General features: G+C 47.9%; 1 protein-coding gene across 1 annotated transcript; it reads left to right on the top strand.

Annotated features, from left to right (window-relative positions):
* The first annotated feature begins 34,030 nt into the window (after positions 1-34,030).
* Positions 34,031-60,253, top strand: LOC132583334 (17-beta-hydroxysteroid dehydrogenase 14-like). The gene is made up of 7 exons (XM_060254997.1): positions 34,031-34,118; positions 36,239-36,283; positions 47,628-47,728; positions 49,733-49,799; positions 57,385-57,473; positions 59,292-59,396; positions 60,176-60,253. Exons 1-7 carry the CDS (start codon positions 34,031-34,033, stop codon positions 60,251-60,253), a joined length of 573 nt encoding a protein of 190 aa, XP_060110980.1.
* Positions 60,254-71,469: the final 11,216 nt, after the last annotated feature.

Genomic DNA, 71,469 nt, shown 5'->3' with positions numbered 1-71,469 from the left:
CCGCTCGGGCAAAGCCATGGGGCACGCTGACGCCCTTAGCCGCCTGCCGCTTCCCTCGATGGACCCTGATCCCGCCCCGGCCCACCATGTGATGCTTCTGGAGTCTTTGCCCGAGAGGCCCCTCCACGCCACTGAGGTGGCTTGGGCCACAGGCAAGGACCGTATACTCGCACGAGTTTTGGACTGGGTGGGGAGGGGGTGGCCTACGGGCAAAGTAGACACTGAATTCAGGGCATTTGCATCGCGCAGAGACGAGCTATCCACATACAAGGAATGCATACTCTGGGGTAGCAGAGAGGTGGTTCCCCCCCCCCCCGCCCATGCGCAAGCAAGTATTAGACGCTTTACACGAAACACACCCGGGGATCGTGAGGATGAAAGCCCTGGCACGTAGTTACGTATGGTGGCCGGGTATGGATGAAGAGATAGAGGGGTTGGTGAGAAGGTGCCAACCCTGCCAAGAATCCTGGCCCGATCTGCCGAGCGCCCCGTCCAACGCTGGGAGTCCAACCGGCGGCCATGGTCCTGCCTTCACTTAGATTTTGCAGGGCCATACCAGGGCCAAATATTCTTCATCCTGGTCAATGCATATACTAAGTGGTTAGAGGTGATCCCCGTAGCTTCCACCTCCACAGCAGCGGCGGTCAGAGCCCTGCAGAGGGCCTTTTGCACGCACGGGATCCCCAACACCCTGGTCACGGACAATGGGACCACTTTCACCTCCCAGGAATTCCAGGAGTTTGTAAATAGGTACCTCATCAAGCACATTCGGTCCACCCCCTTCCATCCGGCCACCAACGGCCAGGCAGAGCACATGGTGCGCACCACCAAAGAGGCCCTAGGTCGCATCATACAGGGGGACTGGAACCACCGCCTGGCAGCCTTCTTATTTAATAACAGAATTACCCCCAACCCCGTCACCGGGTCAAGCCCCGCCAAACTACTAATGGGAAGGAAACTGATTATGAGGCTGGACAGGCTACACCCAGACTGGGCCACAGACGCTCGCAGTTCCCCCGAAGTCAGGGAAGCGGCGCGGGGTTTCTTTCCGGGGGACCCGGTCTATGTGAAGAATTTCGCAAGCGCCCCAGAGTGGGTTGCCGGCCAAGTGCTTCGGGTAACAGGGTCCTGCTCGTACGAGGTCTCATCCGAGGGGGGCCAGATCCTAAAGAGGCACATAGACCAGCTGCGCTGCCGCACCTTGCCAGAAGAACCAACAGGGGTTGGAAAAGCGGCGAGCGGGGGAGAGCTAGCAACGGAACCCCCGGAAGCTGCCCTGCAGACACCGACCCTACCGACGAGGCAAGCGGAAGAGCCAACCAGCGGGGAGTACGATCCTCCCAGACTGGCGGTCCCAGAACCGCAACCAGAGCCAGGCAGCCAGCCACCGGAGGCGAGTCCCCAAGAAGAGACCCCCTCCACGGGGGCAGCTCCAACTCCCCAAGTAACCCCGAGGCAATCAACCCGGGAACGCAGGGCCCCAGCCTACTTGAAGGACTATGTATCTTGAACTAGGGGGGGAGGAGTGTTGTGTCTTGCACAGAAATCCGGAAGTACTGCGCAGCGACGCGGCAGCGGTGACCAGAGGAAGTCCCCTGGTCACTCGGTGTAGCGCGCGAAAGTACTCCGCCAATTAAGAGCTGTGGCGGGAAGTTTGACTGGCCAGGATTGGACTGGGCCAGTCGGAGGGCTGTTCCGGGTATTGTATTTAAAGCGGGACCCAGCCCGTGTTTCGCCCTCTTGTGACGTACCAGCTAATAAAGCATGTTGCCTTCAACACGTCTCGTCATCCAGTACATTACACAGCCTTAGCAGAAAGATCCTGAATAGGAATCCAGTGGGAGTGGCTTTCCACCAGGGTTCCCTCTAAGCTGAGTTAGCATGAGCTAGCTCATAGATTTTTAGCCTCCAGCTCACACATTGTTTTCTTAGCTCAGGAAAAATGGCCCCAGAGCACAATAATTTATGCAGTAGCTCACAACTGTAATGCCAGTAGCTCACAAAGTAGAATTTTTACTCAGAAGACTCTGCAGCTTAGAGGGAACATTGCTTTCCACGTAACTCCTCCTACTGTTTTTGTTCCAGGAACAAAGCTGTAAAGTGGACAAAACATAGAAGCTTCTAGAAAGCCACCCCTCCAGTCTTCTTCTCCCAGTTCAATGATGACCAGCCCTCATGATCCTCAGCCTGCCAAGGTGACAGTCAGCAAAGCAGCTACATCCTCTTCTCCCAACATCCTAATTCAGCAGTTGTTTTGCTCCACCCAGCAGTTTATATTCCCCAAATTCAGCAGTTCCATTCCTCGAAAAGTTCCATTCCTCCACCCATACTCAAAACTGACATGGATTTTAGCCTTTAAGAGGCACTGGCAGTGGATATACAGTAGGGAGGCTTCCCAAACCTCCCGCTCTGGCGGGGGACGCCAGGATTTCCACCCTCTTCCCCCGCTCCCCCCAAAAACGGAAGTGGGGGGAGGGGGGAAACGGTGCCACGAACATGGCGAGCTGCCCATCCCGGAGCGGGCGACGCCGCCCCCTCCCCCCGCAGCTGCTCCTCCGTGGCGCTGTTGGGCCAAAGGCTGCCGAGAGCGGGCAAGCTGGGCAAGGGGGCTCTGCTCTCAGCCAGTGGCCATTTCCCAAAGGGGAAGCAACGGGGGCGGAGTGTTGAGGGGGGCCTGGTGCCCTCCCCGGCCCGGCCCCCCTGCTCGCACATGCAGCCGCCGCTCCCTCTGGCCGGGTTTGGGGGCTGGCTGGGCGGCTCAGGGCTGGCGCGGCGTTGCCAGTGGCTAAGAGAGGCACTGAGTGGCCGGCCGGTGGGCGTGGCGGGGCGGCTGTAGCGGGCCGCGGGAAGGGAAGAGAAGGCGGGTGAGCAGCAGGTCGGGATGGCAGCGGCGGTGCTCGGGAGGGGCGGCTGGAGCTGCGTCGGGCGGGCGAGGTCAGTACTGGCGGCGGCACTGGTGGCGCCCTGAGCCAACATGTCCTGCAAGAAGTCCCCGCGCAAGGGCAAGGGCGCCTCCTCGCCCTCGTCCGCGCTGCCCGCCGCCCAGCAGCAGCAGCGCAACGCCAAGGCGAGGGGCGCGGGCGCGGAGGGGCAGAAGCCGAGGCAGCCAACGGGGTGGTGGCGCCGCTGCCCGGCCGGCCCTCCCTGAGCAGCAGCGGCGAGTTCTACGATGCTGTTTCCCCCCCTCCCCCTAGCTCCACCCCAGTGTCTCCTGGCTCCACCCCCAAAGTCTCCTGGCTCCACCCCCAAAGTCCCCAGATATTTTTTAAATGGGACTTGGCAACCCTAACAGTAGGGAAGTAGGGCAGTAGAGAAGCAAACAGTTGTCATGGACACTTCACTGCACTACCCAGGCAAGGTGGTGATTGTGACTGGTGGCACCTCAGGCCACTGTGAAAAAATTTGGCCTGGCCACTGTGAAAAAATCTGGTAAGAATGGAGAGAAGTGGGCATGGAGGAGGGGGCAATTTCTGCCAACAGGGACCGGGAGTGAACCTGCCAGGAAGACGTAAGAAGTCTTGCTCCCAGTTAGGGTTGCCAGGTCTCCACTGACCACCAGTTGGCATCCTTCTGGCATAAGGCCTGGTGGAGCACAGACTTTTTATTAGCCTTTGACGTGCCATGAGGTACAACGTAACAGGAATTTATAAGTTATAATCAGTTCCAGAACTGATTCCAATCCTTACATCGAAAACAGATTAGCTGTGATTCAAATTCCAGGGATTTGGGGTGGGGCTTCCTTTTTTTATAGCAGGTGAAGCTGCACTTGCTGAGTTTCAGTCTGTTGCAAAAGCTCTTGAAGCCCAGGCTGCCAGAATACAAGGTGCCAACCCAACTTCTGGATGCACTCCTGGATACTATGAGCCTGTGGCAGGAGAGGTTGGGTGCCTTATTTCTACAGTGAGATGGGCAGCTTTTTTTCCAGGCTGGGTCTCAGAGCTGGGGGAAGCTTCCCATATGAAATGCCTGCTGAGGGGTCTGCTATTAATTTTCAAGGGGTGTGTGTGGAATGGCAGCCTTTTCTAGTGGCTTAACCACGATGAGCCAATGCCCAAGTTGGCCACGCTTATGTTCTTTTAAATAGAGTAAAAGAAGGATTCCCACTCCCCCTCCCCAGAGATGGAATTGAAGGGGAGATCTGTGGCCTTCAGGTCCTCCTTGTGGATTTCCTGAGGTGATCTGGTTGACCAGTGAGAGAGGGTAACCGTGTGGATGGCCCTTTTGCAGTGATACAGCAAGGGCTGTTCTTATTTTGTTTGTTTGTTTACTTCATTTATACCCCATTTCCCCTCCCTAGAAGGACCCAAAGTGGTTGCAAAGTGAGATTCTCCCCATCTCCATTTTACCTCAACAACAAGGACTGTGTGACATAGGCTACCTTGAGAGGGCATGACTGGCCCCAAGGCCACCCAGTGAGTTTCCATGGCTTATGGTGGGCTTGCTCTCCTTCCATTGTTGACCCATTGCCCAGGAGCACTGTCCCTCTGGCATGTTTTTTGTTTTTGTTTTTTTTGCAGGGGGTGTCATCAGGGTGAAGTGAAGGAGACTCAATTTCCCCCCTGCCCAGGGTAGAAGTACTACCTGTGAACAGTGTTGGAGAGAATTCATTCCACTGTATATAAAAGGCAATTTTAAAAGTAGAACTCTGTGCACACAGTTTTTAAAAAAATCAAAATTCAGCACCAAGAGAACTTGTTTACTTGTGCAGAGTAGCAAATTAAGGACATTTGCACTGATGATTCTGCACAGTGGTTTTAATTTGTGATCTGCACTGAGCCTGCTTGAGGGGAGGGTGGAATACAAGTTTAAATAAATAAACTCCCCATAATGAAGTTGCCTTTCTGCTCCTGATGCTTTCTGATAAACGCAGGGGACAAAGAGAGCTTTGTCTCTCCAATACGTATACCCATGCAATCTTGTTGGTCTGTACATAAGAACATAAGAGAAGCCATGTTGGATCAGGCCAACGGCCCATCCAGTCCAACACTCTGTGTCACACAGTGGCCAAAAATTTTATATACACACATACACTGTGGCTAATAGCCATTGATGGACCTCTGCTCCATATTTTTATCTAAACCCCTCTTGAAGGTGTCTATACTTGTGGCCACCACCACCTCCTGTGGCAGTGAATTCCACATGTTAATCACCCTTTGGGTGAAGAAGTACTTCCTTCTTATGTTCTTGGTGAGAAGATCTGCCCGCAGAAGGCTGCCCCTTCTGAGAATGAAAAGCATTGGGTTTTCTCCCCCTCAATGTGTTTGTGGGTTGTTTTTAGAAAGGCTGGAGACCAAAACAGGGAGTGTCAGACATTGGAGAGCATTACTGTGTTATTATGCTGAAACTATTCTGTAACTTGTACCTTGACATGACTAACTCCATTTTTGAACTCTTGTTACTAACTATGAAGCAAAAGACCTTGCATATCAAACAGTCTTAGAAATGTTACTAACCCATACTGTGAATTCCTCTGCATAACACTAACAAAGCAACAGCTCTTTGAAGATAGCAAGCCTCGAGGAGAGCCAGCAGGGCTCCTCCGTGAGAAAGGGAGCTACAAGCAATAAGAAGTAGGGAGAGTGTTACTTGTAGCACTGGATTGTTTGGAAATGCTTTGATGTAAGGCCTTAAAACCCATGTATGTTTCAATACTTACTATCAGTTCCAATAACTGCCTATTCAGAACTTTGAGATATCAAATAAACGCCACTACTTTTGCAACAAATGATGGTCCATTTACTTTGAGCTCCAACGTCTGACAGGGAGAAAGGGAGGAAATGAGCCTTTTAACACCAATCAATAAACCTTGTGATGTACATCTCTGTGTGTGCCAAGCCTCTGAGTTTTGTCTCCATTCTTTTCTCTCCTTGCCTTCCAGTTTGCCAGGGATCCAATGTGGTCTTCTGTTCAAAAGCATCTGAAGGTGAGTGTAGAGCACTTTCCCTCTCCCCATCACAACCAGGTCCCCTTGTTTGTTTTAACAATGTATATGCCACCTTCACAGAAAATTTTCTTGAGACAGTTTACAATCTTAATAAAAATTATAGCAAAGCATAAGAATTGTGAATTTAAAAATAAGTAGGGGTGGGGAAAGCATTCCATAGGTCAGGTACCACTGCAAACCCCCCTGTCTCTGATTGCCACCTCATATCTGCTCTGCAAGCAAAGTGAGCAGGGCTTTTGAAGCAGATCTTAACTGGCGGCTGGGTGGACAATATCGGGAGAGGAGGCCTATCAGTGACCCTGACTCTACCCCATTGACAGCCCTGAAGGTAAGAACCAGAACTCTGCATGGATTGTTCACAGGAACAGATGGGTAACCAATGCAGAACTCCTGACCTAGGAGCAATATGATCCCAATATCCAGTCCCTTAGTTCCCTCTTTGTAGCATCTCAGAGTAGAAAATATAAAGGAAAAAAAAGGTTTAGGGTAGCAGAACTGGAGATGAAAGGGAATGAGAAGACTGTGGTAAAAGTTGCATTTCCCATCTTCTGATCATGCCCTTCGAGAGAGTGAAGACAGGTAATAAATTTAAGTTATATTCATCCTTGAGTAGAGTGTTGACAAATACACCCAGGGAAGGAAAGCAGGATCATCAGCCCTTCTTTTTGCTGCACATGATCTGTGTCTACTCATCAGTCATCAAGTTCTTCTCTTCCTTTCTCCCAGTAGGCAACACTAGATGGGACCCCCTCCCCAAAGAGTTGGGTTCTCCATTTAAAAGATAATATATTTATTTTGCAGTCCTTTTCCAAATGGAGAAAACCACCAAGAGAGAGGAGCAACATTTAGCAAGCATGCTTGTGTGTACTTAGATACTGGGCACTGCTAGAAAGGAAGATGGAGGGATAAGGCAAAGGCCACACAAAAAAACCAGGAGGTTAGGAGGTTCATTCTGCTGGCAACTGTTCTGTTCTATCCTCTTTCAGCGGAAAAGGGACAAGAAATTCAGAGGCAGCTGCAGGCTTCTGGGTACCCAGGGAATTAAAGTAGGCTAAAACTGGATGAACTGTGATGATTCTTTGGAGTTTCTTCTTCAGCATCTCCACAAAGTGTTCTTTCATCTCTGTACAGTGGCATACCAAGACTATTTGTCACTTTATTCCATCACAAAAAACAGTGTGGTGTAGTGCTTAAAGTGTTGGACTAGTCTAGAACCTGGGAAATCCAGGTTCAAATCCCCACTCATGCCATGGAAGCTTGCTGGGTGACCTTGGGCCAGTCACATTACTCTCAGCCTAGCCCTGACTTGCATAGCCCCAGGATAGCCTGATCTGATCTCCGAAGCTAATCAGGGTGAGTGTGGAAGCAGGCAGTGGCAAACCACCTCCAAATGTCTCTTGCCTTGAAAACCCTACAGAGTTGCCATAAATCAGCTGTGACTTGACAGCAAAAAAAAAATACATCATACCACTTGTGTTCTGAGCAGGTACATGGGAGGGCTTTCCAAATTTCTATGCATTCACTCCACATCATTCTATGTAACATTTATTCCTAGCTTTTGAAGCCAGTCAAGTATAGTTTTTTCAAGTTCTCCATTTAAAATGTTTTCTTTAACTCCGGAGAGCCTCAGATTCCATTGATGTTGTCGGTTTGATAAGGAGACATTTTTCCTTTTAAGCTCTCTTAATGTTTCCTCATTATGTCTTGTTTTCTCTAGAGCTTTGTCAGAAACTGACCAAATATTTATTACTTGCTCAGATAAAGCTTCTACTCTTTGTCGGAGTTCTTTTATATAATCTCTGATATTTTTCTCCATATTGGCTAAAAGTTCTGCCATTTCCTTTATCTCTTTTTTTGTCATTATCTCCTGCATGTCTCAGTCTTGAGAACTTTTTAAAATATGATTTCAAAACAAATTAACTCAAACTGCCCCCACAATGCATATCAGCTCCCCTCCCCCCATTTTTTCTTACCCAGAGGGAACAGGTCTTTGTGGGAGTGATGATGACTCAGGTGCTGAAAGTCAACATTGAAGGATGAGACAGTCTGGCCCACCACCTTCCATCCTGTCCTGACTAGGGTGGCCAGCAAGACTTAAAAATACCCTCTCCCTTTAAGAGAACCTTGGTAGCTTCTTGGATTATAGGCAATAATTAAGCCCGTATTATTAGAAAACCTCCCCTTTATCCACATCAGAGTGTAGTCAAAGGTGTAAGAGGAAGCCAAGCCATTTCTGGTCAGTTGGCAACACATCTTGTTGTGCAACTCTCTTGCAGGGTGCTGGCCATCGATGAGAGCAAATACGAAGTACGAGTCAACAGGTAAAGAGATTATTATCCTTACAGAACCTTTGATGCACAGTTTCCATTGCAGAATACTCTCAGGAAAAAAGAGAGGTCCTCCATAGCTCAACGCCAGGAACCTACAGGCAAAGGGGGTTTTTTTTGCTAAAACAAAGAGATAATGGAGGGAAACACATGGAATGATAACAGATAATTGATACTGAAAGAGCATAACATCCAGAAAATTGGACTGAGGTAACTTTTCTGGAGAAGGTATAAGTGATACAAAGTCCACATATTTCTTTCCCCTTTCAAATACTGTTGTTTATAAGAAGACAACCACAAAGAATAGATTAGATAAAACATGATAACTTCTAAAATTAGAAGCGAATCCTATTCTTTTCATAATAATCAGCTTTGCCTTAAGGATTTACATAGCAGTGTCTTTAAATATTTAGCAATGTACATCAATATATCTAATATCACTAAAATATCCAAACCATTGGACTTACAGATAGAGAAGGGGTGTGTGTGTGTGTGGGGGGGGGGGTGTCTACATACAAGCAAGTCTCTTCCAGGTGTGTGAGAAAATATGGCTTTGTCAATTAACTAAGTACAAGATACTGGGGTTAGGGGTGGGATCCAGCTTCAAAGAAACTCGAATCTGATCCAGCGAGTCCAGCATGTAAAAAATATGTCAGAGTCAGTTACAGCAAAAAAAAAAAAGGGGGCGGGGAGAGAAATCAGCCTCCTTAAGACCACCCTCAAGAGTTTATTGAACGCTGGAGTTTTTGCTATTGCTTTTTCTTATGTTTTAAAAATAATAATACATTTTATTTATAGCCTGCCCTCCCCGCCAAGGCAGGCTCAGGGCGGCTCACAACTTATATAACATCACAATAAATTTTAAAATTTCTTTTTAAATGATTTCTTAATTTCCTATGGACTGAGGTCCCAGGGGCTGCATTCCATGCCATATTTTGGGGGGGCATAGAAATGAACATTCAGGGTATGTGATGAATGACTTTATATAGTGTGTTAAACTGTAAGGTCATTGTGGAAGTTGCTCTCTTTCTATGAATAATGACTATTCAATAAAAAACTGAGAATTGAAAAAGAAAGACATCTTCAAAACTCGTTCACACTTGGGGATGGATTTCTTGATATTTCATGATGCCCATGATTTTTTCTTTAAAAAAAAAATCCCAATCATTTTGAAGTTTAGCATCTCACCAGGTAATATCTGGACTCCTTTGTGGGAAAGGATAGTAAATCGTTTTAAGAATCCAGAGGCTGTAATCCAGGAAGCTGAAAGTTATCAGTTAAGTATGTTGTGGGGAAACAGGAATGGTGCTGCTGCAGATGAATGGTTCTTCCTAAGGTTTCCATCTTCAAGGTGAGGCCTGAAGTTCTCCTAGAATGACAGCTGTTCTCCAGGCTACAGAGATCTGTGTTCAGGAGAAAATGGCCATTCTGTTGGGTCTGGAAAGTGGAACTCCTAGACTGTCCACAGAGGATGGGTAATCTTGGTCTTCTGTATCTCCTATGGAAGAAGAATCCCCTGAGTTCTCTCCCCTCCCCAGACTCTGCCCTCCCAAGGCATAGCCTCTAGATCTCCCAAGCCAGCCTTGGCAGCCCAAGTTCTACCACCTCTAAGATGGTTATACACTGGCAGAAATTCAAATTGTGCACCCAGGAAACCTGAATTCTGCAGCTAGTAAACCCTGACCCACCCAGAGTCAGCTTCTGAGACCTCATGATCGTCTCTTGTGTGACTTCAGTATTGTAAATGTAGAATTCTACATATCTTTCTCTTCTCTTGCACAATTATAGCTACTGGGATGTTTGGGGACCCCAGAAGAGGTGGTGTTGGGTATTCTGTTCCTTGCTGCTGATGGAACCTTCTGCACTGGTCTGGACCTTGTGCTCAGTGGTGGAGCTGAAGTTGGCTTTGGAATAAAGTATCCAATGGATCCTGACACTTCCCCAAGTGATCTTGGGAATCTCAAGGACACCTTCCCCTGCAACCAATAGAACCACAAAGAGGGTTGGGGATAAGAGCTAGGAGTACAACTGTCATTGAGTCAAAGTTATTATTCAAACTTCATTAAATGCTTCCTGTCTGTGTTTTTGTTAGGGTTTACAGATAGTTTTAGCAGAGTTACGTGGAGAGGACCACAAATAAACAAGCCAGGCAGACGGTTTAGCTTAAGAATAAAGTAGTTTACTTTTCTATGAGGAAAAGGTAGACTGGGATTTCTAGAAAACAAATAAGGACTCAATATCCTTTCTAGCTTCTAAGCTACATCTCAACTCTATGGAGTCCAAACTCTAACTGCATGGAGATCTGAGGGCTTTACACAAAGGGCAATAAACTGACCAAATGGTTTCCTCCAGACCACCTCCCAAATATATGGATTAGCCTATTAGGGCTTTCCTTCAATGGTCACTATACATATTGACACCCAGCCTGAGCGGGAAGTACGTGCAAACATTCTCATTGGCTATACCTCCCACTGGCTAAATATCAGCACGCATATACATTCATTTAATTGACTCATAACAACAGGAAGTGAAATTGCAATAGCAACCCAACAGTTTTTCTGCTGGATTCCCCTTGACCAACAATTGTGCCTGTTCTTATTTCAAATCCCATCATCTGATAAAGACACAGTTCAGAGAAAAGAGTTGTCATATCTATGTTGCTGCTGTTTGGCTTTAATACATGAAAATGAGTATGCATCAGACTCACCTTTTCAAGCTGAGCAGGAGAGGCTTCAGAAGGCAGAAAGAACACTCAAATCTTCATTTGCACCAGGGGGTTCATGTCTTGGGCAGGGTGTTAACTTGATCCCTGATGTTTGAACAATGTTGACAGATTGTTCAGACCTTTTGACCCTTCCTTACCCAATCCAAAGGTAGGGACTCTGCTCCCTCCTGAAATAAGAGAACCCCCATCTCTCAGTCATTTGAAAAGGCCATGTCTCCCATTCCTCAATTCCCAGTTCATGTTTTAATGACACCTATCCATCTTGCCCTTCCTGACAGGTACAGTAGATGGTTATCTCATCACAGAAATGTGTCTTCACTCTTACTTATGCTTTGTGCATTTTATGGCTCTCTTCCCTGGGAAAGTGAAAAGCTCCCAGAGCCCTTGCAAAACAGTAGCTATGATATCACTAAACATTTTTTTCTTTGCTGAGTTTGCAAACAAGTTGAGCTCAAGCATGTTTTAACCACCTATGAACTCTGTTTCAAGTGACTTTCATCTTGGACAGTTAGCTGAACCAGTTACAAGAAAAAGTAGATTGATTTCTTTTTCAGAGAAACTAAAAGCTGAGATTGGCCTTCTTATCTTGTTTTACTAAGATTCTTATCTTATCTCTAAAATAGGCACTCCTGTGACAGCGAATGTCACCGGCTGCGGCCGGGTCAGGCAAAGTCCAGGAGCAGTCCAAGGTCTGTAGCTGGTGAGCAAAGAGGGTCCAAGGCGCCAAAACCGAATCACAGTCCAGGTATCACAGGTAGGAGGTTCAGAAGCCGAAGTCAGGGGGTCCAGAAGTCAAAGCCAAAGTCAGGGGGTCCAGACGCCAAAGTCAAAAGCCGAAGTGGATGCTAGAACGTCAAGTAAGTGACTAGTTGCTTCCATAAAGCCTCCTCCCAAAGCCCACAGCTATATAGCCCTCTGCTGTCTGTTGCCCATTTGGGCTAATTGTGGCTCAGAGAGGCAGCCAGGATCCTGCTGAGACTCAAGCATCCTCACTCCTAGAAGGGCCAGAATCCTTTCAAAACTCAGGGCTCAGGGAGCGTCTTGCTCGTGAGCGTGCCGCCCTCCTCCGATCCCTGAGGTCCTGACGAAGGCGGTCATGCACACAAGCCACCCGAGAGGGCGAGGCAGGGGGGCTTGGATCTTCTCCAGCAGGAGGCAGGGGCACTGGTGCAGGTGGCAGGGGCACAGTTTCTTCTGCAGGCTCAGCTTCTTCTGCAGGGTCCCCAGCACCCATGACACTATCCCCCCCCAGGGCCCCCCTCCGTCGAGGAGCTGGGAGGTCAGAATGGTCGTTGTGGAACCGTTGTACCAAGTCCAGGGCATGAAGATTGTCCACAGGCTCCCAAGACCGATCTTCCGGGCCGTATCCCTCCCAGTCCACAAGGTACTGGAGGCCTCCACAATGGTACCGGGAGTCCAGGATCTGGCGCAGCTCATATTCTTCTTCGTCATCCACCAGCACCGGTGGTGGCGGCAGTGGGGAAGGAGGCCGAGCTGGGTCAGGGGGTGCAGCTGGAACAAGGAGGGAGCAATGAAACACAGGGTGAATGCGGAGGTGGGGTGGCAACTGGAGCCTGAAGGCGACGGGGTTTATTTGTTCCATGACAGGGTAGGGTCCAATGAACCATGCATCCAGCTCGTGAGACTGACCAGGCCGGCGCAGGTAGCGAGTTGAGAGCCACACATGATCCCCCGGCTGCACTGGAGGGCCTTCTTGCCTCTTCTGGTCCGCAGCCAGTTTATATGCCTCCTTGGCCTGCTGTAGCTGCTCTCGGAGCAAGTCTTGGCTGGCGCGGAGTTCTTGCAGGTAGGCATCGACAGCGGGGACATTCGTGGGTGGCAGGATCACCGGGAAGAACCGAGGGTGGTACCCGTAGGTTGCAGCAAACGGGGTCATTTGGGTGGATGAATGGACCGTGTTGTTGTATGCAAACTCCACTAGGGGCAACAGAGTGGTCCAGTCATCCTGCTGGTAACAGGTGTAACAGCGGAGATATTGCTGTAGCGTAGCATTGGTGCGCTCTGTCTGAGCATCTGTCTGTGGGTGGTAGGCTGAGGACAGGTGCACTCGTGTACCCAGGCTGGAATGGAGGGCTTGCCAGAACCGAGAGGAGAACTGGGGGCCCCGATCTGAGATCAGGTGGGCTGGGAGTCCGTGCAAATGAAAGATGTGTTGCAGGTAGAGCTGGGCCATCTCCTGAGCTGTGGGAAGTTTCAGGCACGGAATGAAGTGGGCCATCATGGTAAATAGGTCGACGACCACCAAGATACAAGTCTGACCCTTGGATCGCGGAAGTTCTGTGATGAAGTCCATCGAGATGGTATCCCAGGGTCCTGAGGATGTGGGCAAGGGCTGTAACAACCCTGAGGGTTTGGCTGGGATGTCTTTGGCTCGTCGGCAAACGTCACAGCAGCTGACATAACGGGCAACATCGGAGCGAACTCGTGGCCACCAGATTTCCCGTGTCAGCAAGTGGGTGGTCTTACGCTGTCCAAAGTGCCCGGTGGGTAACGAGCCGTGGGTCAGGCGTAGCACTTCTGCCCGCAAGGGCCCGGGCGGCAAATAGAGGCGTTCACGGTGTAGCAAGAGGCTGCCTCGAGTAGTGAACTCACCTGTTGAGTCATCTTGGAGTGCCTGGAGGTGTTGCTGGACCCAGGGATCATTGGCCTGGCTAGCCCGAATGTCCTCCACGAGTGCTGGTGAAGTGGAGGTGGCTGCAAACACTGAGGGTGGCAGGATGGGAGCAGCGGGCGTGGTCTCAGTTGAAGCAGAGGCGTATTCCGGTTTCCGGGAGAACGCGTCTGCTTTCCGGTTCTGGGTATGGGGGATGTAGGAGACCTGGAAGTCGAAGCGGGAGAAGAATAGGGACCACCGGATCTGGCGCTGGTTGAGACGGCGGGTGGTCTGGAGGTGCTCCAAGTTCCGGTGGTCAGTGTCACTTGAACAGGGTGGCGAGCCCCTTCGAGGTAATGTCTCCAAACCTCAAAAGCCGCCTTAATCGCGAGCAACTCCCTCTCCCAGATGGTATAGTTCCTCTCTGCAGCGGTGAGCTGGCGCGAGTAATAGGCACAGGGCTGGAGTGGCTGGGACGGCTCCTCGCGCTGGGACAGCACTGCTCCCAGGGCCATGTTGGAGGCATCAGCTTCCACCGTAAAGGGAAGCTGGGGGTCGGCTATCTCAGGAGTGGCCCAGTGGCAAAGCGGGTCTTCAGAGTGGAGAAGGCGTTATCGGCCTCTGGGGACCAGCGGAAGGGTTCTTTGGGGCGGAGTAGTTGAGTCAGGGGTGTGGTCAGGGATGCATAGGCCGGGATGAATTGCCGATAGTAGTTGGCAAAACCAAGGAACCGCTGCAGGTCTTTGCGATTCTGAGGAGCCTGCCAGGTCAGGACCGCTTCCACTTTTTTCGGGACCATGAGGATTCCCTGCGGTGACACAATGTGACCAAGGAACTCGACGGAGCGCAGGTCAAAGTCACACTTCTCCAGCTTGGCGTAGAGGCCATGGGCTCGTAGGCGCTGCAGGACCTGGCGGACATGCTCGGCGTGCTGGGCAGGATTGCGGGAGTAAATTAGGTTGTCATCTAGGTATATGATCGCAAAGCGGTCGAGCAGGTCCCGGAATATGTCATTCATGAACCTCTGGAAGACAGCGGGGGCGTTGGTCAATCTGAAGGGCATCACCAGGTGCTCGTACTGCCCGTATCGGGTCCCAAACGCGGTCTTCCATTCGTCTCCCGGCCATATGCGCACCAAATTGTACGCTCCACAGAGGTCCAGCTTGGTGTAGATTTGGGCCCCCTTCAAGCGATCCAAGAGTTCAGGGATCAGTGGTAGAGGGTACCGATCACGGATGGTGATCTTGTTCAGGGCCCGGTAGTCATTGCACAGCCGGAGCTCCCCACGTTTCTTTTTCACGAAGAGGACTGGAGCAGACAGGGGAGAGGTTGAGGGTCGGAAGAATCCGCGTTTCAGGTTCTTGTCCAGGAAGTCTCGCAGAGCTGCCAACTCAGGCTCCAACATTGGGTACAGACACCCCACCGGGAGTTGTGCCCCAGGTACCAAATCAATGGCACAGTCATAGGGCCGGTGAGAGGGAAGCTGATCCGCCCCTGTCTCTTCAAAGACATCGGCGAAATCTGCATACTTCTGAGGGAGCTGAGGACCACCACTCGGGATGCCGGCTGCTAGAGTGGTGGGAGGAGTCAGATGGGGGCATGGGTCTCGGATGCGTAGTTCCTGCTGGGTCCAGTCCACAATGGGGCTGTGCAGCTTCAGCCAGGAAAGGCCTAGAATCAGCGGGAAGCGAGGCATGCGGGCGACATCAAACTGCAGCTGTTCTTGGTGCTGCTGGACGTGGAAGGTGATGGGACAGGTCTCCTGGGTGACGGGGCCAGAACGGAGGAGGCGCCCATCAATAGCCTCCACCAGCATCGGAATCTCTTTTGTCTGCACTGGGATCTGGTGCTGCTTTACAAAGGCGGCATCTACAAAACAGTGGGCCGCTCCCGAGTCCAGCATGGCATACACGAACAGCCAGCGTCCATCGGGCAGACGGAGTTTGACTGGTAGCTGGAACGGGCCCGGGGTATCAGCCTGCTGTTCGGATGACCCAGCTAGTCGCCCCAGGCTGGAGGGTCCACTTACACCTGGGGCTGCCCTTTTGGCAGCGGTGGCAATGAAGGTCCGGGTATCTGACGCTTAGCAGGGCAGCCAGAGGCATAGTGGCCTGCCGTGCCGCAGTAGAGGCACAGATTCTGCGTGCGGCGTCTGGCCTTTTCTTCTGGAGTCAGGCAGGGTCGAGCAGCTCCAAGCTGCATATGCTCACCCTCATCTCTGGTACTAGCTGGGGATGGGAGAGAAGCCAAGTGACACGGCGCAGGGAGCTGGTGCCCTCTGGTCTTGGCGGCGACTTTCCAGGCGGCCATCGATGCGGAGGCAGAGGGTGATAAGTTCTTGGAGCGTGCTGCTCCACCCTGGCCAGTTCATCCAGGACTTCCTCTGCCAACCCCTCGGTAAACTGGTCCATCTGGGCAGCCTCATTCCACGCCAAGTCTTGGGCCAGGAGCTTAAATTCAGTGGCATACTGAGCCACCAAGGATTTGCCTTGTTTCAGGGCCCTGATTTTCCGGTTGGCTGTGGCTGCTTGGACTGGGTTTGAGAAGGCAGCAGACAGATGGGCCTCAAACCCCTGGTAATCAGTCAGTAGGGGAGAGGACGCAACCAGCAAGGGTGTGGCCCATTTGGCCGCCTGCCCCTTTAACAGACTGATGATGAAACACACCTTTGTTTTGTCATTGGGGAAGTACAGCTGACACTGTGCTAGGAAAGCAGGAAATTCTTCCACGGCACCCCCAAATCTGTCAGGTGAGGGAACTGGGCACTTGGCTGGAGCACTGGCCGCAGGTTGTTGCTGCAAGTGCACTACTGCCTGTGTCAGCTGCTGTACCTGGGCTTGGAGCGCAGCCAGTAGTCCTGCGGTTCCACTTACTTCAGCATCCATCCTGTGGAATGGGTGTATGTGTTGGTGGAAGCAATCTGTCACGGGCTGGGGCCGAGTCAGGCAAAGTTCAGGAGCAGTCCAAGGTCTGTAGCTGGTGAGCAAAGAGGGTCCAAGGCGCCAAAACCGAATCACAGTCCAGGTATCGCAGGTCAGAGGTTCAGAAGCCGAAATCAGGGGGTCCAGAAGCCACAGTCAAAAGCCACCGTGGATGCTAGAACGTCAAGTAAGTGACTAGTTGCTTCCATAAAGCCTCCTCCCAAAGCCCACAGCTATATAGCCCTCTGCTGTCTGTTGCCCATTTGGGCTAATTGCTGGCTCAGAGAGGCAGCCAGGATCCTGCTGAGACTCAAGCATCCTCACTCCTAGAAGGGCCAGAATCCTTTCAAAACTCAGGGCTCAGGGAGCGTCTTGCTCGTGAGCGTGCCGCCCTCCTCCGATCCCTGAGGTCCTGACGAAGGCGGTCACGCACACGAGCCACCCGAGAGGGCGAGGCAGGGGGGCTTGGATCTTCTCCAGCAGAAGGCAGGGGCACTGGTACAGGTGGCAGGGGCACAGTTTCTTCTGCAGGCTCAGCTTCTTCTGCAGGGTCCCCAGCACCCATGACAGCGAATTAGATTTCTCTGGATAGAAGTCTCAGAAGAAAAGGGGGGGGGGGTTATTGTGGGTATCTTGGGCTTTTTGATTATCCCTTAAAGCAATGTGACAACCAACTGAAACCTGATTTGCTTTTAAAACTATTACTTGCTAAAAAGTAATGCTAGCTCGCTTCTTCATGCTTGTTATTTCCTTCTGTCTACCTCATTAAAAAATAACTTCTTATCTCAATAAAAGATAAAAGTTGTTGCTGGTGTTCTGTCTGGTTTGTTGGTTACATTTAAAGAACCATACTCACCCTCTTATTATTTTGTATTATCAAAATTAAGGGTTGTAAATCACCCTTTAATGAGATAAATCCAGGATGACTCTGTTGCTAAACATGTTTTGTCAAGGCAAAGCTATCATATTTGTTACGTTCAGGCTCTCTGATTAGATGCAGGATGCAAGCGTAAGAAAAATGAAATTTCCCCTAGGGAATATTTCCCAATAAAACAGCACTCCTTTATTTCACATATGTTGGGGATGTGTGAGCAATGTAAGAATTCCACCGGGCCATGGAGTGCGCTGTTTTCAAACACAGAGAACAGTAAACTCTCCTGAGGAACTGTGCATGCCTTCCAAATCAATGTTTGCATTTTAATAAAGGTTTCATTTAAGGTACACAACATAGAAAGGAGATGGAGCAACATTAAAAAGGAAGATGCAAAGTAAACTAACTGGAAAACTTTTCAGGGATATTCCCTTGTGTAGTTTCTCATTACTAAGGATAATTCGAGAGAGCCATCTTCATTCAAACAGATCTCTGGAATCATGAACTCTCTTCAGACTCACTGGTAGAAATGACAGACTTCACTTTTGCCATTCTTCACTTAAAAGATGAGATGGATGTATTGAAACCTGGATTCTGGAACAGGGGTGAATTCAAGGTCTGGGACCTTTTTCTTGAAAGTCCCCTCCCCTCTTTCAACTCACACACCTTGGTGAACATAAAACTGCATTTATTGTGTGAGAAAAATACAGTTTAAACAGTTGGATATGGTTTTCCCCGCTCCCCAAACTCCTTTCCCTTAGTCAGAGTTGTCAGGTATTTTTTTTTAAAGATACTAGACAGGTAGGGTTGCCAAGTCCAATTCAAGAAATATCTGGGGACTTTGGGGGTGGAGCCAGGAGAAAGGCTGTGACAAGCACAATTGAACTCCAAAGGGAGTTCTGGCCATTCCATTTAAAGGGACCACACACCTTTAAAATGCCTTCCCTCCATTGGAAATATTGAAGGATAGGAGCAACTTCTTTTGGGGTGCATAGAATTGGATCCCTCAGTCGAACCTTTTTGAAACTTGGAGGGTCTTTTGAGGACAGGTGTTGAATGCTATGCTCCAAATTTGGTGTCTCTACCTTAAAAAAATAGCGCCCCCAGCACCCCGCGGATCAATTCTCCATTATACCCTTTGGGAATTGGTCTCTGTCAAGTCTGCTTCAACTATGGTTAAGTCTGTATTCCATCTTTGGTTCAGGGGGAAGCATTCTGGGTAAAAGCCACACTGTATACCAATGCTGCTAGCTCGAGCTCTCCTCTCCCCCTCCCTTCTTTTGTTATGTAGCTTTGCTTTGAAATGGGAATATGTGAAAGAGATTATGGTGCCTTCTCAGGCTGGGCACCGGGGGAGGTTTTTCGCCCAAGGCCAACAGGCCTGAGAACGAATTTGTAACATCAATGTGTGAATGTGCCCTGCATAGTACCCCCTCCCTAAAGAATCCCTTTGAAGTATACCTTATATATTACACTTTACTGTATGGTCTTCAGTCTTTCAATCTCTCTGAGTAGTCGAGAACAATGATATCAATAAACTAGAAACTTTTTATCAAGAAGGTCTCGTTATTGAATCAGCCGACTTGACAGTCTCCATAGGGAATAATGAGCACCTAGCAGACATTTCCCTCCCCCCACTTTCTAATGAGCCTGAAGCGGGGGGAGGGCCTCCAAACTAGGGGATCCCCTGCCCTCACATGGGGATTGGCAACCCTAGAGACAAGACTCTATGCCATCTCCTCCCAGAGCAAACAGTGTGAAGCAAGCTGTTTGTGCTGAGAACAGCACCCAGCAGAAGTGCAAGGCAGTTCCAGCGGCTCCTATTTCACATTCAGTGCTGCCTCTCCTCCTCAGAGGAAGGAGTACCGAGTGCCATGTGAAGAAGCAGCTGCTGCTACTGTTTTGTCCTTGGGCTTGGCTGTGCCTCCCCTCCTCCCTGTCATTATAATCAAAGCCAAGCAGTTTCTATGCACATGCTGGGAGAAGTGAAAATAACAGAACTGCCAGGTAGATCATCTAAGTGACAGAAGGTGGCTGGTTGCCAGATTGCATCAGCCTGGACAATGTCAGCATGACTCAGCAGGAAGCTGATTGGTTACCTGGGTGGATGGTTTGTATAAATGTACAAAGACACTTTACTGTGTGTGGGATATGTATGGTGGAGTTGCAGCGAAGCATTCTGTCAGTTTGGAGAGTGGAGGTGTAAATAAATTGTATATAGTGGTTTTATCACTGCTGTGTGCAAGCCTTCATTCTTTGCGTCACTAAAGACCACCCTCACTAAGCACAGGCGCATCGACAAGGTTATGGGCCCAGCATGCTTCCACTGCGCCTGTAAGCTCTGAGAGGTGGTGAAGAAGGACGCTGAGGTGCTCCAGAAGCTGTCTTGGAGGAGAGGACTAGCAGTAGCTGAACGTCGGAGGCTGAGCAGGATGGCTATAGCAGCAGCTACTGTGCTGGTGGATAAACTGACTACCACCAACAATAATACCTGGTCGTTGAGGCTTGAGCATTTCCTGAAGTGAGAGGGGCTATGGGACTGTGTGTCTGCTCCTCCCGAGGATCCCACACCGGCAGAGACCGTTCAGGACCAGAAGGCTCTTGCCACAATCATTTTGAGTGTGTCTGACGACCAGCTGGTGCATGTTCGAGGGCACCAGAAAGCGAAGGAGGCTCGGGAAGCCCTCAAGGCCGTGTACAGAAATCAGCAGGCTCACTGATATCTCTAACTCGGAAGCTGTACAGGTAACGAATACTGGCCAGGGAGTCGATGAGGGACCACCTCGACGGTATGTCTGTGTGTTTCCAGGAGTTAGAGCAGCAGGGGAAAGCTGTGCCTGATGAGGACAAAGTCTACTTATTTATTTTATTTATTTGATTTGATATATATCCTGCCCTCCCTGCCAAAGCAGGCTCAGGGAGGCTCACAACATAAAATCCCACAAACAATTCAATTAATAAGTATTAAAATTACACATTCAGTAATAAAATAGATATGCAATGATTAAAAGAGTTAAAATAGAATATCGTGTTGGTGCTATTCTGTTGGTGACAGCCTTCTTCCACTTCTCTTAAGTACTGGTGCCAAGTCAATTGAATGCCAGCTGGAAGAGGACAGCCTTGCAGGCCTTGCGGAACTGCACAAGCTTCCACAAGGCCCTCACTTCATCTGGCAGTTGGTTCTACCAGCAGGGGGCTACGATTGAGAAGGCCCTGTCTCTAGTTGATTTCATTCAGGCCTCCTTCGGCCTGGGGATTACTAATGGATTTTGTGATCCCGATCTAAGTACTCTCTGGGGAACATGTGGGGAGCGACGGTCCCTAAGGTAGACAGATCCTAGGCCATACAGGGCTTTAAAGGTAATAACCAGCACCTTAATCCTCAGCTCTCTTCATGAGAGATTTGACATGCTTTTAATGGCATTTGAGGGCCAGGATTCAGATAAGCTGACTTTGCCGTATATAATGGGAAAGCTCCTGGCTGAAGACCAGAGGCAGCTGGAATGCAAAGGGCAGGCTGACCGCGACCACAGGGAGAAGCAGAAGCCTGGGGGAGTGGTTTCCAATTGGCAAGCAGAGCCAGAGGAGAGAGCTTTACAAGTAAAAAAGAAAAGATGTTATGTCTGCGGCCAAGCCGGGCACCTGCGGAGGAGTTGTCCCCAGCAGCAGAGGAGAGGCCGGCAGCCGTCTTCAAGGACACAGCAAGCAACTCTGGTGAGAACTGGCTCAGGGCTACAGAGTGTGCCGTGGATTATAGACTCTGGAGCAACGCAGATGTTCTGCTGCAAGGAGGAGCTGCTGCAGGACACCAAGCCAGCCTGTCAAAAAACTGTAAGCCTTGCTGACGGCCGGGAGGCTGACATGCTTTGCCAAGGCACGGTGCATTTTCCGGGACTAAACTATACCTTTGATAATGTACTTTGTGTGCCAGCTGATTGGTTACCTGGGTGGATGGTTTGTATAAATGTACAAAGATACTTTACTGTGTGTGGGATATGTATGGTAGAGTTGCAGCGGAGCATTCTGTCGGTTTGGAGAGTGGAGGTGTAAATAAATTGTATATAGTGGTTTTATCACTGCTGTGTGCAAGCCTTCATTCTTTGCGTCACTAAAGACCACCCTCACTAAGCACAGGCGCATCAACACTCCCAGGGCAAACCATGCAAAGCCTGCTGTTCACCCTCAGAGGAGCACCCAGCCCCAATGCAAAGAAGCAGAGGTAGCTGCTGCTTTGGGGTTGTGCTGCCCTGGCACTTCCACCTCAAAGCACAAACACCATGCTTCACACTTTGAGCTTGGATGGTCAGTTCCTGGGATTTTTTTGTAGCAGGAACTCCTTTGCATATTTGGCCACACCCCACTGATGTAGCCAATCCTCCAAGAGCTTACAGGGCTCTTAGTGCAGGGCCTACTGTAAGCTCCAGGATGACTGGCTACATCAGGGATGTGTGGCCTAATATACAAAGGAATTCGTGCTATGGCCTTGGGTCAGCCATAGCTTTCACAGGAGTTGTCCTTGAAAGGGCAGCTGCTGTAAAAAAGCTCTCTCAGCCCCACCTACCTCACAGGGTGTCTGTTGTGCGGAGGGGGGGGGGGCGGGGGGAGATAGAGGAGGTTGTGACTGCTCTGAGACTCTGAGATTCAGAGTATAGGACGGGATATAAATCCAATATCTTCTTATTTAAAAAGCCCTGGTCATTTCACCTGGGGATTAGAGTATTTTCACCTGGAGATTAGAGTATTATTTGACTGGCGAAAACACTGAAAAAAACAGTGGACATTTTTGGTATTTTATCAGTTTTTTCCCCAATCATTGGAAATATATACATATAAGAAGGGTGGGGGTTTTTTTTAATTAACCAGATAATTCTTACTTCATTATCGGAATAGACTAGGACTATTATTTGCCACCATAAGCATGTTCAGAATGAATCATAGCTCTGTGGTGTGTATATCCACACTCAGGAAGCAAAATATGGCAAGGGACCACACATTTATAGTAGGCAGCGAGAGGATGGAAGATGATGCAATAGATGAAAAATGATTGTCACACTACTAGAGAAGTTGTGTCATCCCTCATACCAGCACGTCAGCCCTGTCCCAACAGCCACCATGTGCCTATATATCTCGGCAGGCTTAGAAGAAACTTGGAAACTCCTTGTATTTTGGGAGTTGTTGGGACCTGCTGAATGACTCCAGACCCAGACAGCCTGGGATTCTTCCCAGGCTCCAAAAGTCTTAACATCATTCACCAGTTCCAGCATTGTTCACCAGGTGGTCCAGGCATCCGTAACATTCTACAGTTACAGAAATCAACCTCTGTGGGCACAAAGATGAAGAGACATCTAAGGCAGGACAAGCACAGCAACAGAATCAAGAATGCTGCAATTCCAGAGCCACAAGCAACCACCTGCTCAAGGCTGCACCTTTTCCCAGTGCTGGGAGCAAGACAGAGAAGTAGAGTTGCCAGGTCTGACTCAAGGAATATCTGGGGACTTTGGGGGTAGAGCCAAGAGCAAGGTTGTGACAAGCACAATTGACCTCCAAGGAAGTTCTGGCCAGTGGCCAACACATTTAAAAGGACCATGGAGGGTGGGGGCATCTTTCAGGGCTCACAGTTTACTCTTTACAGTTCTAGTTTACTCTTTACTATCTATTTTACTGAGCAAACAACTTCTGAAACAAATGTAAACCAAACAGATGGACTGGGCTCTCTTCCTTTTTCACAGCTTCATAGACTCACTAGGAAGACCCACATGGCTCTGCCAGCTTGCCCCACCCGCATCCAGCTTCCCTCTTACTGGGATTTAAAGGCACGCACAACTCCCAAAATACAAGGCACATGGTGGCTGTTGGGACAGGGCTTCCCCCTGCTGGCAAGCTGGCTGGCAGGGGGAGGAGTCTGCAAAACTGGGGGATCCCCCACTGGGACCTGGGGACTGGCAACCCTGCCTTAACATCATCAGTGGAACAAAAGAAGCAGCATGTCAAAGGACTTCTTGAGTCCACAAAGTTGTCATGCCTATCTAATCACATTAAATTACATCAGTGTTAATTTTGGAGCTAAGAAACAATGCACAACATATTCCAGACAACAAAATTTTATAGCCTATCAAAGTGGAGTGTCTGCAGAACCACTTTCCCTAGACCACAAACCTGCCTGTCAACTCAGATTGCTTAATAAAGCCCTTCTTTTGAAGCTCTTGCTGGCAAGGACAAAGCAGGACACAAATGGCCAAAAGGCTGTTTTAATGGCAGCGATGTTATCACGCGATCAGAGATCTGCAGGTGTGTGCCTTTGCCTAACTTATGTTTGGGATCTTAGAGTCTACTGAATAAAAGCATGCTTGAACAAGATACCCCCAAAGACATACAAAGACTCAACTTTATTTATGGAGAAGATACAGACATGTGAAGGAAACAGGATGAAGAGATTTACTTTGAAGTATAGGAATAAAAGATCCTTTTGAGTCCAGCCAAACTGACAATACTATACCAGGAGAAAACACACCTATAACAGCCCTCCCAGGGCTACAGATGTGCCAGGGCAAGAACACATAGAGGGTATGGCTGCATCCGGGGCTTTTTCTGTAGCAGGAACACCTCTGCATATTAGGCTACATCAGGGGAAGAAGGGCCCTGTAAGCTCTTGGAGGATTGGCTACATCCAGGGCCAGCTCTACACTGTCTGGCACCCTAGGCAAGGCTAACTTCTGGCGCCAACCCTCTGCACTCATAACGTCACTGAGTCCCATGGGAGGCACCCAATTCAGCACCCCTAGATAGCTGGCACCCGAGGCAATCGCCTAGTTTGCCTCGTGGCAGTGCTGGCCTTGGCTACATCAGGGGGGTGTAGCCTGATATGCAAAGGAGTTCCTGTACAAAAAAAGCCCTGCCTGCAGGCATAGAGAGAGACTGGGTGGGAATTCAGAGGCAAGGAGACAAAGATCAGTGTAGGGAAGGGGAACTGAAGCCGCCCTGAGCCCGCTTTGGTGGGGTAGGGCGGGATATAAATCAAATAAAATGAAATGAAAAATGAATCTCCAAGAGTACAAATGGTAAGCAGTGAAAAGAGTCAAAATGGATGAAGCTGGAGCTTGGCAGGTAGAGGAAGCGTAGAGGGGACCTGACTTGGTATCTTGCTGACATTGGTTCCAGAATTCCTACTCTGGGGGAGAGGGAAGGGCCACCATGGCATCCTTTCTTAAAGAGTAATTAACAAGCATAGACAGGCTGCAGTCACACACTCTAAATAATCCACTTTCAGTTCACTTCCAAACAGGATTTTACTGCGTGAACTGGCAAAATCCAGTTAGAAAGTGCATTAGAAGTAGATTATTTAGTGTGTGTGACTGCAGCCAAAGTTTCAAGAAAGGATTGGATAAACATAAGGAGCAGAGTCCATCAGGGACTATTAGCCTCAAGGTATAGATGGAACACTCTGTTTGCAGCAAGTGATGCTCAGTATTCTTGGTGCTTAGGGGGCAAAGGTAGGAGGGCTTTGGGAGTTTTTGCCCTGCTGGTGGACCTCCTGATGGTACCTAGGTTTTGGCCACTGTATGACACAGCATGTTGGACTGGATGGGCCATTGACCTGATCCAACATGACCAGTTTGGTGTAGTGGTTAAGTGTGCAGACTCTTATCTGGGAGAACTGGGATTGATTCCCCACTCCTCCAACTGTACCTGCTGGAATTGCCTTGGGTTAGCCATAGCTATCGCAGGAGTTGTCCTTGAAAGTAGTAACCAGGGGGGAAGTGGTCAAGTTCCCTACAACTTAAGCCAGGAGGGAAAATTAGTGGTATGAATTAAATGGATATAAAGGGATAAAGATTTGTAGAAATAAAACTAAAGGAAGGAGGAAAATGTTTGAAGAAAAGAATGGAAAGGAAAGAGAGATGACTGTACAACATTTCCTTAGTCTTGAGGGTAACTGAAGGAAGGGAAGTGGTTTCAATCTGGAAAACAGAACCTTTTAAGTAGGAGTGTGTCAGCAGTAGGAGAAGGAGGACGAAGGAGGAGGAGGAGGGAGAAGAAAAGGGAGAGGGAAAAAGCCATCTCCACACCTAAATATTTTATTTTGGAGGCAACTTCACATCCAGTAGCATTTTGTAATTCTTTCTGTTTGTTTAGTGTCAGATTCTTAGTAAGGATTTTCGATTTTTCTTTGTTGATATAAAAGCCAGCTAGCTCACCATACTCTTTAATTTTTTTTAACAACAAAGGCATCACTTGTACTGGGTTCTCATTGACGAACATCACATCGTCTGCAAAGGCTCTGTATTTATAGGAAAAACCTTTCAACTTCAAACCCTCTATTTCACTATCTTCATCAATTTGAGTCAACAAGACCTCTAGGGTCATTATAAACAGCAATGGAGATAGAGGGCAACCTTGTCTAGTGCCTTTGCTAATCTTCAGTTGTTCAGTTAAGTCGGCATTCACACAAAGTTTTGCCTGTTGTTCTGCATATATTGCTTTGATCATCCTTATAAAATCATCTCCTAGATTCATTTTCTCCATAACTGCAAACATAAAGTCCCAATTAAGATTGTCAAAAGCTTTTTCCGCATCCGCAAAGAATAAGGCCACCTCCTTTTCTGGGTGTTTTTCATAAAATTCAACAATGTCTATTACATTTCTGATGTTGTCCCTTATTTGCCTCCTGGGGAGAAAACCTGCTTGTTCTTCCTGAATAGAAATGTTTAAATGCTGCTTGAGTCTTTCCGCTAAAATTCTAGCAAATATTTTGTAGTCATTATTCAGTAGTGAAATCGGTCTATAATTTTTAACATTTGTGGAGTCTCTTTCTTCTTTCGGTATTAATGAAATAACCGCTTCTTTCCAAGAATCTGGTACCTTCCCATCTTCTCTAATACAATTCATCAACTTTTGCATTTTGGGTACTAGTACATCCGCCAAGACTTTGTAAAATTTTGCTGAGAAGCCGTCTGGACCTGGAGCCTTGCCTAATTTCATTGAACCAATCGCTGCTTCAATTTCAACCTTCTCAATTGGCTTATTCAATATTTTTTCGATATTATCATTCAAGGGCTTTACTTTTACTCTTTTCAGATAGGCATCAATTTTTTCTTTTTTTATCTGTTGACCTTTATATAATTTGGCATAAAATTTGAAAAACTCCCTTTTAATTCCAGCTTGATCTACAATTTCTTTCCCTTCCACGCAAATTTTATTCACAAACTTTTTCTCTCTTTTTTTCTTAAGTTGCCAAGCCAGATATTTCCCTGGTTTATTAGCACCTTCAAATGATTTTTGCTGCGACCTTTTTAACATCCATTCGACCTCCTTGTTCAATAAATGTTTCAGCTGATTCTGCAAAATTGTGATTTCTCGCATTATTTTCTTTTTCCCCGGTCGTTTTTTTAGATCTTTTTCTTTTTTGCTTATTTCTGCTTGTAAATCTTTCAGTTGCTTTTCTTTAGCTCTTTTGTCTTTGTTGTTCAATGTGATTAGTAATCCTCTCATCACTGCTTTATACGCATCCCAAACTGTCTGTGTTCTAACCTCTTGGTCTTCATTTGCTTGGAAGAAATCTTTAGTTTCTTTTTCCAGAGACTTCACTACTTCCACTTTATGCAACAAATCCTCATTTATTCTCCATCTTCTGCTCTTTCTCGTAACCTTCGCTGACCACATTAATGGATTGTGGTCTGCACCTATTTTCGGAAGAATTTCCATCTTATTTGTAATAAGTCCCAGGTCCTTCGTGGACCATAACATATCAATTCTTGAGAAGGAGTTATGCCTTGCTGAAAAAAAGGTATATTCACGTACATTAGGATTAAACTTTCTCCAAATGTCTTCCAGACTTTCTTGCTCTATTAAGTCAAAGAAGGAGTTTGGTAGCTTCCCGTCTTTCTTCTTTTTGTTTCCAGATCTATCCAGAGAGTTGTTAATGGTTCCATTGAAATCTCCCATTAACATAATCTGTTCATGAGCCACTTGGTTAAGTTGTTGCAAAATGTCTTTAAAAAAAACATCCTTCGCCCCGTTAGGGGCGTATAAACCCAACAACAATGTTTTTTTTCCATTTATCAACACCTCCACTGCAATGTATCTGCCATCATTGTCTTTAAAGACCAGTTTGGGTTCTAGTTCTTTTTTAATGTAAAAAACCACTCCCCTTTTTTTCTCTTTAGCTAATGAAACAAATTGTTCTCCCAAAGCCTTATTCCATAAAAATTTATAATCCAATTGTTTAATATGCACTTCTTGTAGACAAATTATATTACATTTCTGCTTGTTAATCCAATGAAAAATTGCCCTTCTTTTTTGTGGTGAATTAAGTCCATTTACGTTCCAAGAAATTAATTTGTAATCCATAGTGTTTTCTCAGTTATTCTGTACCCTCAAATTCTTTATTGTCCACCAAAAATTCATTCATGCCTTGGGTGTCAACTATTGTTTTTCGCAGTCTTTTGTATTCAAAGCTAAGACCTTCTGGTAGTATCCATCTGTACCTTATGTTCTTCTCCCTTAGCTTGTCCGTCAATTTCTTAAATTGTTTTCTGTCACTTATAACCTTTCTTGGCAGCTCCTTCATTATTCGTATTCTGCTTTCCTCCCTCACCATTGGGGTTTCAAATTGCTTGCTTAAGATCCTTCCCACCACGTCTCTCCTAGTAAACTTCACTACTACATCCCTGGGTAGTTTACGCTTCCTGGCAAATTCAGAATTAACTCTATATGCATAGTCACATAGACGCTCCATCTCCTCTACATCTTCTTCCAAAAATTCAGCCATAATTGTGACAATATTAGTCTTTACATCCTCCCGTTCATTCTCAGGCACTCCCCTTAGCCGAATCATGTTCTCCATCAACTTACAGTCTTGTAGTATTGCTTTGTCTTGCATTTTCTTAATAGTGGCATCTTGGTCTTTAATTTTCACTTCTATCTCATCAGTCTTTTTAGCTGTTGCTTGGGACTCTTTCCTTAAGTCCTCAATTTCCTTCTTAAATTCTTTCTTTATCTCTTCAGCGCTGGAATTTATTTCCATAGTTAATTTTTTCTCACTTCCAGTTATTAAATCTCTCATTACTTTCAAAATTCTTGCTTCCATAGCTTCCAGTTGTTCATGAACTTGTTTAGACATTTTACCTTCTCCCAGTGAGGCAGCTCTTAACCTTGTAACTCTTGGTTCCAACATTGACTTATATAAGAACAATTATGAAAAGCTCTGGCATAAAATAGAAGGTGATATGTTAAAATGGAATAAACTAAACATATCCATGCTGGGGAGGATATCTGCAATTAAAATGAATGTTCTACCAAGGATGATGTTTTTATTTCAAACTATCCCAATAGTGAAAAATAAGAAACAATTTAATCTGTGGCAAAGAAAAATTTCAGAGTTTATTTGGGCGGGCAAGAAACCAAGAATTAAAATGAAAATCTTAACAGATGCGAAAGAAAGAGGCGGCTTCCAACTACCTGACTTAATGCTATACCATGATGCAGTCTGTTTGGTGTGGATTAAGGAATGGATGACTTTGATCAACAAAAAATTATTGGCGCTAGAAGGACATGGAAATGTATTTGGTTGGCATGCGTATATGTACTACGGGAAAGAGAAGATGGATGGGTTTTTTTCGCATCACTATATAAGGAGGAGTTTGCTGAATACTTGGAAAAAATATAGTAAATATGGAGATGAGAGGAAACCACTTTGGATTGTGCCAACTGAAGTAATAAATATGCCGCAAAGTGTAAAGGAAGGGAAATGGGCATTATATGAACAACTGCTAAAGTTCAAGGGGGGCAAAGTTGAAATGAAATCGGTTGAAGAATTGCAGGACAAATTTGATTGGTTTCAGCTGTTACAGATTAAAAGCTTAATAGAGAAAGACATTAAAACTACAGGTATAAGACGAGAGAAAACAGAAATGGAGAAAATGCTGCTGGGCGAGAATGAAAAATTGATTTCAAGGATGTACAAACTGCTATTGAAATGGTCTACAGAAGAAGAGGTGGTGAAGCCTCAAATGATTAAATGGGCGATTAATTTTAATAAAGAAATACAAATGGAGACGTGGGAACACCTATGGAAGAATTCAATGAAAATATCAACGTGTTATAACATTAAAGAGAACTGTTTCAAAATGCTGTACAGATGGTACATGACACCTAAAAAGTTAACAAAAATGAATAATCAAGCCTCAGATAGGTGTTGGAAATGTAAAAAACATGAAGGTTCTTTTTACCACATGTGGTGGACTTGTGAAAAGGCAAAACAATTTTGGTCAATGATTCAACAGGAGATCTCGAAAATCTTGGGTTATAATATTAAGAGAGCACCAGATGTCTTTCTGGTGGGATTACAAATGGAAAGCTTTCCGAAGCAAGACAGAACATTGTTGTGGTATTTGCTTTCAGCTGCGAGAACATTGTATGCGCAAATGTGGAAGCAAGACAGAATACCTGAAAAATGGGACTGGGTCTTAAAGGTTCTTAACTGGAGTGAAATGGACAAACTTACTAGAATCTTAAAAGACAACAATTTGGAGAAGTTTAAAGAAGATTGGAGTAAATTCCAAAGTTACGTGGAAATACAATGGAGGGTGAAGAGCCACTTAGTGGTTTATGATAACATTAACTGAACTTTAAATGATAAAGAAGAATTGTGATTATTGAATTAATAGAATATAGCTACATGGTAATTATGTATATATGAGTTAAGATAAAATCAAGACAGTTGGAATTCCGGAGTTGGTTGTATAACTTTGGGTTTTGTGTTTAATAAGCACTAAGGGAATTATAGAGAAAAGGTTAGGGAAAGATAACTCTTTGTGTAAAAATTTTATAATGGCGAAAAGATATTTAGTAGTGCATGACAACATTAAGTGAACTTTTAATGATAAAGAGGTACTGTGCTATTGTGATAAAAGTATTAGTAGAACATAGCTACTTAGTAAATATATATATATGAGAGTTAAGATAAGACTAAGATAGAGGAAGCCCTGGAATTGAATTAATAATTATGTGCGATGTGTTTAATAAGTGCTAAGTGATTATTAGTGAAAAGGTTAGTGAATGACATATATATATATATATATATTCTTTCTTCTTTCTTCTTTCTTCATCAAGATTCTATAATTGTGAATTTACCTCTAATATGTTTTTAATCTGTTTTAAGTACCGGCGGAGGTCATGAATAAGAGTGGGGGGGGGAGGAATTATGTAATGTATTGGAGAAGTATATTTGAATATGAATAGGTGAATGTACTTGAATATATTTGAATATGAATATTTGAATATGAATAGGTGAATGTACTTCAATATATTGCAAAATAAAAGTTTGGTCACATAAAAAGGGAGAGGGAAAAAGAAGAAGAAGGTGGTGGTGGTGATGGTGGCGGCGGTGGTATTGCATGTATATTGGATTTATATCCCTTCACTCTGAATCTCAGAGTCACAAAGCGTCTTACAATCTCCTTTATCTTCCTCCCCCACAACATACCTGTGAGGTATGTGGGGCTGAGAAAGCTCACCCAGAAGCTACCATTTCCCAGCATCCCAATATTAACCAATAAAACAGTCCTTCTTTGTTTTGTATTTGTGGGGAGCAATTTAAAAATTCTGCCGGGACAGAATTTCAGACAGTGTATTATAACATACCTCTTATCTGTGGAACCCTAAAAACACCTTCCAAAGCAATATTGACATTTTAATACATGTTTAATTTAACATACCCTAAAAAGGAGATGGTGTAATAATAAAAAGGAATTTGAAAACTTTATCAGAGGTATTCCCTTATGCATTTTCTAAGTGTTGTGGAGAAGTGGAGAGAGCAAATAAGAGATGGTTGGCTCCTAAAAGGTGTGCAGGGGCAAAGAGTCAGCTGCTGCACCATGGAAAGAGCAGAGTCATTCCAGTAGATCTCTGGAGGGCTGAAGGACTACACCTCCCAGCAACTCCCATGGTGTCCTCACTAAGGGAAGCACATGTTTAGCTACTGCCATAATAAATCCAAAGATCAGATGGATGTAACCTGGGTGTTGGAACTGAGGATGAGTTCAAGATTTTGGGCCTCTTTTCTAAAAGCCACCCCCACACTCACACGTCTTGGTTAAAGCAAAACAACCGTGTTTATTGCAACAGAGGGAGCATCCCACCCCCAACACTCTGTTCCTTTCCCAAACAACAGGGCTAGAGTCCAAAGATGATTATTGGCCTAAAAAGCCATGGCCTTACTCACTGTTGTTTAAGAGTGCAGCTCTATGCTAATATCCTGGGTTTGGGTAGTACTGTTGTCTGGCAAACTCTGGTTTGGAAGAAGGTAGCCTCTGCAGTCTAGATTTGTAGGGAAATTCCTGGAGATTTGGGGGTTAGAACCTAGAGAGGGTGGAGTTCGGAGAGATGAGAGCCGTCACCATGGTTGTCATGCCATAAAGTCCCCCCTCCAAATAGCCATTTCCTCCAGAGAAACTGATCTCTGTAGTCCAGAGACCAATTGCAGTTCCAGGATATCTCTATGCCCCAGCTGGAGGCTGGCAACTGGTAGGGCAATCTCCAAGCAGCACTGTTTTGTTGTGGAATCTGGTTTAGTCACAGTTTGGGTTGCCAACCTCCAGGTGCTGGCTGGAATATCCTGCTATTACAACTGATCTAGCAACACAGATCAGTTCACCTGGAGAAAATGGCAGCTTTGGAAGGTGGACTCTGAGGCATTATACTCCATTGAAGTCCCTCCTCTCTGCAAACCCTATTCTCCTCAGGCTCCATCTCCAAAATCTCCAGGTGCTTCCCAACTTGGACCTGGCAACTTTAGCCATAGTTTCTCCAATCCAGGTGTCAAAGGTGAAGTTCTGAGGGCCACCCTCTTCCCCAGGAAGTGATTTCAGCCAACAGAGGAAGGAGGGAGAACTAACAAGAGAAGAAATTACGTTAAATGAAAATATATTATGTGCTGAGAATATTTTTTTAAGGGAGTGATTTTAGGAAAGAGAGAATGGGAGGGACGATCAGCTGTAGAGGGAATTAGTTGAGCAATGGGAAAGGAAAACCAGCTGTGAGGGAGCCCGTCAGAGACTTTACTCGGCAGGCGACCACTTTAAATTTCTCCCCGGTCACCTTCCCTCCATCCCTCAGTAACACTCCCAGAAATCCTGTCAGAACTATTAATTGGCACCAGATGGTTTTAAAGTTAAAAACCACAAAATATTTATTAAGGAACAAAAGGCAAGGGAGAGGGATGAAATAATATTGATTATGACTATTCACTATGCAAGAGGCAAATCAGTTGGCAGCTGGTTGGCAGAATAAAACAATTACAGAGACTAATCAGGCTGAGGTAAAATACAACACTACTTTGGCAGAATATCTTTAAAATAAACAATAAACCAGGCAGGTTTCAGAGTCCCACTAGACTCTATTTTACACAGGCTGTCTGCACCTTCTGGGGACTCAAAATGCTGTTTCTTCAGATGTTTCCCCTAACTTTGGCAGTGCCAAATCATAAAAATAGCACACTTCAATCACTCTTCCACACACACATAGAGAACTCCTGGCTGGTGTCAGTATTCTCCCTCACAGACCCTTTCACACTAGCTATCTTCCAGGACTCACACCCCTCAATACCGATGCGTCTCAGCCCCACAGCTAGTCCTCTGGTCTGAGTCTTGGGTAACCCTGCTGACCACCAAACTCCAGTTCTCACCTCAGTGTGTATTTGTGTGATCCTGTTTGTACTTGGAGATTGCCTGATGTGCTGGCAAAACCTCCCTCAGAGAGTTTCAAACCGCTTGAAAACTCCCTCTTTCAAACAGAGTCCACTCAGTTCTGTCTCCCACAAGGAGCCCAGCCCCTCTGGCCGTTCTCAGCCCCTCGTCCAGTTGGTTTTACAACTGCCTGACCTAAGCCCACCGTCTTCACTTCAGACTCGTATACTGAAGACCTCTCTCAAACACTCCCTGGCTCAGACAAAAATCCTAAATTTTCTGCTGAGCAAACCTCAAAAGGATACTTTTCCGTTGCTTGGGCAACATTCCAGCCAATCGCTGCAAGCATGTTTCTCAGTCATTCAGGCTAAGTGCCTGAGTCCATCACAACAGCCCTGGCAGAAAGAGCTTGAATAGAAATCCAGTGGAAATTGCTTTCCTCATAGCTCCTGGCTACTGCTTCTTCGGCTCAGGACAGCCAGGAAAAAAGCTGTAATGGCGGGAAAACATAGAAGCTTCTAGAAAGCCTCCCCCCCCCAGTCTTCTTCTCCCAATTCAATGATGACTAGACCCAGGGCCGGATCTGGGGGGGTGCTTGCCCCAGGCAACAATGGGGGGGGGGGCGCCAAATTGGGTATGGAGTTCATTCTATTCTATGGGTCCATAAGATAGAATGGGCCTATAAGCGGGCATCATTTTTTTAATTTTGCCCCATCTCAAAAAATGTGTAGATCCGGTCCTGACTAGCCTTCATGATCCTCAACCTGTCAAGGTGAAAGTCAGCAAAGTAGCTACATCCCCTCCTCCCAACATGCCAATTCAGCAGCTGTGTTGCTCAAACCCAGCAATTTATATTTCCAAATTCAGCAGTTATGTTGCTCCACCCAGCAGTGTATATATACTCAAACTCAATGTGAATTTCAGTCATTAAGAGCAACAGCTGTCATGGCAACTTGTTTGCGTTACCCGAACAAGGTGGTGATCGTGACTGGTGGCACCTCAGGCATTGGTCTGGCCACTGTGAAAGAATTTGGTAAGAATGAAGTGGGTATGAAAGAAGGGGCGGTTTCTGCCAACAGTGGCTGGGTTCAAGCCTGCCAGGAGTTTGGACATCTTACTCCCCAATTAGGGTTGCCAAGTCCCTACTGGCCACCAGTAGGGTGGGGAGAGAGGAAGGGTTGCCATGTCCAAGTTGGGAAACTCCTGGAAATTTGGGAATAGAGCCTGGGGAGGTCAAGGACCTCAGTGTGGTACAATGCCATAGACTCCACAGCGTATTGTTGGAACTCTCTGTCTGGGGCACTGATGCTCTAATTCTTGGTGCTTGGGAGGGGAAACAGTGGGAGGGCTTCTAGTGTCCTGGCCCCATTGATGGACCTCCTGATGGCACCTGAGGTTTTTGGCCACTGTGTGACAGAGTGTTGGACTGGATGGGACATTGGCCTGATCCAACATGGCTTCTTTTATGTTCTCCAAATGGGTCATTTTCTCCAGGGAAACTAGTCTCTGTTGTCCGGAGGTGATCTTTGATTCCAGGCAGGCATCTTTACTCCCTACAACTCTAATCTGGGATGGAGGAAATTTAGGAGAGAGGGAAATGTGCACTTTATATTATGAGAGGCGTTTTTGTCTGTCCTGCAAATGTAACCTCAGTGTGTGGGTTCTGTGGGGCAGAACTTGGAATGAATCTTTCAGTATTTCAGAAGATAAAACTAGGCCTTGAACTCAGCAGGAGCTCACAGAAGTGCAGCTCCTGAACCTTTCTGAGGGTTCCCCCTCTTCCTCCCCAGCTACCTATATTCTCCATTGACTAGTAGGTGCAGCTGCATAACAATCCCTGGATGAGCTCCACCACCTATTTTTCTACAATATGACCCCTGGATAAAACATTTTGACTTTTCACTTAACGTCATTTCATGTAACAAAAACACAGAATTTAGTAACACAACAGAACAGTGATCTTTAGGATTACCGGGTCAGACCGACACAGAAGCAGGGAAGGGGAAGCAGTTTTCGGAAGGAGGGGTGAGCAAGCAATGTAATGATGTCATGCGGAAGTGAACATCATCACATAAGTGATGTTGCATGGCAAAATTCTACAGTGTGATGGTGTCACTTCTGTGTGATATCATTACATTGTATTTGAGATTGGAATTCCCTTCTGCCAGCCATCTGGCCAGCGGCGAAGAAGAGACCCAAAAATCGGAGGATTCCCCCTCCCCCAACAGGGGATCCCCCTCCCCCAACTAGGAAAGTCCAAACAATTAACTTCCCCCTCGTTCACAGCTTGTGACTCTCAAAGTCCATTTCCAGCTTCATCCTCTGTGTACCGGCTTCCAAGACGAAGGTCCCAAATGAGCTCCCCCTTAGATAACACAGCCCAGGAACAATAATTCTAAAATTTACAACTTAGAACAAAAGTCTCCCTCCCTTACCAGTTTCCATCCATAAATCTCAGTTACCTCAAACAAGAAGAGCCTAGGACTAAGGTGCCAGCTCCCTGCTTCCCTCCTCTGCTTTCCACAGGTATTGCACCCTTCTGCATCTAGAGGCTCCACTGTCGCCTAGCGTGCCAGATAGTCTAGAGCTGGCCCTGCTGAGAGTCTGTGACTGGCCCCAAGGCTGCCCGGTGAGCTTCCGTGTTATAGGATGGGCTCCCCCTCCTGCTACCGCTGGCCCATTGCCCAGGCTAGAAGTATAACCGGGGAATGATGCTGTTGGAGAAAATTCATTCCACTGTATAGAAAAGGCAATTGTGTGCGCAATTGTTTTGTTAAAAAAGAATATCAAATTTTAACACCAGGAAAACAAGTTTACTTGTATAGAATAACAACTTAAGGACATTGGTGATGATTTCACACTTTCTTAATGATGTTTCCTCCCCCCCCCCCCCGCCCATGATTTCTGAGAAATGAAGGGGAGCTGTGATCTGCCCACAGAAGGCTGCCCCTCCTGAGACTGAAAAGAAGTATTCCCCACCCCACCCCTCTCCAAAGTGTTTGTGGGTTGTTTTTGGAAGGGCTGGAGATCCAAAATGGGGGTGGGGGGAGAAGGTGAGTATTTTAGACCAGTCAATAAACTTTGTGATGTAGATCTCCATGTGTTCCAAGCCTCTGAGTTTTGTCTCCATTCTTTTCTCTCCTTGCCTTCCAGTCCGCCAGGGGTCCAGTGTGGTCTTTTGTTCAAAAGCATCTGAAGGTGAGTCCAGAGCACTTTCCCTTTCCCCACAACCAGCGGGTCCCCTTGTTTGTTTTAAAAATGAATATGCCAGTTCCACAGAAAATTTTCTTGCGGAAGCTTACAAACATAATGAAATTATACCAAAGCATAAGAATTGTGAGTTTAAAAAAAAGATTTAACAGCCCAGGAATTAAGAAGCCAAGCTAGAGAATTACAAAAACAAAACATTAAGTTGCCAAAATTGATTTTCATAAAACAGGCCCCATGCCAGAATAGGGTGACCATAATGTTTGAAGGCCAGCCAGGGACACCTCTGGGGGGGGAAGGTAGGGGTGCGCGTGCGCGAAGCGCGTGTGCACCGCCGGAAACAGGAAGTGACGTCACTTCCGGTGACGTCATGCCACCGCCGGAAACAGGAAGTGACACCACTTCCTGTGACATCATTTCCCCGCGTCACCTGCCGGAAGCGGGAAGTGACATCACTTCCTGTGACATTACTTCCCCCAAATGACATCATTTCCCCCAAATGCCACTGCCGGAAACAGGAAGTGACTTCACAGCACTTCCTGTGACGTCCCCAAAAATCCCCCAAATATCACCGCCGGAAACAATTTTGTTCTCAAATCCTGTATATACTTCATCAGTATATGGGATAAGGCACTTTCTCAACTGTGCTGCATAATGCAGCCTATTTATTTTGTCCTGTTTGCTCTGTTGGCTCTATCTGCGCCACCTTCATCACTTTCGGGGTGTGGATCCCCCAGTGGGGTGGTCTCGCGACTCCCTCCGCCGGCTGTTTCTGATAGCCGTGCGCCCCCTCTTTCATTTGATATGTGTCCCATGCGGATGCCACCCTCCCGCCGGGAGATGCCGCAAAATGAGCCCCCTCGAGGCTTATGGTGGCAGGGCTCGGGGGAAGCGAGCTAGACTGCTGTTCTTTTGAGGGGTCATAGAGTGTTTCGAGCCCGTCCCTGTGGCATCGGTCCCATCGTTGTGGGGCCCAGGGGGCCGGCGCAGCGGCACGCTGAAGCAGCCTGTCGGTCACTTCCGGGTTCCTGTCCTGCATCTCGACCTGTGTTATTAGTGACAGGCTGCTTCGGCGTGCCGCTGCGCCGGCCCCCTGGGCCCCACAATGATGGGACCGATGCCACAGGGACGGGCTCGAAATACTCTATAACCCCTCAAAAGAACAGCAGTCTAACTCGCTTCCCCCGAGCCCTGCCGCCATAAGCCTCAAGGGGGCTCATTTTGCGGCATCTCCCGGCGGGAGGGTGGCACCCGCACGGGACACATATCAAATGAAAGAGGGGGCGCACGGCTATCAGAAACAGCCGGCGGAGGGAGTCGGGAGACCACTCCACTGGGGGATCCACACCCCGAAAGTGATGAAGGTGGCGCAGATAGAGCCAACAGAGCCAACAGGACAAAATAAATAGGCTGCATTATGCAGCACAGTTGAGAAAGTGCCTTATCCCATATACTGATGAAGTAAATACAGGATCTGAGAACAAAATTGCACTAGAAGACACAAACACAAAGCTCCCTTACACTGAATCAGTGCTTGGGTCCACCAAAGTCAGTATTGTCACATAAGAGAAGCCCTGTTGGATCAGGCCAGTGGCCCATCCAGTCCAACACTCTGTGTCACATAAGAACATAAGAGAAGCCCTGTTGGATCAGGCCAGTGGCCCATCCAGTCCAACACTCTGCATCACATAAGAACATAAGAGAAGCCCTGTTGGATCAGGCCAGTGGCCCATCCAGTCCAACACTCTGCGTCACATAAGAACATAAGAGAAGCCCTGTTGGATCAGGCCAGTGGCCCATCCAGTCCAACACTCTGCGTCACATAAGAACATAAGAGAAGCCCTGTTGGATCAGTCCAGTGGCCCATCCAGTCCAACACTCTGCGTCACATAACAACATAAGAGAAGCCCTGTTGGATCAGGCCAGTGGCCCATCCAGTCCAACACTCTGGGTCACATAAGAACATAAGAGAAGCCCTGTTGGATCAGGCCAGTGGCCCATCCAGTCCAACACTCTGTGTCACATAAGAACATAAGGAGGGAGGGAGGGAAGGAAGGAAGGGAGGAAGGGAGGGAGGAAGGGAAGGAAGGAAGGGAAGGAAGGAAGGAAGGGAAGGAAGGGAAGGGAGGGAAGGGAGGAAGGGAGGAAGGAAGGAGGGAAGGAAGGAAGGAAGAAAGGAAGAAAGGAGGGAGGGAAGGAAGGAAGAAAGGAAGAAAGGAAGGAGGGAAGGAAGGAAGAAAGGAGGGAGGGAAGGAAGGGAAGGAAGGGAAGGGAGGAAGGGAGGAAGGAAGGAAGGGAGGAAGGGAGGAAGGAAGGAGGGAAGGAAGAAAGGAGGGAGGGAGGGAAGGAAGGAAGAAAGGAAGAAAGGAAGGAGGGAAGGAAGGAAGGAAGAAAGGAGGGAGGGAGGGAAGGAAGGAAGGCCACCCCCTCCCGCCAGCCCCCCCCCCATTTTCGGCCCCCTTACCTGCGGCGAGTCCGGCGGCGACGAGTCCGGCGGCGGCGGCGGAGAGGCCTTTCCGACGCCCTCCCGGGCGGAGGAGCACGGGGGGGGTGGTAGAGGCCCGGGAAGCGTCGGAAAGGCCCAGGGTGGTCGCTGGAGGGCCTCCAGCGGCCACCGCGGGCCTTTCCGACGCCCTCCCGGGCGGAGGACAAAGGGGGGTGGGGGTTTAGAGGCCGGGAGGGCGTCGGAAAGGCCCGCGGTGGCCGCTGGAGAGCCTCCAGCGGCCACCGCGGGCCTTTCCGACGCCCTCCCGGGCGGAGGACAACGGGGGTGGGGGTTTAGAGGCTCGGGAGGGCGTCGGAAAGGCCCGCGGTGGCCGCTGGAGGGCCTCCAGCGGCCACCGCGGGCCTTTCCGACGCCCTCCCGGGCGGAGGACAAAGGGGGGTGGGGGTTTAGAGGCCGGGAGGGCGTCGGAAAGGCCCGCGGTGGCCGCTGGAGGGCCTCCAGCGGCCACCGCGGGCCTTTCCGACGCCCTCCCGGGCCTCCGCCGCCACCGCCAGGCCCCGTGCGCGGGCGGGGAAGGCAGCGAGTGAGGGAGGGAGCGTCCCTGCGCGTGCGCAGGGCGATCTGCGCACGCGCAGGGTCGCTCCCTCCCTCACTCGCCGCCTTCTCTGCCCGCGCGCGCGGCCCCCGGCTCTCTGGCTGGCTAAACCGGGACCTCTAATGGTCCCGGTATACCCAGCCCGGGAGCCGGGAATTGGGGGCCAGATTCGGGAAAGTCCCGGGAGACCGGGACGGTCTGGCCACCCTATGCCAGAAGCAGGTTATGAAAATCATTTTAGAAGAACAGCTCCAGAGCCAGTTGTGGAATAGTGGTTAAGAACTGTGGACTCTAATCTGGAAAACCGTTTGATACTCCATTCTTCCACATTGTGCTGAAAGTGCTGCACTGGTTGCCCATTGCGTACCAGATTCATTTCAAGGTGTTGGTTCTTACCTTCAAAGCCCTATATGGTCAGGGACCTGCATACCTTAGGGACTGCCTTTCCCCACATGTTTTTGGAGAGCACTTTGGTCTGAGTAAAAAAATTTGTTTTCAATCCCCAGCTCTAAAGAGGCCAGGCTCATGTGAACTAGAGCTAGGGCCTTTTGTGTAGTAGCCCCACACTGGTGAAATGAGCTCCCGGAGGAGGTAAGGGCCCTGCGAGAGCTCGTACATTTCCACAGGGCCTGCAAGATGACACTCTTCCACCAGGCATTTGCAGGTTAGATTATTGGCTACTACAGTCTCCAAATAATATCTGGACCACCTCTTGCAATCTGCTTCATATAGAATGTCTGGACCATTAAGATTTGCTTTACTGAGAACATCTAGCTGGAATAGTAAGACCACACAACTAAGATTATAGCACCTGAAACGTCAGTTTCTACGTTTTAAATTATTTTTATTGTTTTAATGTTTTGTGGTATGTTTATATTCATGCATAGGCATGACCATGTGAGCCGCCCTGAGCCTGCCTCGGCGGGGAGGGCAGGATACAAATTGAATAAAATAAATAAATATATAAATAAAAGCCAGCTGGGTGACCTTAGGTCAGTCACAGTTCTCTCAGAGTTGTTCTCTCAAGAGCAGTTCTTTCAGAGGTCTCCAACTACCTTACAGGGCACCTGTTGTGGAGAGAGGAAGGGAAGGAGATTGTAAACTGCTCTGAGACTCAAAGTGAAGGGTGAGGTATAAATCCAACTCTTCTCCTTCCCCTTTTCCTTCTCCTCCTCCTTCATTATTCCTGCATGTATTTAGAACTGGGGCACAACTGGAAAGAAAGATGCAGGAATGCGGTTCCAGCTGGCTTGGTGTCAGGAGTAGGGATGTGCAAAAAAAAAAAAAATTCGGAAATACACGGATTCGGAAGTATACGGGGAAAAACAATTCGGATTCCCCGTATACTACTGAATACCGTATTCGGAATAGCCGCATATAGGGTAATGCGCGGCTATTTCTGAATATACGGCCCTATTATACCCTAAGGGCCATTGAAATCAATGGCAAATAGGGTATATTTGAAGCCGCCTGGAGGGGGGGGTTGAGGGAGAGTCCCCAAATTTGCAGGGGACCTGCGGGGGACTCTCCCCTCCAACCCCCCCAAGTCCCAAAAAGATTGGGCCACGGGATCCCATTCCAGGGGCACCCAAAGAGGGTGCCCCTATTCCATCATTACACCCTATGGGCCATTGAAATCAATGGCAACATACGGCATAATTAGAGGCTACTGGGGGGCAGGGGGTTTGAGGGAGAGCCCCCAAAACTGCAGGGCAGCTTCAGGGGACTCCCCAGCATGCAACCCCCCCGGGCCCCAAAAGACGGCACCCATCTGTGGGCACCCCAAAAGGAACACTGCTCCCAATGGTGAGAAAAAACCAATTAGAGACACTTCCTCACTGCAATTGCCGTGGGAAAAGTGGCTCTGGGGAGCAGGAGGTTTTGAGGAGAGCCCCCCAAACTGCTGTGCAGCTTCAGGGCACTGTCCCACACAAAACCCACAAGGCCAAAAAAAAATTGGACCAGGGGGTCCAATTCCTGGGGCACCCAAAGCCAAACCTAACTTCACACCAGAGAATCTCTATAGGACCCAAATACACTACATCCCTCTATCTACTCTATGAACCCCGCAGGCCTGGCACCAATATAAACTCAGTTGCCAACGTCACTGCCACACAAAACACAATCTGCAGCAAACTCAGATGCCAGCTCTCCAGCCCTGCCCCAAACAACACGGGGAGAGCTGGCCAACCACAAAAAGCCTGCTGGTTCTGGGTCTCTCACCCAGGTGCCAGCTTCCCTACCACAGAACACACAATCTACAGATGCCAGCTTTCCAGCCCTGCCCCAAACAACACGGGGAGAGCTGGCCAACCACAAAAAGCCTGCTGGTTCCGGGTCTCTCACCCAGGTGCCAGCTTCCCTGCCACAGAACACACAATCTACAGATGCCAGCTCTCCAGCCCTGCCCCAAACAACAAGGGGAGAGCTGGCCAACCACAACAAGCATGCTGCCTCTGGGTCTCTCACCCAGGTGCCAGCTTCCCTGCCCCAAACAACACAACTCTAGTCTCAAATAAGAGAAGTGGTGGACCACCACACCTAGCTCTACATCATTCTGTAACACAAAGCAAGAAGCATTTTGACTTACCTTGAGTGATGGATGGTTGGCTGGTCCCGGCTCTGTCGCGTTACCTAGGGTGCACCACGAGGAGGCGAGCCAGAATTGCACCCCAAATGAGGAAGATCACTGGGAGGGCCTCAGATTATGTGAGAGGAAGGCAACCATTCCTTCTCTCTCAGCTCAGCAGTAACACACCAGCATCACTGTCCCATTAGAGGGACCTCAGCATTGGTATGGCTGCTGGCTGCCTGTCATCATCACTGGCACCTCCCTCTTTCTTCCTCCTGCCCCTGAAAAAAAACTGGGTAGGTTATGCCTGTGGGTGCTGTCGGTTACAGTTGGGGGCTGCAATGGCCCTTTCAGTATTATTAGGCATGTGTGGGTGGAGGACAGGAGAAATTTGGATCGCTTTGCAGTTTTTAAACCAGCATTCACTTTTGGTTTGGGGAGGGATGAGGGGGGAAGGGATGCACTGCCAATCAATTTGTGAGTGAGTTTTTGGGCTGTCTTTGGACTCTAGTCAGTTTTTATTGGAGGAGCGTTTTACAACCATCTTCCAAGCGCGGGCCAAGAGAGGATGCAGGCACAAGTAGGTGCTCACTTCATTCAATCTCAAAGTCCATGTTTGGGGAGCCGAACAGAGGCAAGTTCACCTTCAGGAAGATCAACTGCTGCACTGTCCAGGGTTGCAGGCGATTGCGATGTGGGCAGACAATGTCGCCCATATGTGAAAAGACGCGCTCGCTCTGCACGCTCGTCGGTGGGCAGGAGAGGAACGCCTTGGCCTCGGTGGAGAGGGCCAGCCAGACCCCCTCCTTCGTGACCCAGTAGTCCAAAGGAGACACTTCCTGCGGCTCGAGGGGCTCAAAAAGATAGTCCCACACCATCGCAGCACCCGTCTCCGCTCTCGGTGCCCTACCGCTCCTAGAGGGGCCAACGACCCGCCCGATGAATGTCACCTCAGCACTCCTCATGGTGTGAGTCTGGTGGGAAACACTGCCTAGCTGGGGAGCCTGGGGATGAACAACAGCAGCGGAAGTTGCACTCGCAGATAAGCTGCTTCCACCCCCCTCCTCTTCAACTATTGACACTGGGCCCCCCCTGACTCTGGAACGCTCGACCTTCTGGGAGAGCTCGTCTCGCCAGCGATCGAGCCCGTTGGCCCGCTCGGCGACTGTGCCCTTAAGGCGCGGGTCTAACATGGCCGCCATCATGTAGACCTTAACCTGGGTGAAAGTCTGAAAGCGGGCCTCTAGCCCAACCTGCAGCCTAACAACCAGGGCGCGCACTGCTGGAAGAACGTCTACACGGCCTTGAGCTGGCACTAGAAATGAGGCCAGGTCCTCATGGGCCATCTGGACCATGGGGACAACCAGTGCGATGCTCGCCGTGTCAGACGAGAGCATTTCTGTGTAGGTCTTGAAAGGCCCAAGAACCTCCACAGTCTGAGAAATGACCACCCAATCCTTTTGGGTGAGACGGTTCTCATCCCGAAAGACCCTCGTCTCAGAGACAAAGGCATCCAGGGCTGCTCTCTGCTCCACCATGCGCTCCAGCATGGCGCAGGTGGAGTTCCAGCGTGTGCTGACGTCACCGAGCAGGCGGTGCCATGGCACGCCTGTCAGTGTCTGTTTCTCACGCAGCCGATACGAGTCCGTATTGCTGCGTGAGAAGTGACCCGTGATGTGGCGACATTTCTGGAGCAGAAGTCGGTACTCATGGGTCGCGGCTTGATACAGACGATCCTGGTTTTTCGTCTGTCCCAACGCGTCCTTGACCACGAGGTGGAGAAGGTGGGCCACGCAAGGAAGGCGTTTTAGGCCCTCACGCTGGACAGCCGCCTTGATGTTTGAGCCACCATCCGTCACCACGAAGCCCTTGGCGACGTCCCTGCTGCCTACCCAGCCCTCTAACTGCTGTGAGAGGATGGCTCTGAGAGTGTCCACCGTGTGCGGCGCGTCGACTGCTTCGGCGTGCAGCAAGGCACAGCGATAGCCGGCCCGGCGGCCCTGACCCTGCCTGTCACTACTGCCACCCCCACCCTGCACCTCACTGGGTTGCCACCAATGCGCAGTCAGGGAGAGATACCCCTCGAACGCATGTTTGGAGGTCCAAATATCTGAGGTGAAATGAACAGTCCCCCCGGCAGCACGGGACAAATGCTCCTTCACCACAGATCTGGTAGCCCTGAAAAGAGCTGGCACAATGGTCCTGCTAAGGGTGGTTCTAGCAGGAATTTTGTACCAGGGCGCCAGGTACTCCAGCAACCCTCGCACCCCAGGATTCTCGACAACTGAAAACGGAAGCCCATGGGCGACCGACCTGGCAAGGTGCCAGGCGATCACCCTCCTGCTGTGCCTGATTCCCCCTCTTGGCACAGAGGTGCCCCTACCAAACATGTCAGGCAGAGATGCCTGGCGTCCCTGTTCTCCCACGGAACGCTCCTGGAGAGCGGGGGTAGTCGCAATGGGACGGACCCCCTGGCTGGGTGGTGTTGTTGTCCGCTTGGACAACACAGCACCAGCCTGCTTCTCCCCCTTAAGAAGCACCCCCGGGTGGTGCTTCCGCAGGTGATTTCGAATCCCCCCCGGAGTCAGGTGGGCAGGGTCCCGCCCACAACTGATCCAGGCCCTGCACAGCTTGCACTTCGCATAACGTGGATCCTCCATAAGTTGGAAATTCTTCCATACTTCAGAGGTGAAAGGATGCCCAAACTGACTGGCAGGTTGGGTGTCCGGAGCCACCTTCTTTGGCACAGAGACACATCGTGCCTCGGGGTGGCAGGAGGGGCTGGCCGCCGGGGGAAAGTGGGCGGAGATAGAGGCACCTCGTGTGTCTCCATCTCTTCCCCCTCCACCCCATGCGGCCTCCCCTCCTGGCCATCCCCTGAAGGTCTGCTGGTGCCCGAAGGATCTGAAGAAGGGGGCTGGTCCTCCTCAACCAGCTTCTCCTCCAGCTCCTGCACAACACTCTCCACCCTCCTTGGGGTGATCATTTTGGACAGAAAACTGTCCCCAAAGCTCATCTCCAAGGAGGGCTGCTCTTGCTGCCCCTCCTCTGGCTACTGAGGCCGAGCGACATCAGCTTGAGGAGAGACTGCCCAAGCAGCAGACCCCTGCGCAGTGCCAGCACCTAATGGCACCTTTGCTGGGGGCGCCCCAGCAGCAGCCTCGATGAAGGGCCCAAGGCGGGCCTTCTTCTTCATCACACTCCGGCCAGAGGTCGGAGTACTGGAAAGCGGCTGTGGAGTGGCCCCACACACAGGTGGGGGGGGGAGACCTGGGTCCTCCCCCTCCTCCTCCCCTCCACCCCTCTAGTCTTCTCCTTGGCCTTGCCCCTAGGGCCCCTCTTCTGCTGCCTGTCACTCATGTCACCCTTGGCCAGTCTCACAGAACCTGAACTGAGAGTGGGGTTTTTTACAAACCTAACTCACTGCACTGTACCCTGAACCAACAGGTGCCCTGACTTCTTTTTTAAAAACCCTCCCACCAAAGCTTGTTTATTTGGTTTTTTGGTCCCTAACCTGTCCTTCTTTGGGTTGGGGTAGTAGTCTGATAAAGTTTAGGAGACTAGGTGATCCTGCCTCTACCTGGCTGCAGTTTTTAAAAGGCTACCTTGAGATGAAGGCAATCCTTGTTATATTCTCCTAGTTAAACTTCTCCTAACTAGATCCTGGGACAAACCTGATTTCCTTGCAAACTAGAAATCAGGTGTCCCCTATAACTAGAGAGAAGCTGTGGTTTACCCTATGGAAATCTAAGGATGCACCGGCTTTCAGTGGCTGAAAGCAAGATGCACTGCAACCCTAGTCTCTTTAAAAGGGAGCCTGATGTGGCCTATTAGTCACGCTGCCTTTTATGAGAAACCTAAAAACTTTTTAAAGCACCCCTATCTGGCCTACTTGAATTGTGAAAGGAGATAAAGCCCTAAACTGGATTAATTTTGTTTTAAATTTCAAAAAAACACAATCCCTAAAAACACCCTTATTAGTGGGGCAGCCTATTTAGTGGCCCTAGCCAAACCGAGAGCACACTCAGATTCCAAAAATCACTCTATAACAACAAGAAAGTGACCCAGCCCACACACACCCTCGCCAACCCCCACACCAACCAGAGGTAATTTTAAGAAACCAAAACAATACCAGCAGAATCACAAAAGGCCAAGCAAAGCAACTCAAGTGTTTAAAAAGTGGCCTTTCACCAATAAGAAAAATTAAGCCAAATCAGTGAACAACACCCCCCCACCCCCAAACCAAGAAAAGTGACAACAGGAAAAAAAGGCCAAGCAAAGCAACTCAAGTTTTTAAAAAGTGGCCTTTCACCAATAAGAAAACTCAGGCCAAATCAGTCAACAACAACACCCCCACCCCTAAAACCAGAACCAGGAAAAGGGGGGACAAAAGTGGCCTTTTCAACAGTGAAAATTAGGCCAAACAGCACCCCCCCCCCAATAACCTGAAGAGAAAAGTAACACAGCAGCAACACAACACAGCAGAAACAAATCAAACAATGAAGCAGTAAAAAACTCAACTTTTAATAATACAGGAACTTCCCCCCCCCCAAAAAAAACCCCTTCACCCTAACCCCAAGAAATCCAAGCCACCCAAATCAGGAGAAGTAAAAGGACACTGCACTTTAAAAAGTCCTCTCACTAAATTAAGATATGGGCAAATTAGCAAAAACCCCCCACCCCAGGCCCCCACCCCCAGCAGAACCTAACCCCAACCCCAAATAGGCTACCCTACCCACCCAGTACTCACCCACCCAAATCTGGACAAGTAAAGGGACTCTAGTCCTTTTACCAACAAAAACTAAAACAAGAACCCCAAAACTGTCTTACCTTGTCTTCTCTGAGTCCAGGGAAGTAAGGCTGAGTGAGAGAGCAGCAGGCAGCAGCAGCTGAAGCCAAGGGCCAGCCACCAGAAGCAGCACAATCTCTCTCACACACACCAAGCCACACACCAATACAGCAATAGAGGAGTCAGTCCAGCAGGAAGACTCCTTAAAAAGGTTCTCTGGCCCTACAGAGAGCAATTTCAAAAAATAGCACTGCTCTCTGATTGGCCAGACAACAGTGCTTACTTGGATACCCAAGTAAGCAAAAGATCAAAAATAACAACAATGTAGCTGATGGCTGGGCCATCAGCTACACAACAGCCCTGCAAAGCATGCATTTGCAATGCATTTTGCAAATGCATGCTTTGGATTGGCTGCTGGGGCTCCTCTTCCCCCTCCCCCCCTCTCCCTGATCCCAGGGAGGCTATGTGAGAGGCGGGAAGAGGCCACTAAAGGCGGGAAAGCAGCTCCTTTGAGGCTGCAGAAGCCATTCCGCCTTTTGCTTTGACAGCTATATACTTCCGAATAGCTATTCGGAAGCATACGGCGAGCCGTATTCGGCTGCCGCATAATAGGCGGCAATGGGAATCGGCTACAGCCGATTCCGAATACAGCCGAATCAGTGTTGATTCGGCTGTATATTCGGTTCGGCCGAACCGAATGCACATCCCTTGTCAGGAGTGTGGCCTAATATGCAAATGAGTTCCTGCTGGGCTTTTTCTCAAAAAAAGCCCTGAAAAAATTAACGGATAAGGCAAAGGCTGCACAAAAAAGGCAGGTTAGAAGTTTGTTGTCTGTTTTGTTTGTGTTACGTAGGTACGTTTGTATTTTCTTTGTTATGTGAATGTTGGAAAATAAAAACTTTTGAACAACTGTTGTGTTCTCCCCTCTTGTAGCTCAAAAGGGACAAGAGATTCAGAGGGAGCTGCAGGCTTCTGGGTGCCCAGGGGAGGCTTGCTTCCAGGTCTGTGATGTTCGCAAGGAGTCAGATGTTAAGGTAGGTTAAAACAGGATGAAGACTGGTACTTCTTTGGGGATTCTTCTTCAGCATCTCCATAAAGTGTTCTTTCATCTCTGTACAGTGGCAAACTGAGACTATCGGGCAACCAGGATGGATTTTTTTTAACACACCCTCCTCTCTCTCTCTCTTGTTGTCATCAAGTCATGGCTGACTTATGGTGACCTCATAGGATTTTCAAGGCAAAAGAGGAATTCAGAGATGCTTTGCCATTGCCTGCCTCTGTGTGGCAGAACTGCATTTTTAAAATCAAAGGAGATACATTTGGCTGGATACAGCATAAAGCTGGTTTGGGGACTTGCCTTTAAGGGCCTTCCTCAAGCTGCACCTGGGTAGAGCACAGCCCATGCCCTCACCTTGGTACACCACTCTTTCTATACCCATTGCTAAAACCATAGTCACATTCTCAGGTGTCTAAATGCTCATGATGACAGTATTCTTCCAGGCCTTTCCTCTTGATTAATGTTCCTCTTTCATGAGGCACAGAGTGGTAAAGCAGCAGTACTGCAGTCAGAGTCCTCTGCTCACGACCTGAGTTCAATCCCAGCAAAAGCTGGTTCAGGTAGCCGGCTCCAGGTTGACTCAGCCTTCCATCCTTCAGAGGTCGGTCAAATGAGTACCCAGCTTGCTGGGGGGAAACTGTAAAAGACTAGGGAAGGCAATGGCAAACCACCCTGTTTAAAAAGTCTGCCATGAAAACGTTGTGAAAGAAATGTCACCCCAGAGTCAGAAACTACTGGTGCTTGCACAGGGGACCTTTCCTTTCTTTCATGAATTCAAAACGTGTTTGTCATCTGTGAAGGCACACATCTTTCCTCTGCTTAAGTCTTTGCTTGGGATTCCACTTAATTTCTTCTTCAGCTTCAAGCTTCTAGCCCTCAGTCCCACAGCATGCCCTCTGCATGGTTGGTGCAAGTGTTTTGTGGAACCTGACAATGGTCAGGGCTCAAAAGTTGACTGCAAACCTACCCTCCTTGATTCTGGACCTACTCAGGTCAGAGGAGTTATAGCAGAGAGCCTATGCAGCAGTCATGACACTGATCTAATGAAGAATAATTTGTGGAACTAACAAACTGGAAAGGAAACAGAAGAGATTGACCTAGTTACCTTACCAAGTGAGAGACAGAGAGTTCTAGACTGTTCTAGGAAGAAAACCTCAAAATGGTTGGGTACAGATGGGCAGTTCTGTGCATTCAGGAGGCATCACAAATTGGGCTGCCCCAAAATGGAGCAGACTAATCCTGATCACACGCTCCCATGTGAGGCGCCCATATCTCGTGGCGGGGGAGGGCACTTGGTGTGTTCACGAGGTTGTTGGATGCCATCCCCTTGGCGCAGTTTTGGTTTCTTTTTTCCCCATACATTTTTAGTGGTCATGTGCATATACGCTTATCCCCTCATCTGCTCTTTGGCTGTGATCTTTAAAAAGACCAGTGAGGGCCTAGAACTGATTGGCAGATTCACACTGTCAATCCACCTTACTTGCACACTCCTGCGGTTAGATGCCAGGGAAGCCGGCTGGAGTGCGGCAGAACACTTTGCTACCCCTTTCCTACTGGCAGCAATTTGATCCGTCTGAGAGACATTGAAGTGTGAAGGCAAAATGGGCGGCAGCTGTGCCTGTCTGACCTTGCTTTCATTAATCCACTTGGGGGAAGTACCTACCTCGGTTTGAATTGGCCATCTGAATTCAGCCAATAGCATTCTGCCAAAGGACATGGAAAAGTCCCCTTAGAAAGAAGGTACTCCCCCTACAGTCCTCTCTGGCTGGGGCTTGCAATCTCTCCCTCAGCAGGATGTGGTATTGCCCCTTCACACATATGGCTCCTCTCCTCTGTTTCCCAGGCTCCTTTCCTACACATCTTTCCCTGTCTTCTCTGCTTGCTTCAGACACCTGGAACAGGTGCAGCTCACAGCTCTGGGACAGCAGGGCTCTTGATGCTGTTGTTATCCTTAGATCTCTCTTCCTCCCTGTTCCTGCAGAGGTTGATTCGGGTCACTGTAGAACATTACGGATGCCTGGACTGTCTGGTAAACAACGCTGGAGATGGTGAGTGATGTTCAGACTGTGGGGGTCTGGGAAGAATCCGTGGGATGTATGTGTCTGGCTGGAAGGGCATTGCTTGTTTATTTAGAAGCCAGAATGGACTTGCTCAATAAAGGGTTCGAGGAACTATAGCTTTGCAGGTGTTTCCAAAGCAACCAAAGAAATTACAGTAACCTAATAACACAGCAGATTTTGATTAAGCTCTTGGAATTCGCTTCCCTGAGGCCCCATGTCTCTTAACCCAACCTCTTCTAAAGGACGTACAACTTCATTTAAAGAAGAATCAACTGGTGGACTCTGCTGTTTGAGGATGAAGTGATGGCTGTAGTTTAGCTGGAGGTTTCCATACTGTTGGGGCTTTATGTGCAAGTATCAACCTTTGTGTCATGAAGGAGTTAAGCTGTTGTTTATAGGTTTTAACGGAGCAAGCTTAGCTTATGACCAATCAGATGCTGAGAGGATCTTCCTGCCACAGAAGGAGAAGGTCCTTTCATAATGAGGTGGCCTTCAGCCTGGCTTTTGCTGATCAATATTTTGGTGGCCGTACCTGCTCTCTGGCAGGTGCACAGGAGGAGGAGTTTGGGGAGGGTGAGTCTTCCTCCCTTTATTCTTATGTTGTTGTTAGAAAAGACACCACAATGGAGACAAGAGGGTGTAGATTAGTTAGACTGTTCTTTATTTTCTTTTATTTCCCATGTAACCCTTCCCTGATTTTATCTTGTAATAGAATTAAATGCACACAATTCTGCATTTGCTTTTTCCCTGTTACACAAATGCTTTGCTAATTTGTATCCTGCACATAGATTCATGTAGAAGAGGTTCATCAATGCTGATGAGCTATGATGAAACCTCCATATTCAGAGTCTGTAACTCTCTGAAGACCAGTGCTTTTACTTAAATTCAAACATGGGGACACGTCTCAAAACAAAAAACAGTTACAAAGCTTTTGGCTGATACCAATCCAAGTATAACTCTTCTTGTGGCAAAAAAAAAAAATTCTATGGTTTTTAATGACATTTTTTTCTTTGTGGCAGAGGTGGAATCCTAGCAGGAGCTCCTTTGCATATTGGGCCACACCTCCCTTATGTAGCCAATCCTCCAAGAGCTTGTAAGCTTTTGAAGGATTGGCTACATAAGGGAGGTGTGGCCTAATACGCAAAGGAGCTCCTACTAGAATCCCAACCCTGCACTGGCATATTTTATGCTTTGTACTTAGTACTTCTGGTTGTTTGGTTATCTTTTATATTATTGGTTTCTATTATTCTACCATTGAATTATCAAATTTGTTAGCTTATGAATGATCAAATTTGTTAGCTTATGGTCTGTGAGCACAAAGTATAGAATAAAGGAAAAATAAAGGAAAGATTCAAATGAGTATTACTTTAAAGGGGGGGAAAGAAAGATGAAATCCATTAGCACTTTGTAGGAGTGGGTAGGCATGCAACTGTCAGAACTGAAGAACTTCAAACGGATCCCATACTTGGTTGCAAAGCTAGGATTTTATTAGAAAGAACTAAGCACTGGAAGAGGCAAGATAACAGTGATGGCGAGAGCCAGCACCAACTCAATTTTATACACGTAAAGCAAACATCTCACAAAGCCACAATTCACACCGTTACAGGCACATCTGTCTTCTCACCATCACTATCAGTAGAGAGGATGCCTCCCTACTCCGAAGGCCATGCTGTTCGGCTTCAAAGGGTCCCAGTGTGAGAATGTGCAGAGACATAACATAACTCATTCTACAGCCCCAAATATTTTGGATACCAGTGGGGCAAGGTTAATTACTATTCAAGCACTTTGGGTTAAACAGGGGTTACAACATGGAGTCGGTTTGGTTCAGTAACAAGGCCGCTCTGATTCACAGTGAGAGTACAATACAGCATTGGTTGCATTATAAGAAAGCAGCAGTAAAGATACAAGTTCTGACATACTGCCCCCCCTAAGCGCCCCCTCCCGCGGGGCCCGCCTTGGGCTTGTGCGGGTATAGTAGGTGAAATTTTTTCAGCAGTTGCGGAGCGGCTACGTTCTGAGATTCGACCCACTCATCACAGCTCGGGGGGAAGTGTTTCCACCTGATCAAATAATACAGTTTTCCCCTTTTGACTTTGGAGTCCAGGATCTCCTGGACTTCATGGTGACTCTGACCCCTCACTGTCGTCGGAGGGGGCGGTGGGGCCCTGGGATGGAAGGACGTAGCACCAGGGTCTTTCCGAAGCAAGCTGCAATGAAAAACAGGATGGATCTTACTTAGAGCTTTGGGTAGATCGAGTTCCACCGTTACTTTGTTTATGACCCTTTTGATTTTAAAAGGCCCCAAGAACTTCAGTGCGAGTTTACGGCAGGACTGGGGGAGGGGAAGGTTTTTTGTTGACAAGAAGACTGTATCCCCCACCCTTAGATCCCACTCTGGGGAGTGTTTTTTGTCAAACTGCTTTTTGTAGGCTTTTTTCGCTTCCTCCAGGTTTTCCTGAATACCCTTCCAGCCTTCACGAAGGCCCTCCCACCATTGCTGGCATGATGTGGGTTTGGACGGGCTGGCAGGGAGGGTGAGTGTGGGAAATGGCTTGCCTTCGTAACCATTGATGATCTGAAAAGGAGAGGTTTTGGTAGAGCTATGGAGGCTATTGTTGTAGCCATATTCCGCAAAAGGGAGGAGGTCCACCCAGTTGGACTGTTGGAAATTAATGAAACAGCGGAGGTATTGTTCTAGAAGACTATTAACCCTTTCCGTCTGTCCGTCCGACTGGGGGTGGTAGGCAGAGCTCAGTCCTTGCTCAATGCCGGCTAGTTTGCAGAACTCCCGCCAGAAGTTGGCAACGAACTGTGTTCCGCGGTCGCTAATGACCTTGTCTGGGAATGAGTGTAGGCGTACAATGTGGGTGAAAAAGAGCTGGGCGAGTTTTTTGGCGGTGGGGAGTTGTTTGCACGGGATGAAGTGGGCTTGCTTTGAAAATGTGTCCACTACGACCAAGATGACTGTCTTGCCCTGTGAAGGCGGGAGCTCGACAATGAAGTCCATGGAGACTACCGACCAAGGCCGGGCGGCTGTAGGGAGGGGGACCAGGTGGCCCGGGGGTTTGCCGCCCCTCCGCTTTGCCATGAGGCAGGTGGGACATGAGAGAACAAATTCCGACACATCTCTTTTAATTTTTGGCCACCAAAACTGGCGGGTGAGCAAGTTGAGAGTTTTGACATAGCCAAAGTGGCCGGCCAAGCGACTAGAATGGCAGCGTTCCAAGACTTCCTTTCTGAGGGGAGTGGGCACATAGATCTTTTCATTGTGCAGCCAGAGGCCGTTTTCGGCTTTGACTAAGTTGGGTGGGCGGTCAGTCTCCTGGCTATACACTGAGAGGAATCGAGGCAGCAGGTCTGAATCCGGAGAGCCGGTCTGCCTGCCGGAGCAGGTGGTGACTCCCCCCGAAATGGCTGAGGGGGAAATTAGTGAGTCCACCACCTCCTCCCGGAGACTGTCGTGTTGCGGCATGCGGGAGAGGGCATCTGCCAAAAAGTTCTTAGAGCCAGGGATGTGTTTCAGCACAAAGTCGAATTTAGCAAAGAAGCCTGCCCACCGGATTTGTTTTGCAGTCATTTTGCGGCGCCCAGTGAGGGCTTCGAGGTTTTTATGATCGGTCCAGATCTCGAAGGAGACTCTCGCTCCCTCTAGCCAGGAACGCCAAGTTTTAAGGGCAAACATGACTGCAAACGCCTCCTTGTCCCAAACTGACCAATTTCTTTGTTCATTGGAAAATTTCCTTGAGATGTAGGCACACGGCCGGAGCACCCCATTCTCCCCTCTTTGCATTAATATGGCTCCCACTGCGGCGTCGGAGGCGTCGCATTGGACCACGAAGGGTTTTAGTTCGTCGGGATGAGCCAACACGGGTTCGGAGGTGAAGAGGCGCTTCAGTTCAGTGAAAGCTTTTTGGCAGTCAGGCGTCCACGTTAGGCGCGCGCCTGGCTTTTTCGCCTCGTCACTCTTCCCTTTGGTTTTGAGGAGTTCCGTGAGGGGGAGCATGACTGTAGCGAACCCCTTAATAAAGTCGCGGTAAAAGTTGGCGAACCCGATAAAACTTTGCAATTGTTTGCGGGTTCGAGGGGGTTCCCAATCCAGCACCGCTTGGACCTTTGCGGGGTCCATTGACAATCCCTCCCCCGACACTCGGAAGCCCAAGTAGTCCAGTTCTGTTTTATGAAACTCGCATTTCGACAATTTGGCATACAGTTTGTGTTTACAAAGGGTGCTTAACACTTTTCTAACCAGTGGCACATGAGATTTTAGATGTTGTGAATAGATAATGATGTCATCAAGGTACACCACCACCCCCTTAAAGAGGAAGTCCCGTAGCACTTCATTGATAAAGTTCATGAATACACCAGGGGCCCCTTGCAGTCCGAAGGGCATAACTAAGTACTCAAACTGTCCCAGAGGGGTGTTGAAGGCTGTCTTCCACTCGTCTCCCTCCTTGATGCGGACGCGGAAGTACGCGTCTCGGAGGTCAAGCTTGGTAAATACTTTTCCCTTTGCTACGGTGTTCAACAAGTCTTTTATCAACGGGATCGGGTAGGCGTTGGACATGGAAATCCCGTTTATCGCACGAAAATCTGTGCAAAGTCTCAGAGACCCGTCCTTTTTCTTTCGGAATAGGACGGGGGCGGCATGGGGGGCTGTGGCCGGTCGTATAAAGCCGCGTTTAAGATTTTTGTCCAAGAACTTTCGGAGTTCTGCTTTTTCCGCCCACCCCATGGAGTATAGTTTTGCTTTGGGAAGCTGGTGCCCTGGGATCAGCTCAATGGCACAGTCCGTAGGGCGGTGGGGCGGTAGCTCGTCCGCTTCCTTCTCGCTAAATGCTAATCTTAGGTCCCGATACTCCTTGGGGATTGTGGCGACTTCCTCGAGTGTGAGGCAAGCCCGCATGTTTTGGGGGGGAGCGTGCGGCCCCCATTCGGGGCGCCAGTGGTGGTGCTCGCACCTCCAATCGGGGAATCGGACGATTTGTTCCTCCCACCTTATGTCTGGTTGGTGGCAGGCGAGCCAAGCCGAGCCTACCACCACGTCGAAAGAGCAAGAGGGGGCAATTACGAAAGTCTCAATCCCCCAATGTTCCTCGGTTCCTACCGGGACCGCCTGAGTCTCAAGTGTACAGGGCTCCCCCCTCATGGGCCCCCCGTCCATCTGCTGGAATTGCATCGGTTGTGGCAGGGGCGAGGTGGCTAATCCCAACGCCTCGACTAGGCAGGGGGTGATCAGGTCTCTGTTACACCCTGAGTCGATTAGCGCTCGGGCGTGCATGAATCTCTTTAGGTTGGGGTTAAGGAGGGTAACGGCCATAAAAAGTAAACCCCCCGAGGCTCTCACCGTTAGGAGTGCCGGCTGTTGTTGGACCTGCTTTGCGGCACCCATTAAAGCAGGTCGCTGTCGTTTCCCGCCGACTCGGTGTCGTCCGACTCCTCGGTCGATTCTTCCACAGTCGCCAGGTCGGTGGTAAAATCCTCGTCAGTCGCCAAGGAAGTGGCGACGGAGCCCCGGCTGGGCTCCTTCGAGCGGCTACTCTTCTTCTTTTTCGGGCCCGGGGTGGTCGGCTTCGCCGTGGGTGGGGTGGTTCCCGCTTTCACTGGGCAGTTGGCGGCGAGATGATCCGGGCCTCCGCATCTGAAGCACTTGCGGGCGGGGGACGGAGTCGAGGTCGCCGGGGTCTTCCGCCCTTCGGTTTTAGTCGGGGTGTGTTTGGCCCCCTTCTTGGCCAGCTGCTGCCGCCGCATTCCGACGTGTTGGAGGTTGGTCTCCACTTCTCCGGCCAGTTGGATCCACCCGACCAGCGTGTCGGGTCTCCCTTGGCTGTAGCAGCGGTCGAGGATGTTCGGGTTCAAGCCATTGATAAACGCAGTGTATTTCATGACCTCGTTCCATCCCCTCGCTGCTGCGCAGTAGCCCAGGAACTCGGTGGCGTACTCGCGAGTGGAGCGGTTGCCCTGTTCTATGCGCTGAAGGGCGGCGACAGCCTTCTCCTCCCGCAGAGGGTCGCCATACTGGTGGAGCATCGCGTGCAGGAACCCCGCCACGGTAGCTAGTTCGGGCTTCCTTCCCATGAAGAGCCCCACGTACCACTTGCGGGCCGGGCCTCTCAGTCGGGACGCGATGTGGTACACTCGGCTGGCCTCGGTCGGGTAATCGGCACCCCAGTGGGTGAAGAACGTGTCGCACTGTATTGTAAAGTACTCCACGTCCTCGGGATTCCCGTCGAAAGTAATCTTCAACTCTCTTCCTCGACCCTCGGCTCCTCCCGGGGCTCGAGGTGCCGCCGGCGGTGGCGCTGGGCCCAGTAGGGCCGGCAGGATCGGGGCGGGTGGCGCTGGTAGCCCCGGAACGGGCGGAGCCGGTGGCGCCGGAGCGGCCGGAGCCGGCGGAGCTGGTGGGGCTGGGGCAGGCGGTGCCGGTAGCGCCGGGGCGGCCGGAGCCTGCGGGGCCGGGGCAGCCGGAGCCAGCGGGGCTGGGGCCGGTGGAGCCGGCGGGGCCGCGAGCGGTTGCCCCAGCGGCAGCCCTCCAGCAGGGACCCCCAGGACCGCAGTTTGCAAGGTGCGAAGCTGGTCGTAGATTGCGCCCAGGTTCTGCTGCATCTCTTCGGCCATCGACACGCGGGACCGATGCACGTCGTCGTGGATCTCCCGCACCCAGTCGAATAAGTCGTTGCGGAGGGTCCGGAGCTGGTCGTCTCCCCCTCGGGGCTCCGGGCCCTCTGCCTGGTCGTCGCCGCCGTCTTCGGTTCCCCCTTCGCCCAACATGCTTCTGTACCGTTGCTCCGCGGCGTCGATCGCTGCCGTAGACTTCCGCGGGCTCCAGGTTCGCGGGGCGGGGAACGCGTCGACCGAGAAAGGTGCTGGGACCTTAATTTTGCGCCGAACCCCCGTCACTTTTGGGTCGAGCGGCGGGTCCTCCGTTGGGGTGGTGGGCTCTCCGTCGTCTGGAACTTTTGCCGCCATCTGGCCAAGCCTCCAGTACAGATAAGCCACGAAACAATGAGGATCACTGTTATAATGTCAGAACTGAAGAACTTCAAACGGATCCCATACTTGGTTGCAAAGCTAGGATTTTATTAGAAAGAACTAAGCACTGGAAGAGGCAAGATAACAGTGATGGCGAGAGCCAGCACCAACTCAATTTTATACACGTAAAGCAAACATCTCACAAAGCCACAATTCGCACCGTTACAGGCACATCTGTCTTCTCACCATCACTATCAGTAGAGAGGATGCCTCCCTACTCCGAAGGCCATGCTGTTCGGCTTCAAAGGGTCCCAGTGTGAGAATGTGCAGAGACATAACATAACTCATTCTACAGCCCCAAATATTTTGGATACCAGTGGGGCAAGGTTAATTACTATTCAAGCACTTTGGGTTAAACAGGGGTTACAACATGGAGTCGGTTTGGTTCAGTAACAAGGCCGCTCTGATTCACAGTGAGAGTACAATACAGCATTGGTTGCATTATAAGAAAGCAGCAGTAAAGATACAAGTTCTGACAGCAACTCTCTCTGCAGCTCTGGCCTCTATGAAACCCTCTTTCCCTTTTGTATCCTTTTGCAAACAGGTTTTTTCGAATCAACAGATGAACTGACTGCCCAAGAGTTCAAAAAAACCATGGATGTCAATACTGTGAGCACATTATTAGCATCCAAGGTGAGTGTTTCTAATATATAAGCAGATTCCCTGTTCCTGGGGGCAGCTGGCATCCTCCAGAGTTGAAAGTCAAGTAGAAAAAAAAATGGAACAGTATATAGTTTAGAGGTGCAGAGCTTTCCCTGGGTCCTTCAGTCATCTGCTGCCCAATTGGAGATGGGCCATGGCTCTGTATCTAAGTACCTGCATTGTTCCATAAGGATTCATCCCTGCTATCTCCAGTTGCCAGGAGTTCTGCTAGCCCTACTGAGGAAGGACTCTGCCAGTGGATAACTCTAATCTATGTGGATTAATATAATGGTCTGCAGTTGCATACAGCAGCTTTGTGCTTTTTCTCTTATGAGGTCTGAGACATAAGAGAAGGTAGTGGAGAGGGCAGTGGCAACACAGCTTCAGGCTTTCTTGGAGGACGCTGTTGTCTTGGATCCCTTCCAGTCCAGCTTCCGTCCTGCCCATGGGACGGAGACAGTGTTAGTCGCCTTGGTGGATGATCTCTGGAAGCATCTGGATCAAGGCGGTTCGGCTCTGCTGATCCTTCTTGATCTGTCAGCAGCTTTTGATACGGTCACCCATGAAGTGTTGGCACATCACCTTGCCGATGCAGGGATACAGGGGCTGGCCCTACAATGGCTGGTCTCCTTTCTCCAAGGTCAGGGACAGAGGGTGGCGCTTGGGGGTGAAATATCCCAGCGGCACCCATTACAATATGGTGTGCCGCAGGGAACAATTCTGTCCCCAATGTTATTCAACATCTACATTGCCCCCTTGCCCAGATCATCTGGAGGTATGAGCTGGGGTGTCATCAATATACACATGACACCCAGCTCTATGTGCTGATGGATGGCCACCAGGATTCAGCCCCAGAGGAATTCAGTAGGACACTGCAAGCCGTGGCTGGTTGGTTGCAACAGAGCTGGCTGAAACTGAATCCATTGAAGACGGAGGTGCTGTGTCTAGGTTACAGGAGACTGGGATCAGAGATCAGGCTCCCATCCTTTGATGGGGCTCCATTGATGCCCATGTCAAGGGTGAAGAGCTTAGGGGCATTTCTGGATGCCTAACTATGGAGGCCCAGGTTACCACCACTGCCAGATCGGTCTTTTTCCATCTGGGTCAGACAGTTGGTCCTGTATCTCGACCCCCATGACCTGGCCACAGTAACCCATGCAATTCCAGGCTAAATTATTGAAACTCTCTCTACGTGGGGCTACCCTTGACCCTCCTCCAGAAACTCCAGCTGGTGTAGAACGCTGCAACACAGATGTTGACTTCGTTGCCTGTTTGGGCACGGATCCATCCTGTGCTGTGTGAACTGCACTGGCTACCCATTGAGTACAGTATCCGGTTTAAGGTATTGGTACTTACCCAGCATACCTTTGGGACCAACTCTCCTTGTATGAGCCCCGTATGTCCTTATGATCAGCAAACCAACAACTGGTGGAATGAGCTCCCCCTGGAGATCCGGGCCCTGCGTGATCTGCCTCAGTTCCGCAAGGCCTGCAAAACAGAGCCCTTTTGCCAAGTTTTCAGCTGAGGCAATGGGCATCACTTGTTATCGGCCTCCCCCCCCCCACTCCCCCTCATTCCTTCCCAGCGCTACAAGATCTGCTGGACCTGGACAATAAGTCACATCTGTGAGCAGAATCTGCCATCTTAGTTGTTGTATTTTTAGATTTTATAGATTTTAAATTGGTCTTTTACTGTTTTTACTGTTGACTGTTTTTATTATGTAACCTGCCCTGTGCCTGTTCTATGGGAAGGGCGGGCTAAAAATCGAATAAAATAAATAAAATCATTTCTCCTTATATTTTTGCCCAGTATGCACTGCCCTACCTACGGCAAACAAAAGGAAACATCATCAACATGAGCAGCCTTCACGCTACTATTGGGTTCAAGAATGCTCTGTCATCTGATACATCCCAGGTAATCCTGACCAAGGGTCAAATCGGTTGCTAATTTTTTGAAATGCTTCTGCTCTTGTCCTGAGCTTTTTATAAGCAGCTTGGCTGGCAGATGAAGGTTTGCACAGCATGGAGAGAGCCAATGATAGTGTCTACATTCTCCGTGTTTTGAAAAACTCCACCTGTGGGCTCTCATAAATCAAGTTATTCCTAAAGGCACAGGAGGAGGCCAGGCTGGGTTTCTCCAGGCCAGCTGGCAATTCTCACAACGAGGCTAAAACCAGTCCATAACCAGTAAAGGTTTTGTGGAATTTCGATTTGCTTTCTTCTCATTATCAGGCTGAATAAAGCTCATTTCAGCCTCAAAGCTGAAAATATCTTGCATCTTTCACCCTTCCTGGAGAACCCCAAGTGGGGTTGCCAACTGCTTTGAAAAAATGAAATATTCTCTCCCTTGAACAGATGTTTAACCTCCCCCCTCCCATTTTTTCTTACCCAAAAGGAGCAGGTCTTTGTGAGAATGCTGATGACTCAGGTGCTCGAAGTCAGTCTTGGAGGACAAGACGGTCTGGCCAGCCAACCCCCATCCTGTCCTCATTGGTGTGGCCAGCAAGAATTAAGAAAAATTCCTTCTCCCTTTAAGAGAAGCTTGGTAGCCACTTGGATTGTAGGCATTATTCAAGACCATATCATTAGGAAACCTCCCCTTTATCCACTTCAGAGTGTAGTCAAAGGTACAAGAGGAGGCCAAGCTATTTCTGGTCAGTTGGCAATCCTATTTCTTGTGCATTTCTCTTGCAGGGTGCTACGATTGCAATGACCAAAGCCTTGGCCATTGATGAGAGCAAATACGGAGTACGAGTCAACTGGTATAAATGATTATTATCATTATACAGAGTCTTGGATGCAAAGTGTCCTTTACAGAATACTCTCAGGGAAGAAAGACAGGTCCTCTGTAGCCCACTGCCAGGAACCACAGGCAAAGTTTTTTGCTAAAACAAATAAAGAGATAATAGAAGGGAAAACATAAAGAATGATTACATATTTGTACTGAAATAGTGTAACAGCCAGATAAATGGGCTGGGGTAACTTTTCTGGAGAAGGCATAAGTGATACAAAGTCTGCATATTTCTTTTCCCTTTCAAATGCTATTGTTTATAATAAGAAAAGCACAAAGAACAGATTAGGTACAAAACATGGTAACTTCTAAAATTACAGTTTAAGAAATAAATCCCATAGTTTTTAATTCCACTAGAAAAATCTGCTTTGCCTTAAGGATGTACATGGGCAGCATCTTTTACAGCGGTATATCTGATAGCACCAAAGTACCCAAACCAAACTGGGTTTTAGCGATTTTGTTGCCAGATTGTTCAGACCTTTTGACCCTTCCTGCCATAAGTTCCTTACCCAATCCAAAGTTAGGGTGTCTGCTACCTCCTGAGATGAGAGAGTCCCTTCTCTCAGTCATATAAAAGGGCATGTCTCCCATGCCTCAGTTCCCAGCTCATATTTTAATGACACCTATCCATCTTGCACTTCCTGGCAGGTACAGTAAATAGTTATCTCTTCACTGGAACACATCTGTGCTCTTGTTGACACTTTGTGCATCTTATGGCTCTCTTCCCTGGGAAAGTGAGAAGCTCTCAAAGCCCTTGCAGAGCAGTAGCTATGATATCACTAAGCCTTTTTTGCTGTGTTTACAAATGAGTCGAGCTTAGGCACTTTTTAACTCTCCATGAACTCTTTCATCTTAAATGGATAGCTGAACCAGTTACAGGAAACGTAGATTCATTGCTTTTTAATAGAAGTTGAGATTGGCTTTCTTATCTTGCTTTGTCAGATGTATTTTATGTCAAGTGCCTTGCCATGATTGAATGCTGTGTGCTATGACTGAGTATTCTGAACAGGATGTGAAACACGGTATTGTTCATGTTGCTCTGCTTCCCCCGCGCTTTGCTTGCTGTTAGCTGTGTAACATATTATAGAAGACACTCTACCAACTTGAGACACCATCTCAAGGCCATTGCTAAAGCAAGAGCAATAACCACCTGCATTCCCGGGACATTGGGAGGGAGGGGATACTCTCCCGCCAAAGATCCCCGCTTTTAATTGAATATGTAGCAGTTTTGTAGTACATATATATTGGGGCCATATTGCCTAGGGGCTTTAGTCTTAGCAAAAGCCTGTTGTGCCTTAAGAACTGTCAGTAAAAAACTTAACCTTATCTCATGATTGGTGTGAGTTACTGAACTGCCAGGATCTTGACATTTTATATGCACCTGCAGATTAGCTCATATGTAGTTTATGTCTTATTTAGTTAAGAATCAGTTAACCAGATGATGTCAGCTAATCAAGACTTACATTGTTTATCTCTAATCTAATTATGAGGTCAACTAAATAATATCATGATAGACAAGATTTAGAGGTGAGATAAGAACTGGTATTTCTCTAAAATATGCTCTCCTGTAACAAGCAAATTAGATTTCTCTGGATAGAAGTCTCAGAAGAAGAACAGGTGAAATTTCTTGGTTGGGGACTTGGGCTTTTTGGTTATCCTTAAAAGCAGTGAGACAACCGACTGTGTGCTATTAAAAGTATTACTTGCTAAAAAGCAATGCTACCTACTTTAATACTTTTAGCATTTATGTTCAGGGTAATTGTAGGGTTTTTTCATGCTTGCATTCCCTTCTGTCTAGCTCACTAAAGAAAAGAACTTATCGCAATAAAAAATAAAATCTTCTGCTGGTGTTCTGTCTGGTTTGTCGGTTACACACAAAGAACCATATTCATCCCCTTATTCTTTTGCATTATCAGAATTAAGGGTTTAAGAACATAAGAGAAGCCATGTTGGATCAGCCCAATGACCCATCCAGTCCAACCCTCTGTGTCACACAGTGGCCAAAAAAACCCGCCAAGGGCCATCAGGAGGTTCAGAAGTTGTTCTAGAAGCCCTTCCACTTTGCCCGCCCCCCCCCCCCCCCAAGCATCAAGAATACAGAGCATCACTGCCCCAGAGAGTTCCAATAATATACTGTGGCTAATAGCCACAGATGGACCATATTTTTATCCAATCCCCTCTTGAAGCTGGCTACGCTTGTAGACACCACCACCCTCTGCGGCAGCAAATTCCACACATTAATCACCCTTTGGGTGAAGAAGTACTTCCTTTTATCCATTTTAACCCGACTGCTCAGCAATTTCATTGAATGCCCACGAGTTCTAGTATTGTGAGAAAGGGAGAAAAGTACTTCTTTCTCTAATTTCTCCATCCCATGCATAATTTTGTAAACCTCTATCATGTCACCCCGCAGTGGACATTTCTCCAAGTTAAAGAGCCCCAAGCATTTTAACCTTTCTTTATAGGGAAAGTGTTCCAAACCATTAATCATTCTACTTGCCCTTTTCTGTACTTTTTCCAATGCTATAATATTCTTTTGGAGGTGCAGTGACCAGAATTGTACACAGTATTCCAAATGAGACCGCACCATCGATTTATACAGGGGCATTATGATACTGGATGATTTGTTTTCAATTCCCCACCTAATAATTCCAAGCACGCCATTGGCCTTTTTAATTGCAATCATAAGAACATAAGAGAAGCCATCGTACACTGTCTTGACATTTTCAGTGAGTTACCTACCACGACCCCAAGATCTTTCTCTTGGTCAGTCTCTGCCAGTTCACACCCCATCAACTTGTATTTGTAGCTGGGATTCTGGGCCCCAATGTGCATTACTTTGCATTTGGCCACATTGAACCTCATCTGCCACATTGAAGCCAATTCACCCAGCCTCAACAGATCTCTTTGGAGTGCCTCACAACCCTCTCTGGTTCTCACCACCCTGAACAATTTAGTTCCATCTGCAAACCTGGCCATTTCACTGCTTACTCCCAACTCCAAATCATTAATGAACAAGTTAAAGAGCATGGGACCCAGTAATGAGCCCTGTGGCACCCCACTGCTTACCGTCCTCCACTGCGAACACTGCCCATTTATAATCACTCTCTGCTTCCTATTAATTAGCCAGTTTTTGATCCACAAGACGACCTGTCCTTTTACTCCATGACCCTCGAGCTTACTAAGGAGCCTTTGATGAGGAACTTTATCAAAAGCTTTCTGGAAGTCAAGGTAAACAACATCTATTGGATTCCCTTTGTCCACATGTTTGTTCACCCCCTCAAAGAATTGTAACAGGTTAGTAAGGCAAGATCTTCCCTTACAGAACCCATGCTGAGTCTTCCTCAAAAACTTGTGTTCATCAATGTGCCTACTCGTTCTGTCCTTGATAATGGTTTCTACCAACTTTCCTGGTATTGAAGTCAGACTGACTGGCCTGTGATTTCTCGGATCTCCTCTGGAACCCGCTTTAAATATGGGGGTGACATTTGCCACCTTCCAGTTCTCAGGAACGGAGGCCGATTTCAATGAAAGATTATATATTTTTGTCAGGAGATCCACAAGTTCACCTTTGAGTTCTTTCAGAACTCTTGGATGTATGCCATCCGGACCTGGTGACTTATTAGTTTTTAATTCATCAATCAGTTGTAGGAACTCCTCTTTCGTCACCTCAATCTGACTCAGGTCTTTCAACACCCTTCCAAAATTAGTGGTTCTGGAGCTGGCAAACACTTCTCATCTTCCACAGTGAAGACGGAGGCAAAAAATGCATTCAGCTTCTCAGACATTTCCCTATCCTCCTTCAGTAATCCTTTGACCCTTGGTCATCCAAGGGCCCCACTGCTTCCCTGGCTTCTAATATATTTGAAGAAATTTTTATTCTTGGTCTTTACGTTTTTTTTGCAATATGCTCCTCATAATCCCTTTTTGCCTGCCTGATCACAGTCTTGCATTTGATTTGCCACTGCCTGTGTTCCCTTTTATTAATCTCACTTGGACTAGCTTTCCATCGCTTAAAGGAATCCCTCTTACCTTTTACAGCTTCCATTACTTTGTTTTGTTAACCATGCAGGCCTTTTCTTATACCTGTTTGTGCCTTTCCTAACTTGTGGTATATATTTTATCTGAGCTTCTAGGACTGTAGTTTAAAATAGCCTCCAAGCTACCCCAAGGGTTTTGACTGTATTTACCTTTCCTTTCAGTTTCCTCTTCACATACCTCCTCATCTCAGAGAATTTACCCCTTTTAAAGTTAAACGTGGTTGTGCTGGTCTTTTGGGGCAACTCCCTATTTATACAAACGGTGAAATCAATAACGTTATGGTCACTGCTCCCAAGCGGTGCAATCACTTTTACATCTCTCACCAAGTCTTGGGCATTACATAGGACCAAATCCAGGATCACCCCACCCCTGGTAGGTTCTGTGACCATCTGCTCTATAGCACAGTCATTAAGAGAGTCTAGAAACTCAATCTTTCTCTCGACCAGAACACATATTGACCCAATAAATCTGTGAGTAGTTAAAAGCACCTATTACAACAGTTTTTACATTTAGCCACTCTTTAATCCTTCCATCATATTACAATTGTCCTCGATCTTTTGATTTGGTGGGCAATAATAAACTCCCATAGTTAAATTTCCTTTTGGGCCCTCTATTTCGACCCAAAGCATTTCTAGAAGGGAATCTAATTCTCTGACCTCCGTCTTACTGGACTGTATACCCTCTCTGACATGGGGTGGAGCCACCCCACCTCCAACCCTTTCCTCCCTATCCTTACGATATAATTTATATCCAGGAATCACCGTGTCCCACTGATTCTCCTCATTTCACCAAGTTTCTGAAATTCCCACAATGTCTATGTTTTCCTCAAACACTAAATATTCCAGCTCACCAATTTTACTTCGAACACTTCTAGCATTTCTATACAAACATCTATAATTTCCCAGGCAAGTTAGGCTCACAACCTTCCTCCAGCTGCCTTGAGACTTTGGCAGACAGTCCATACTGTTTGTCACCTCAGTGGACAACTCTGATCCATTACCCGGTAGAAAAGTAACAGCTAACCCTTCATCTCTTTGAGATGAGTCCTCCCAAACCAGAGACATCTCATCTCCTGTCGACTTTCCTCCAAGATTTAGTTTAAAAACTGCTCTGCCACCTTTTTGATTTTACACACCAGCAGCCTGGTTCCATCCGTGGACAAGTGGAGACCATCTCTTTTGTACAGCTCCCGCTTGTTCCAGAAAGCATCCCAGTGCCTAACAAACTTAAACCCTTCCTCCCTACACCATTGTCTTCTAATTTGTGCCTTTCTCTCCTGCCCTGCACATGGAACTGGTAGTACTTCTAAGAAGGCTACCTTGGAGGTCCTGGCCTTAACTCTCCTGCCTAGCAGCTTAAATTTTACCTCCAGAACCTCACGACTGCATTTCCCCACATCGTTGGTGCCAACCAGCACCACGACCACTGGCTCCTCCCCAGCACTGTCTATCAGCCTATCTACTACATGTGTAATATCTGCTACCTTCGCACCAAACAGGCAAGTCACCATACAGTACGTGGTTTTACCACCCAGCTGTCTACTTGCCTAAGGATCGAATCACCAACTACCAAGACCCCCCCCCTCTCTCCCTGTCCAGGGATGGTTCCTTGGTGTGAAAAGTTACCCGCTCATCAACTGAAGAAGAGGTCCCTTCTGAGGGTGCATTCCCCTTATCTTCAGCATGATGGCCTGTTCCCTCTTGACCCTCATGCTCCCTGGCAGCAACAGGGCTGCCATGTTCAGAGTGGGGCTCATCTAATAAGTCCCCGAGAGTCTTCTCCAAGTGCCTAACTGACTGTCTCTGCTTCTCCAGTTCAGTCACCTCGGTCTCAAGGGTATGAACTCATTCCTTGAGGACCAGGAGCTCCTTGCATCAAGTACACACCCCAGACTTCTGTCCTGTGGGCAGATAGTCATACATGTGACACTCAGTGCAAAACACTGGAAATCCCCCACTCCCATGATGGCATTCTACCCTCATGATAGCTTTTTAAAAATATGCAGTCCCCTTTTAAATCCTCTTTGTTTATGTGGCTCTCCTTCTGGAGGGTCTACTTACCTTATTGGGAACACAAGGAAAATAGGGATCTGGGTTCTTGGTCCTTACAGAGCCCCCAGGCCAAGAGCCCTTTAGCTCTCACCCTTCGGATCACGCCAAAGGCTCGCGCCTCTGGCAAGGGGCAGCTTAATAATGCAAAGAAGGTGGGGCCTCAGTCTGCCCCAGGAACACAGCCACTCCTAATCAATCAGCAACAATCACCTTCAGTCCTCTCAAACCAAACAAACAGCAGTTCCCCAGCAACCACAAACTCAGAATTTCAGCAATCACACAGTCACACAAACTCAGAAATTCTCAGCAACTTCCCCAAGGGTTGTAAATCACCCTTTAATGAGCTGGTGATGTGCCTGGTGCAATAATATAACTTTGGGGTGATGTCATCATGCTGGACACATTACAGCACATGAGGAGGATCCCTTAGCTAGAGACCTGCCAATCAAGTGTTGAATGAACCGATAATGACACCGACAAACTGTCCAAAAAACCAAGTCAAGTCGTTTTTATTTTGTAAGCCGTGCCATTTGCCGAACCAATTTGAAACAACCCACAAATCATTATTTTAGGCATGAATCATGATTTGTGCTTTGATTCGTGCCCATCCCTACTCCAGATACATACATCCCAGTGATTTTTCCTAGGCCCCAAAAGGTTGAACATCACTTACCGTCTCCAGCATTGTTCACCAGGTAGTCCATACATCTGTAATGTTCTAGTTACCAAAATCAACCTCTGCAGGAACAAAGATGAAGAGACATCTAAGACAGGGCAAGGACAGCAGCAGAGCTGCAAGTGGCCATTACCTGCTCAGGGCTGCACCTGTTCCAGGTATTGGGAGCAAGACAGAGAAGGATGGGCAGCAAATGAGGCTGGGGAAGAAGAAGAAGAAGAAGAAGAAGAAGAAGAAGAAGAAGAAGAAGAAGAAGAAGAAGAAGAAGAAGAAGAAGAAGAAGAAGAAGAATTGCAGATTTATACCCACCCCTTCTCTCTGAATCAGAGTCTCAGAGTGGCTTACAATCTCTCTATATCTTCTCCCCCCACAACAGACACCCTGTGAGGTGGGTGGGGCTGAGAGGGCTCTTATAGCAGCTTCCCTTTCAAGGACAACTTCTGCGAGAGCTATGGCTAACCCAAGGCCATTCCAGAAGGTGCAAGTGGGGAATCAAACCCGGTTCTCCCAGATAAGAGTCCGCACACTTAACCACTACACCAAACTGGCTCTCTCTGGAAGGGGTGGGGAGGAGCAACCAAAGAAAAGGGCTCCTATGTGGGTTGTTTTGCACAACAAAACAGTTCATCTGGAGAAAATGGTGAGAATATGTGGCGAGAATATTTAAGGGAGTGACCCACTGTATAGGGAATTAGCTGAGGAATGTGAAAGGAAAAGCAGCCTTAGCAGAAAGATCCTGCATAGGAATCCAGTGGGAGTGGCTTTCCACCAGTGTTCCCTCTAAGCTGAGTTAGCATGAGCTAGCTCACAGATTTTTAGCCTCCAGCTCACACATTGTTTTCTTAGCTCAGGAAAAATGCCCCCAGAGCACAATTATGTATGCAATAGCTCACAACTTTCATGTCAGTAGCTCATAACTTTAATACCAGTAGCTCACAAAGTAGAATTTTTACTCAGAAGTCTCTGCAGTTTAGAGGGAACATTGCTTTCCACATAACTCCTCCTACTGTTTTTGTCCCAGGAACAAAGCTGTAAAGTGGACAAAACATAAAAGCTTCTAGAAAGGCAGCCCTCCAGTCTTCTTCTCTCAGTTCAATGATGACCAGCCCTCAAAGTAGCTTTGATGACCAGTCAGCAAAGTAGCTACATCCCCTCCTCCCAACATCCTAATTCAGCAGTTGTTTTGCTCCACCCAGCAGTTATTATTCCCCAAATTCAGCAGTTCCATTCCTCCATCCAGCAGTGTATATATACCCAATACTGACATGAATTTTAGCTTTTTTAGAGGCACTGGCAGTGGATATGCTGGTACTAGTAGGGAAGCAAGCAGCTGTCACGGACACTTCACTGCACTACTCAGGAAAGGTGGTGATTGTGACTTGGGTCAGCCATAGCTTATCGCAGAGCTGTCCTTGAAAGGGCAGCTTCTGGGAGAGCTCTCTCAGTCCTACCCACATCACAAGGTGTCTGTTGTGGGGGGAGAAGATATGGGAGATTGTAAGCTGCTCTGAGACTCTGATTCAGAGAGAAGGGTGGGGTATAAATCTACCGTCTCCTCCTCGGCAGTGTGCTGCCTGTTCTACAATCTGTTAAGGCTTAAGCAAGTTTGCTTCAGTCTTGGAGAAAGAGAATTGTAGCCAATGCTTTTTGCTATGCTCAGACTTCCCTGCTTCCCTAGTGGTTACAACCAGAACTGCATTATTAAAATAAAAGGAGAGACATTTGGCTGGATATAGCATGAAACTGGTTTGAGGACTCACCTTCAAGAGGCTTCCTCAAGCTGCACACGGGTAGAATGCACCCCATGCCCTGACCTTGGTGCACCACTGTCTCTGTACCCATTGCCATAGCCATTCTCCATATTCTAATTCTGAAGTAACTAAATGTTTACGACAGTGTTCTTCTGAGCCTTTCCTCTTGATTGATGCTCCTCTCATAAATTCAGAATGTCATCTATGAAGGCACACATATCTCCTCTGCTTACGTCTTTGCTTGGGATTCCACCTAATTTCTCTGTCAACGTCAGTCTTCTAGACCTCAGTGCCATAGCATGCCCTCATGGCTGGTGCAAGTGTTTTGTGGAGCCTGACAATGGGCAGGCCTCAGAAGCTGACTGCAAATCTCGCTTCCTTGATTCTGGGATTAGTCAGGTCAGAGGAGTTATAACAGAGAGCCCATGCAGCAGTCACAACACTGGTCTGATTAAAAATAAAGAAAAGCTTTATTTGTGGAACTAACAAACTGGATAAGAAACAGAAGAACTAAACCTAGTTACCTTACCAGGTGAGAGACTCAGAGTTTTAGACCAGGGGTGTCGAACTCATTTATTATGAGGGCCAGATCTGATATAAATGAAACCTGGCCAGGCCAGGCCATGTGTGTCATAAAATGTAATGCCAGGGGCTTCCGGTTTGGCTGGAAGACAGGCTGCAGCTCCCTAACAAAGGGGGATTTTATTTTCACTGTTCAGGGTATTAAAGACCTCTTTGGGGGGGGGGGGGCGGGTCTATGCCCATTAACCCTAGTCAAGGGTTAATCCAAGAAGACGTTTCTTTCCTTTAGCTGTTGATATCGATCTGGGGGGGGACAGGGAGCTGTCTCCTTCAGGTTTTGATGTCCGGCGTTTATAGGACTCATCAACCATTATCTGCAGTGATTTTAAAGTCATTAATTTGACGCAAGCCTGTCGGAATACAAACACTCTAAAACGGACTGACTTTAATTGCAAGATAACGAGAGCCGTGGTGTTGTGAATATCTCCAAGGTACATTAATCTATTCTTATCTTCACTCTGAGAGACTTTGAATACAGTTTAAACATTGAGTGGATTATAAACAGACGAAGGCAAAGCATAATTGAATAAAAAAAAACTTTACCTTGTTAAGCTTGAACTCTGTAACTTTGAAAGTGAACAGCAGTAAAAGAATTTGAAAATAAGAGAGGGAGTTGGCAGCTCGTGGTTGGTGACGCACAAAGAAGAATAGAGATTTGTTGTGTATTTACGCCCACAAACTGTTGAACTTTAAATAGACTGAACTGAATGAAGGCATAATTGGAAGAGAATTCAGCCTGTGAAAATTGGATGCTGTAAAAATAATAGCCTTGAAAGATATTTGAAGAAAAGATACATTGTTTTGGATTCCTGTGGTTTCGGTTTCTTCATGAAGTTCAAAGACTGCGAGACCTAGACACGAGATTAGAGCAAGCTGTACCAGGAAGTAAAAATAAAAGGGGCTGGCCAATAATACAGAGTCTGTAAGGATTACAAAAGCTGTGACATCCGACCTTTGAACCAGGAAGGAATTGAGATCAAGACCAAGAAAGACCAAGAAAGGCCTCTCTGGATTTGAACTTTACCATAGAGTAAGAACGATTGCTATTTTAAAAGGGAGAAAAACTGTCAAAATTGTTAAAATTCAATATCTTTGCTTAGGAAGATGGGAGGAAAACGAAATTAGCCTCATTTGAAAGAACTTGTTCTAAGTTATTGGACTGGGTGCTAAATTCTACTTGGTGATTTTTTTAAGGTTTGGTGACTTTTTATATGTCAGTAGGAAGAATAACTCGTGCAAGAGCCCAATCATTTGACAAGATGCAATCCCAATTTGATGCTCTGGAGGCGAAAATGTTAAAAGCGATGGACAAATTGCAAATGGCAATGAAAAAAGACTTTAAAAAAGAAGTTGGAGATCTTAGAAAAGAGATAGAGGGTTTTAAGGAAGAGACACAAAATAGAGTGAAGGAGGTAGAGGTGAAAGTGGATACACAGGCCTCTGCCTTGTTAAAACTTCAAGAGAAGGTCACAATACATGACTGCAAGTTGATGGAAACACAAGTTCGTCTGAGAGGGGTACCTGAAAAGGAAGAGGCAGACTTAAAGGGCTATATGGTGAACATCATCACTGAATACTTAGAAGAAGACCCTGATAAATTTAAGAGTATGCTGGAGGGTGCCTATAGAGTCAACTCAGTATACACGAAAAATAAAGGCCTGCCAAGAGATATTGTCATAAGACTAAGATCAAAAGAGGTGGCAGAGAGGATTTTGAGTAAAGGTTACCAAAAAGCCTGGACTATAGAAGGGAGCAAAGTTAAAATAATGAAAGAGCTACCAAGACAAGTGATCAGTGATAGGAAGAAATACAAGAAGTTAACAGACCAGCTGCATGCAGAGGGCACAAGATATAGATGGATAATACCAGAAGGTCTTGGATTTGAACAAAATGGCAAAAGGATTACAATAAGGAGTGAACAAGTGATGCATAGCTTTTTTGAAGAAAACAAAGAATCAACATCATAATGGAGTACAAACTATTATCTTGGAATATAAATGGACTAAATTCACCACAGAAAAGAAGGAGAACATTTCATTGGATTAAAAAACAAAAATGTAATATAATCTGTTTACAGGAAGTTCATATACAACGCA

This window comes from Heteronotia binoei, chromosome 15, assembly GCF_032191835.1.
Source record: "Heteronotia binoei isolate CCM8104 ecotype False Entrance Well chromosome 15, APGP_CSIRO_Hbin_v1, whole genome shotgun sequence".
NCBI lineage: Eukaryota > Metazoa > Chordata > Lepidosauria > Squamata > Gekkonidae > Heteronotia > Heteronotia binoei.
This window is presented reverse-complemented; position numbering and strand designations above follow the sequence as displayed.

Coding starts and splice junctions, on each gene's coding strand:
- LOC132583334 (XM_060254997.1), top strand. CDS start 34,031: ATGGCAACTTGTTTGCGTTACCCGAACAAGGTGGTGATCGTGACTGGT. Junction 36,284..47,627: donor TTGTTCAAAAGCATCTGAAG/GTGAGTCCAGAG, acceptor CCCCTCTTGTAG/CTCAAAAGGGACAAGAGATT. Junction 47,729..49,732: donor GCAAGGAGTCAGATGTTAAG/GTAGGTTAAAAC, acceptor CTGTTCCTGCAG/AGGTTGATTCGGGTCACTGT.